This window comes from Salmo salar, unplaced genomic scaffold (assembly GCF_905237065.1).
Source record: "Salmo salar unplaced genomic scaffold, Ssal_v3.1, whole genome shotgun sequence".
Taxonomy (NCBI): domain Eukaryota; kingdom Metazoa; phylum Chordata; class Actinopteri; order Salmoniformes; family Salmonidae; genus Salmo; species Salmo salar.
Window position 1 is genome coordinate 227,150 of NW_025547627.1, and position 72,089 is coordinate 299,238.

The 72,089-nt window shown below is 40.9% G+C and overlaps 2 long non-coding RNA genes across 2 annotated transcripts; both read right to left on the reverse strand.

Annotated features, from left to right (window-relative positions):
* Positions 1–17,035: 17,035 nt before the first annotated feature.
* Positions 17,036–29,245, reverse strand: LOC123732118 (uncharacterized). Its single transcript, XR_006762974.1, has 3 exons — positions 29,185–29,245; positions 26,289–26,405; positions 17,036–17,092 (listed from the first exon to the last, which is right to left on the reverse strand). It is a non-coding gene; the product is annotated as an uncharacterized lncRNA (long non-coding RNA).
* Positions 29,246–30,197: 952 nt separating this feature from the next.
* LOC123732120 (uncharacterized) lies at positions 30,198–40,103 on the reverse strand. The gene is made up of 3 exons (XR_006762976.1): positions 39,801–40,103; positions 34,951–35,055; positions 30,198–30,282 (listed from the first exon to the last, which is right to left on the reverse strand). It is a non-coding gene; the product is annotated as an uncharacterized lncRNA (long non-coding RNA).
* Positions 40,104–72,089: the final 31,986 nt, after the last annotated feature.

Below are 72,089 nucleotides of genomic sequence, written 5' to 3' on the forward strand. Positions count from 1 at the left end.
AGAGTCATTGCTCAGGGCGCGCTTCTTCACAAAATTGGACCTCAGGAGCGCGTACAACCTGGTGCGTATCAGGGGAGGGGATGAGTGGAAGACGGCATTTAGCACTACTTCTGGGCACTATGAGTACCTCATCATGCCGTATGGGTTAATGAATGCTCCATCCGTCTTCCAATCATTTGTGGATGAGATCTTCAGGGACCTGCACGGGCGGGGTGTAGTGGTGTGTATATAGATGATATTCTCATATACTCCACCACCCGCGCTGAGCATGTGTCCCTTGTGCGTACGGTGCTTGGTTGACTGTTGGAGCATGACCTTTACGTCAAGGCAGAGAAATGTCTGTTCTTTCAACAGTCCGTCTCCTTCCTTGCGTACCGTTTGTCCGCGTCAGGGGTGGAGATGGAGACTGACCGCATTTCAGCCGTGCGTAATTGGCCGACTCCAACCACGGTAAAGGAGGTGCAGCGGTTTTTAGGGTTTGCCAACTACTACCGGAGGTTTATCCGGGGCTTTGGCCAGGTGGCGGCTCCCATTACCTACTTACTGAAGGGGGGACCGGTGCGGTTGCGGTGGTCGGCTGAGGCGGACAGAGCTTTTGGTAACCTGAAGGCTCTGTTTACCACGGCTCCCGTGCTGGCGCATCCTGATCCCTCCTTAGCGTTCATAGTTGAGGTGGATGCATCCGAGGCTGGAATAGGGGCTTGCTATCTCAGCGCTCGGGTAACCCACCAAAACTCCGCCCCTGTGCTTTCTTTTCGAAGAAGCTCAGCCCGGCGGAGCGAAACTATGACGTGGGGGATAGGGAGTTGTTAGCTGTTGTCGGGGCTCTGAAAGCGTGGAGACATTGGCTTGAGGGGGCTAGACACCCTTTCCTCATTTGGACTGACCACCGAAATCTGGAGTATATTCGGGCAGCGATTCTTTCACTCTTTCCTATAAACCAGGTTCCCAGAACGTCAAGGCAGACGCACTGTCCCGGCTGTATGATACAGAGGAGCGGTCCACAGAGCCCACTCCCATAATTCCAGCCTCATGCCTGGTGGCACCGGTGGTATGGGAGGTGGACGCGGACATCGAACGGGCGTCACGTGCAGAACCCACTCCCTCCCAGTGTCCCGTTGGGCGCGTGTACGTGCCGTTTGATGTTCGCGATCGTTTGATCTGTTGGGCCCACACATCACCCTCCTCTGGTCATCCTGGTATAGGTCGGACGGTGCGCTGCCTTACAGGGAAGTACTGGTGGCCCACGTTAGCCAAGGACGTGAGGGTTTATGTCTCCTCCTGTTCGGTATGCGCACAGTGCAAGGCACCTAGACATCTGCCCAGAGGGAAATTACAACCCCTTCCCGTTCCGCAACGACCGTGGTCACACCTATCGGTGGATTTCGTGACGGATCTTCCCCCGTCACGGGGTAATACCACGATCCTGGTCGTTGTGGATCGGTTTTCTAAGTCCTGCCGTCTCCTTCCTTTGCCCGGTCTCCCTACGGCCCTACAGACTGCGGAGGCCCTATTCACCCATGTATTCCGGCACTACGGGGTGCCTGAAGATATAGTCTCTGATCGGGGTCCCCAATTTACGTCTAGATTCTGGAGGGCGTTTATGGAACGCCTGGGGGTCTCGGTCAGTCTTACCTCAGGGTTCCACCCCGAGAGTAACGGGCAGGTGGAAAGAGTCAACCAAGAAGTGGGTAGGTTTCTGCGGTCCTATTGCCAGGACCGGCCGGGAGAGTGGGCATCATTTATCCCTTGGGCGGAGATGGCCCAAAATTCCCTACGCCACTCTTCCACTAACCTTACCCCTTTTCAGTGTGTGCTAGGGTATCAGCCGGTCCTGGCAACATGGCATCAGAGCCAGATCGAGGCTCCTGCGGTGGATGAATGGTGTCGGCACTCGGAGGAGACATGGAACGCTGCCCATGTACGTCTTCAACGAGCCATCAGGCGGCAAAAGGCGAGTGCCGACAGCCACCGCAGTGAGGCCCCGGTTTATGCACCGGGGGATCGGGTCTGGCTCTCGACCCGAAACCTGCCCCTTCACCTGCCCTGCCGGAAGCTGGGTCCGCGGTTTGTGGGGCAATTTAAAGTCCTGAGGAGATTGAACGAGGTTTGTTATAGGTTACAACTTCCCCCTGATTATCATATTAACCCCTCGTTCCATGTGTCTCTCCTCAGGCCGGTGGTGACTGGTCCGCTCCAGCAGTCGGAGATACGGGAGGTTCCTCCGCCCCCTCTGGACATCGAGGGGGCCCTGGCATATACCGCACGAGCCATTATGGACTCCAGACGTCGGGCGAGGGGCCTTCAGTACCTCGTGGAGTGGGAGGGGTATGGCCCGGAGGAGCGAAGCTGGGTACCGGCGGAAAACATCCTGGATCCGTTGTTAATCCAGGATTTTCACCGCTTCCGTCCGGATCGCCCTGCTCCCCGTCCTCCGGGTCATCCCCGAGGCCGGTGTCGGCACGCTGCTGGAGCCGCGCGTCGGGGGGGTACTGTCACGACTCCCGCCGAAGTCGGCCCCTCTCCTTGTTCGGGCGGCGTTCGGCGGTCGACGTCACCGGCTTACTAGTTGCCACCAATCGATGTTTCACTGTTCGTTCGGTGTTGTCTTTATTGTGTACACCTGTTTTGATTTTCCCTAATTATGTTCATTATTTAAACCTCTGCATTTCCTGTTTGTCTGGTCGGTGATTGTCTGTTTTGTGTAGTTGGAGGTGTTTCTCCAAACTATGTATTTTTCAATGAGAAGATTTATTGATAATTTTAGTAAACACGTTTGTTTACCTTTATCCCTGTGTCCTGCGCCTGACTCCTCCACTTCTCTAAGAAATCCATTACAATGTGTGTCTGGTAAACACATGTGGATCTGGTGAACAGTTATCACTTGTTGACCAACTACAGGAATACTGACCTCAGAGTCTCCAGTCTGCAGTGGGGATTCCCCAGCCCAGCAGAGAGCAGCTTCACTCCTGAATCCTTCAGGTCATTGTTACTCAGGTCCAGCTCTCTCAGGTGTGAGGGATTTGAACTGAGAACTGAGGCCAACACTTTACAGGATGTGTCTGTGAGTTTACAGCCAGTGAGTCTGCCAACACAGAAGAAATACAATGACAGACAGGTTGTATTAAAATGATACGCTTAGCTTTCTGTTTACGCTGTTACCCTGCACAAATAATGTGTTGGGTTTGACCACCGAGCTGAGACCAGAGAAGCACAGCCTTCCTCTGTGACTAGACAGCCTGACAGCCTGCAAAGAGTTAAATCATCTTGTAGAGAGAAAAATGTATAATACAAATATTTTAGTAGACTGACCAGACCAGTTTTAAAGCAGAATCAGTCAAAAGACAGACAGTGAGGTATCAGATTTAGATTGTATTGAGTATACAGTCCACACCATATCTATTTTGACAGTGAAGATAACATTTTAAATGTGGCTCTAAACTCCAACATTTTGGATTTCAGATCAAATGTTTCATATGAGGTGACAGTATATAATGTCACCTTTTATTTGAGGATATTTTAATACATATCTGTTTCACCATTTAGAGATATAAAAGCACTTCATGTATCTAGTCCCCCTATTTAAAGAAGTCATAAGTATTCTGACCAATTCATTTATAGTGTATTAAAGTAGTCAATAGATTAGTGTTTGGTTGTAAACTAGTTGGTTGCATTTGCAGTTTGTTTTGGTTGTCTTTTGACCAATAAAAAATGGTGGATGATGACTGGATTAATCTTCTGTCTAAGTGAGTAGATAACATGTTTCTAAACACTAAATGAATCCTGATGATGCCATGATTACTACAAATCATGAATGAATCATGAATAATAATCAGAGAGAAAGTTAGAGACTACACAAAACATGCTAACCTCTCACCATTACCAATAACAGAGGCTACAACAAAACATGCTAACCTCTCACCATTACCAATAACAGAGGCTACAACAAAACATGCTAACCTCTCACCATTACCAATAACAGAAGCTACAACAAAACATGCTAAGCTCTCACCATTACCAATAACAGAGGCTACAACAAAACATGCTAACCTCTCACCATTACCAATAACAGAGGATACAACAAAACATACTAACCTCTCACAATTACCAATAACAGAGGCTACAAAAAAACACGCTAACCTCTCACCATTACCAATAACAGAGGCTACAACAAAACATGCTAACCTCTCACCATTACCAATAACAGAGACTACAACAAAACATGCTAACCTCTCACCATTACAATAACAGAGGCTACACAAACATGCTAACCTCTCACCATTACCAATAACAGATGCTACAATAAAACATGCTAACCTCTCACCATTACCAATAACAGAGGCTACAACAAAACATGCTAACCTCTCACCATTACCAATAACAGAGGCTACAACAAAACACGCTAACCTCTCACCATTACCAATAACAGAGGCTACAACAAAACATGCTAACCTCTCACCATTACCAATAACAGAGGCTACAACAAAACATGCTAACCTCTCACCATTACCAATAACAGAGGCTACAACAAAACATGCTAACCTCTCACCATTACCAATAACAGAGACTACAACAAAACATGCTAACCTCTCACCATTACCAATACCAGAGGATACAACAAAACATGCTAACCTCTCACCATTACCAATAACAGAGACTACAACAAAACACTTGTTGACCAACTACAGGAATACTGACCTCAGAGTCTCCAGTTTACAGTGGGGATTCCCTAGTCCTGCAGAGAGCAGCTCCACTCCTGAATCCTTCAGGTCATTGTTACTCAGGTCCAGCTCTCTCAGGTGTGAGGGGTTTGAACTGAGAACTGAGGCCAACACTTTACAGGATGCGTCTGTGAGTTTACAGCCAGTGAGTCTGCCAACACAGAAGAAATACAATGACAGACAGGTTGTATTAAAATGATACGCTTAGCTTTCTCTGTTTACGCTGTTACCCGTTTACAAATAATGTGTTGGGTTTGACCACAGAGCTGAGACCAGAGAAGCACAGCCTTCCTCTGTGACTAGACAGCCTGACAGCCTGCAAAGAGTCAAATCATATTAAAATCACACTGCTATTCTTTGGTGGTGAAAATAGTGGCAGTATATTTCTTCAACATATTCAGATATATCAGTCATGAAACCTGCGATATCTATTCAGAAATTAATGTATCATATTATAAATTACAAATGATCAACGTTTTGCCTGCAGATAGAAACATTTATAGTACAAATATTTGAGTAGACTGACCAGACCAGTTTAAAAGCAGTATCAGTCAAAAGACAGACAGTGAGGTATCAGATTTAGATTGTATTGAGTATACAGTCCACACCATATCTATTTTGACAGTGAAGATAACATTTTAAATGTGGCAATAAACGCCAACATTTTGGATTTCAGATCAAATGTTTCATATGAGGTGACAGTATATAATGTCACCTTTTATTTGAGGATATTTTCATACATATCTGTTTCACCATTTAGAAAAATGAAAGCACTTTATGTATCTAGTCCACCTATTTAAAGAAGTCATATATTCTCTGACCAATTCACTCATAGTTGCTTAAAGTAGTCACAAGTTGAGTATTTGATCCGATATTCCTTGAACGCAGCGACTACATCAAGCTTGTGACTCAACCTCGTTGATTGATTTTGCAGTTTGTTTTGGTTGTGTTTTGGGTTGTGTTTTGCCCAATATTAAAATGGTGGATGGTGTAACGTCTGCTTCCAGCTCACACTCTCATACACATAGATCCCCCTGAACGCAGCTCACTCTCCAGATCCCAGTCACCTGAATTCTGATCACTTGTTCATACACCTGTATGTCATTATCAAACTCTATTTAGTTCAGTTCTTTGCACCCCCATCATTGTGAAGTGTTGTTTGTTTTGTGACACAAGGCTATACGGAGGGCTGCATTTCCCGTGATTTACTCCTCCCGTGAAAGATAGTTTTTGCCTGCCTCACTAATGATGTCTTTTGCCGTTTCCCTGCCTGTACTGTTGCCTTTTTGGAACCCCTGTGTATGACCTTCTGCCTGCCCCTGGACCCAGCTACCTGCCTCCTCCTGTGGTCCTTTACAATAAACACCTGGTGAGCCCTGAGCTTGAAACCAGCTCTCTGTCTCCCATCGTGTTCATTACAGATGGTGACTGGAGTAATTTTATTTACAAGTGAGTAGATAACATGTTTCTAAACACTACTAAAAGCATCCTGATGATGCCATGATTAAGAAAAATCATGAATGAATCATGAATAATAATGAGTGAGAAAGTTACAGAAGCTACAACAAAACATGCTAACCTCTCACCATTACCAATAACAGAAGCTACAACAAAACATGCTAACCTCTCACCATTACCAATAACAGAGGATACAACAAAACATGCTAACCTCTCACCATTACCAATAACAGAGGTTACAACAAAACATGCTAACCTCTCACCATTACCAATAACAGAGGCAACAACAAAACATGCTAACCTCTCACCATTACCAATAACAGAGGATACAACAAAACATGCTAACCTCTTACCATTACCAATTTATTTATTTATTTCACCTTTATTTAACCAGGTAGGCAAGTTGAGAACAAGTTCTCATTTACAATTGCGACCTGGCCAAGATAAAGCAAAGCAGTTCGACACATATAACAACACAGAGTAACACATGGAGTTAAACAAATGTAACCCTCTCACCAGGCTTGAATATGACTCTCACAATATTAACATATGTAGAGTATATCAACAGCATGGGATGTTAGGTGAGAAGGACATCTCCAATAAGAATTCCTATTGTAAACTATCTAGGGTTATGACAATAGGGTATTAACTTCAGATGAAATGATTATAGGTTTCTGTTATTGAATCAGGATAAACCATCCCATGCATTAAATTGAAACAATTAATGACTCCACCAAGGCAACATACATAACTTTCCATGTGTATTAAAACATTTTCAAACACAAATACATGTTCAGACACAACATCAAAAGAAATAAAAAATAATAAACCCCAATGAGTCGTGCACAACCCGTGTCCAAATTAAGCCCCTCACATTGTGGTTACTCACGACTTGGTAGATATTCCCTCAGCGAAGTATGGCAGTTCCATGCAGGTTTCCTCACCAAGTCCAAGGCAGCACAGCTACCCATGCAGACAGTACTCCTTAGTAACCGATATCCCCATGGCAACACGAACTCGTTAAGCTTCCCAAGCAATTATCTCCCGGTGTCACACGATGCTAGGCTAACCTCTAGGCTGGCTAATACCTCCACGATGAGACGGTAGCTTCAGTCTTTACTAAGTTTTAACAAAATTATAACAACTCTTTTATTAAATAAAACATGTATTTCCCTTCATGTCTTAGTAGCTATGGGTTTTGTTGTAGTTCTGTCGTCTTCTTTTATAATTTTTCTTCACCAACCGTCCTGAGGTAAAACGTCCATCCTTTCATCAACGTCTTTTTCCCTCCCGTTAACCAGGTCAACTCCCATTGGCCACAACTTAACAAGCGACCTTATTGGTCAAAACGTAAACTTCAAAGTAAAACAAACTATTCACTTATACATTAAATAAATATTTCTTCAAAAAGCATAATGCATTAACAACATTACAGTTTAGGAGCAATTCAATCATCTTTTAAATATAATACCAATTAATTATAACAAATAAACTCAATACTTGTTTCAAACAAGGGTATTACACAAACATACAGTCAATAATACAGTAGAAAAATAAGTCTATATACAATGTGAGCAAATGAAGTGAAATAAGGGAGGTAAAGGCAAAAAAAAGGCCATGGTGGCAAAAAAAATAAAATAGAGCATGAAAAACACTGGAATGGTAGATATGCAGTGGAAGAAAGTGCAAAGTAGAAATAGAAATAATGGGATGCAAAGGAGCTAAATAAATAAATACAGTAGGGGAAGAGGTAGTTGGGCTAAATTATAGATGGGCTATGTACAGGTGCAGTAATCTGTGAGCTGCTCTGACAGCTGGTGCTTAAAGCTAGTGAGGGAGATAAGTGTTTCCAGTTTTAGAGATTTTTGTAGTTCGTTCCAGTCATTGGCAGCAGAGAACTGGAAGAAGAGGCGGCCGAAGGAGGAATTGGCTTTGGGGGTGACCAGGGGAGATATACCTGCTGGAGCGCGTGCTACAGGTGGGTGCTGCTATGATGACCAGTGAGCGGAGATAAGGGGGACTTTACCTAGCAGGGTCTTGTAGATGACCTGGAGCCAGTGGGTTTGGCGACGAGTATGAAGCGAGGGCCAGACAACGAGAGCGTACAGGTCGCAGTGGTGGGTAGTACTGTATATGGGGATTTGGTGACAAAACGGATGGCACTGTGATAGACTGCATCCAATTTATTGAGTAGGGTATTGGAGGCTATTTTGTAAATGACATCGCCGAAGTCGAGGATCGGTAGGATGGTCAGTTTTATAAGGGTATGTTTGGCAGCATGAGTGAAGGATGCTATGTTGCGAAATAGGAAGCCAATTCTAGATTTAACTTTGGATTGGAGATGCTTAAAGTGAGTCTGGAAGGAGAGTTTACAGTCTAACCAGACACCTAGGTATTTGTAGGTGTCCACATATTCTAAGTCAGAAGCATCCAGAGTAGTGATGCTGGACGGGCGGGCAGGTGCAGGCAGCGATCGGTTGAAGAGCATGCATTTAGTTTTACTTGTATTTAAGAGCAGTTGGAGGCCACGGAAGGAGAGTTGTATGGCATTGAAGCTCGTCTGGAGGTTAGTTAACACAGTGTCCAAAGAAGGGCCAGAAGTATACAGAATAACACCAATAACAGAGGGGGTCTGATCTTTGTGCCTCTGTAACTTTCTCATTCATCATCATTAACGATTCATTCATGATTATTCATAATCATGGTAGCATCCACATGAACGTAGAAGTGTTCAGAAACATCTTCTATTCTTACTGACAATACAAGTGAAGTGACTCCAAAATGACAGGACATTATTCACCATTCAGTTTCTATTAGGAAAAACATCATCCAAAACACAACCAAGACAAACTGCAAATGAATTCAACAAGTTTGTAGAATCACAAGCTTAATGTAATCACTGCAGGCATGGAATATGGTACAACTACTAAACTTATGACTACTTTAATACAATATAAGTGAATTTGTCCAAATAATTAAGACTTATTCAAATGGGAGAACTACGTACAGAAAGTGCTTTAATTTCTAAACGGTAAAACAGATATGCATGAAAATACCCTCAAATAAAAGGTGACATTATGTAAGGTCACCTAATATGAAACATCTCAAATCCAAAATGCTGGAGCATAGCACCACATTTAAAACTGTAAGCTTCACTGTCCAAACACATATGGTGTGGACTATGTGTGTCTGGTAAACACATGTGGATCTGGTGAACAGTTATCACTTGTTGACCAACTACAGGAATACTGACCTCAGAGTCTTCAGTCTGCAGTGTTGATCCTCCAGTCCAGCAGAGAGCAGCTCCACTCCTGAATCCTTCAGGTCATTGTTACTCAGGTCCAGCTCTCTCAGGTGTGAGGGGTTTGACTCCAGAGCTGAGACCAGAGAAGCACAGCCTTCCTCTGTGACTCCACAGCCTGACAGCCTGCAAAGAGTCAAATCAAATTAAAATCACACTGCTATGCTTTGGTGGTGAAAATAGTGGCAGTATAATTTTTCAACATTTTTCAGATATCAGTGTCCTGAAACCTTACATATCTATTCGTAAATTAATGTATCATCATTAAAAATGACAAATGATCAAAGTATTGCCTGCAGATAGAAACATATATAGTACAAATATTTGAGTAGACTGACCAGACCAGTTTAAAAAGCAGTATCAGTCAGAAGACAGACAGTGAAGTATCAGATTTAGATTGTATTGAGTATACAGTCCACACCATAGCTATTTTGACAGTGAAGCAAACATTTTAAATGTGGCTCTGTACTCCAACATTTTGGATTTCAGATCAAATGTTTCATATGAGGTGACAGTATATAATGTCACCTTTTATTTGAGGATATTTTCATACATATCTGTTTCACCATTTAGAAAAATGAAAGCACTTCATGTATCTAGTCCCACTATTTAAAGAAGTCATGTGTTTTCTGACCAATTCACTCATAGTGGCTTAAAGTAGTCACAAGTTGAGTATTTGATCCGATATTCCTTGAACGCAGCGACTACATCAAGCTTGTGACTCAAACTCGTTGATTGATTTTGCAGTTTGTTATCGTTGTGTTTTGGGTTGTGTTTTGTCCAATATTAAAATGGTGGATGGTGAAACGTCTGCTTCCAGCTCACACTCTCAAACACGTAGATCCCCCTGAACGCAGCTCACTCTCCAGATCCCAGTCACCTGAAATCTGATCACCTGTTCACACACCTGTATGTCATAATCAAACTCTATTTAGTTCAGTTCTTTGCACCCCCCATCATTGTGAAGTGTTGTTTGTTTTGTGACACAAGGCTATTCGGAGTGCTGCATTTCCCGTAATTTACTCCTCCCATGAATGATAGTTTTTGCCTGCCTCACTAATGATGCCTTTTGCCGTTTCCCTGCCTGTACTGTTGCCTTTTTGGACACCCTGTGTATGACCTTCTGCCTGCCCCTGGACCCAGCTACCTGCCTCCTCCTGTGGTCCTTTACAATAAACACCTGCTGAGCCCTGCGCTTGAAACCAGCTCTCTGTCTCCCATCGTGTTCATTACAGATGGTGACTGGAGTAATTTTATTTACAAGTGAGTAGATAACATGTTTCTAAACACTACTAAAAGCATCCTGATGATGCCATGATTAAGAAAAATCATAAATGAATCATGAATAATAATGAGTGAGAAAGTTACAGAAGCTACAAAAAAACATGCTAACCTCTCACCATTACCAATAACAGAGGCTACATCAAAACATGCTAACCTCTCACCATTACCAATAACAGAGGCTACAACAAAACATGCTAACCTCTCACCATTACCAATGTATTTATTTATAAGCACCTCACATTGTGCTTACTCACTACTTGGTAGATATTCCCTCAGCGAAGTATGGCAGTTCCATGCAGGTTTCCTCACCAAGTCCAAGGCAGCACAGCTACCCATGCAGACAGTACTCCTTAGTAACCGATATCCCCATGGCAACACGAACTCGTTAAACTTCCCAAGCAATTATCTCCCGGTGTCACACGATGCTAGGCTAACCTCTAGCTGGCTAATACCTCCACAACGAGACGGTAGCTTCAGTCTTTACTAAGTTTTAGCTAAATTATAACAACTCTTTTATTAAATAAAACATGTATTTCCCTTCATGTCTTAGTAGCTATGGGTTTTGTTGTAGTTCTGTCGTCTTCTTTTATAATTTTTCTTCACCAACCGTCCTGAGGTAAAACGTCCATCCTTTCATCAACGTCTTTTTCCCTCCCGTTAACCAGGTCAACTCCCATTGGCCACAACTTAACAAGCGACCTTATTGGTCAAAACGTAAACTTCAAAGTAAAACAAACTATTCACTTATACATTAAATAAATATTTCTTCAAAAAGCATAATGCATTAACAACATTACAGTTTAGGAGCAATTCAATCATCTTTTAAATATAATACCAATTAATTATAACAAATAAACTCAATACTTGGTTCAAACAAGGGTATTACACAAACATACAGTCAATAATACAGTAGAAAAATAAGTCTATATACAATGTGAGCAAATGAAGTGACATAAGGGAGGTAAAGGCAAAAAAAGGCCATGGTGGCAAAGTAAATACAATATAGCAAGTAAAACACTGGAATGGTAGATATGCAGTGGAAGAAAGTGCAAAGTAGAAATAATGGGGTGCAAAGGAGCTTAATAAATAAATACAGTAGGGCAAGAGGTAGTTGGGCTAAATTATAGATGGGCTATGTACAGGTGCAGTAATCTGTGAGCTGCTCTGACAGCTGGTGCTTAAAGCTAGTGAGGGAGATAAGTGTTTCCAGTTTTAGAGATTTTTGTAGTTCGTTCCAGTCATTGGCAGCAGAGAACTGGAAGGAGAGGCGGCCGAAGGAGGAATTGTCTTTGGGGGTGACCAGAGAGATATACCTGCTGGAGCGCGTGCTACAGGTGGGTGCTGCTATGGTGACCAGTGAGCGGAGATAAGGGGGGACTTTACCTAGCAGGGTCTTGTAGATGACCTGGAGCCAGTGGGTTTGGCGACGAGTATGAAGCGAGGGCCAGACAATGAGAGCGTACAGGTCGCAGTGGTGGGTAATACAGTGGGGAAAATTTTTATTTTATTTTTTTATTTCCCTCATTAAAATGCAAATCAATTTATAACATTTCTGACATGAGTTTTTCTGGATGTTTTTGTTGTTATTCTGTCTCTCACTGTTCAAATAAACCATTAAAATTATAGACTGATCCTTTCTTTGTCAGTGGACAAACATACAAAATCAGCAGGGGATCAAATACTTTTTTCCCCCACTGTATATGGGGCTTTGGTGACAAAACGGATGGCACTGTGATAGACTGCATCCAATTTATTGAGTAGGGTATTGGAGGCTATTTTGTAAATGACATCGCCGAAGTCGAGGATCGGTAGGATGGTCAGTTTTATAAGGGTATGTTTGGCAGCATGAGTGAAGGATGCTATGTTGCGAAATAGGAAGCCAATTCTAGATTTAACTTTGGATTGGATATGCTTATAGTGAGTCTGGAAGGAGAGTTTACAGTCTAACCAGATACCTAGGTATTTGTAGTTGTCCACATATTCTAAGTCAGAACCGTCCAGAGTAGTGATGCTGGACAGGCGGGCAGGTGCAGGCAGCGATCGGTTGAAGAGCATGCATTTAGTTTTACTTGTATTTAAGAGCAGTTGGAGGCCACGGAAGGAGAGTTGTATGGCATTGAAGCTCGTCTGGTTAGTTAGTTAACACAGTGTCCAAAGAAGGGCCAGAAGTATACAGAATAACACCAATAACAGAGGGGGTCTGATCTTTGTGCCTCTGTAAATTTCTCATTTATCATTATTCACGAATCATTCATGATTATTCATAATCATGGTAGCATCCACATGAATGTAGAAGTGTTCAGAAACATATTCTATTCTTACTGACAATACAAGTGAAATGACTCCAAAATGACAGGACATTATTCACCAATCAGTTTCTATTTGGAAAAACATCATCCAAAACACAACCAAGACAAACTGCAAATGAATTCAACAAGTTTGTAGAATCACAAGCTTGATGTAATCACTGCAGGCATGGAACATGGGACTAAATACTAAACTTATGACTACTTTAATACAATATAAGTGAATTTGTCCAAATAATTAAGACTTCTTCAAATGGGAGAACTACGTACAGAAAGTGCTTTAATTTCTAATTGGTAAAACAGATATGTATGAAAATACCCTCAAATAAAAGGTGACATTCTGTAAGGTCACCTAATATGAAACATCTCAAATCCAAAATGCTGGAGCATAGCACCAAATGTAAAACTGTAAGCTTCACTGTCCAAACACATATGGTGTGGACTATGTGTGCCTGGTAAACACATGCGGATCTGGTGAACAGTTATCACTTGTTGACCAACTACAGGAATACTGACCTCAGAATCTCCAGTTTACAGTGGTGATTCCTCAGTCCAGCAGAGAGCAGCTTCACTCCTGAATCCTTCAGGTCATTGTTACTCAGGTCCAGCTCTCTCAGGTGTGAGTGGTTTGACTCCAGAGCTGAGACCAGAGAAGCACAGCCTTCCTCTGTGACTCCACAGCCTGACAGCCTGCAACGAGATCATCATGACTTCACAAACACACTGTTAATTTAACACCAGTAGTGTAGAAGGACAACGGTAGATGCATTAGGTTTATTCTCTCAAACAACATATAGATTCATCTTCCGTCTCCTAGAATTGTATGGTCATATTGTTATACTAGATTGAATATCTGATTCAATATGTTATTCAATATAATATTATATACATATTATAATACATATTTTTCTCTAAACTGAATATTTCCTCCAGATGATTCTTCCAGATGATGTCATTTTATTTACTCACAGAGCAGCTCTGGAGGCTTTGACCACTGGCAGCAGCCTCAGAAGACCTTCCTCTGATCTGGAGTATTTCTTCAGGTCAAACACATCCAGCTCCTTTTCTGAAGTCAGCAACACAAAGACCAGAGCTGACGACTGTGCAGGTGACAGGTTGGGTTCTGAGAGACTTCCTGATCTCAGGTAGCTTTGGATCTCCTCCACTAGAGAATGGTCATTCAGTTCATTCAGACAGTGGAACAGATTGATGCTCCTCTCTGGAGAAGGATTCTCCCTGATCTTCTCCTTGATGTAGTTCACTGTGTCTTCATGGCTCTGTGAGCTGCTTCTTGTCTTTGTCAGTAGACCTCGTAAGTGCTTCTGATTGGACTCCAGTGAGAGGCCCAGAAGGAAGCGGAGGAAAAGGTCCAGGTTTCCTGTCTCACTTTGTAAGGCTTTATCCACAGCACTCTTGTAGACAGTAACTTCAGACTTGTCTCTGTACAGCAGAGAAAAGATGCTGGACTTTGTTTGCTGTTTGTCCATGAGATTCTCATTTTTGTTGATGAATGAGAGGAACACATACACAGCAGCCAGAAACTCCTGAATGCTCAGATGAACGAAGCAGTACACCTTGTCTTGGTACAGAACACATTCCTCTTTAAAGATCTGTGTGCACAATCCTGAGTACACAGAGGCTTCATTGACATCAATGCCAGCCTCTTTCAGGTCTTCTTCATAGAAAATCAGATTGCCATTCACTAGCTGTTGAAAAGCCAGTTTTCCCAGTGACAGAATGCTCTCTTTATTCCAGTGTGGACCTGTCTCTTCTTTCCCAAGATACTTTTCATTCTTCTGTTTGGTATGAAACACCACAAGGTGTGTGTACATCTCAGTCAGAGTCTTGGGCATCTCTTCTCTCTTATGTTTCAGCATGTGTTCGAGGACTGTTGCAGAAATCCAACAGAAGACTGGAATGTGGCACATGATGTGGAGGCTCCTTGATGTCTTTATGTGTGAGATGATTCTGCTGGCCAGGTCCTCATCACTGAATCTCTTCCTGAAGTACTCCTCCTTCTGTGGGTCATTGAACCCTCGTACCTCTGTCACCTGGTCAACACACCCTGAAGGGATCTTATTGGCTGCTGCAGGTCGGGTAGTTATCCAGATGAGAGCAGAGGGAAGCAGATTTCCCTTGATGAGATTTGTCAGCAGAACATCCACTGAGGTTGACTCTGTGACGTCCCAACAGATCTTGTTCTTCTGGAAGTCTAAGGGCAGTCGGCACTCATCCAGACCATCAAAGATGAACACAACTTTGTACTTGTCGTAGTTGGAGATTCTTGATTGTTTGGTTTCCATTGAGAAGTGATTGACAAGTTCAATCAAAGTGTGTTTGTCCCCTTTCATCAAATTCAGCTCCCGAAAAGGGAATGAAAACACAAATTGAACATCCTGATTGGCTTTTCCTTCAGCCCAGTCCAGAATGAACTTCTGCACAGAGACTGTTTTTCCAATGCCAGCGACTCCCTTTGTCAGCACAGTTCTGATAAGTTTGTCTTGTCCAGTTAAGGGTTTGAAGATGTCGTTACATTTGACTGCAGTCTCTGGTCTTGCTTGTTTCCTGGTTGTTGTCTCAATCTGTCTCAGCTCATGTTCATTATTGACCTCTCCTGTTCCACCCTCTGTGATGTAGAGCTCTGTGTAGATCTTATTGAGAAGTGTTGGGTTTCCTTGTTTAGCGATCCCCTCAAATACACATTGAAACTTCTTCTTTAGATTAGATTTGAGTTCACGTTGGCAAATCACAGCAAGCTCATCTGAATGAAGAAATAGCACAGAGGATATTAATATTACGTCTGTTTTAATGCCTACAGTATTGTAGGACTGTTATAACATTTTAAATTATAATCATTTATTCTCTTAACTGACTGTTTAAATGTTTTCATAATGCATTACAGACTGGTGTGACTGATAATGTAATTATTGGTATTATTGATGGTATTATTAATGTTGTCTCTCTGTCTCTAAATTAATCAACACAACACATCCCTTCTGCTACTTGATGAGGTGTTGTGTTAAGGCTGCTACAATATCATTGAGTTACTCAGCTACTTTAGCTGTACTTTAGCTACAGCTTTTAAATGTTATAAAACAGCATTCAACATGAGGCAGACAGATCTTACATTTCTCCAGTGTGTCAGCAAGCTCCTTCTGGTTCATTTTCCTCAGGACGTGCAGTGTGATCTTCAGAGCCCCCTCTCTGGCACTGCTCTCCTGCTTCTCATCTTCAGCATCCACCACTTCCTCATCCTGCTTCTGACTCTCAAAGCCTTCTGGGAGTTCTGGACTAAGAATCCTCTTGAACATCTTCAGCTCGTTCTTCACAAATGTCATCATTTTCTCTTCAAGCAACTAAAATAAATCAAGTAAATAAGTTAAGCAAGAGAAGAAATGCTTTCTCATTAACACAATAATGAATAATTGACAGATCAACTTTACTTGAGGAAAACAAAAACAAATGTTCATAACAGGACCACATACACTGAATATAGAGTCCAGGTCTGTTTGATGACTCTGGGAAGACTGACCACTGAGAATCTCTGACTCTGATCTCTCCTGTTGGTTTCTGTGGACAAAACATGAGATTACATCTCCTCAACCAGGGAGTACACACACACACACACACACACACACACACACACACACACACACACACACACACACACACACACACACACACACACACACACACACACACACACACACACACACACACACACACACACACGCAGGGAGGGAACGTTGTGTTTGTTTAATATTGTTTTAGGACTATGAAAATGGACTAAAGGATTAGCCTATGGATTATGAAAACAACCAAAAGAAATGTGAAAATGTGAGAGGAGAAATGACTAGAGACGGTGTTGTTTAACTCACTGACCATGACCCATGAGTTCTTCTTACCTTTGTTCAGTAGAAAAGTCTCCCTCTCTAAACTCTATAGGATGATCCATAGACCAGTCACTCTTCATGGACACACAGCTGGGAACAGGGGAGGCTGGTCTCTCCTGCTTGATTGGTCTTCAACACAACAGAGACAAACATTACATCTCTCATCTACTCTGAGCTCAGATGGGAAACATAAGAAGACTTTCATTCCAAAATGCAACATATCACTTTACAGAAATGTTCATAAATTAGTCTTTATTGTTTAAAGAAATTAGTAAAGAGATTGTTGTGTTTTTTCACTATCTAATCATGGCATGGGTTGTTCAATGACAGACATGTATTTGTTTAAAATCTATCACTTGATGGTTTCATTTCAGAGACAAATAATGTTTTTTGCTAAATGCAATATATCTGCCTCACTCTCAGAGAAATCAGTAGTACTGCTAGGTTTTACACAGTAATAATATATATCTGCCTCACTCTCAGAGAAATCAGTAGTACTGCTAGGTTTAATAAAGTAATACTATATATCTGCCTCTCAGAGAAATCAGTAGTACTGCTAGGTTTAACACAGTAATAATATATATCTGCCTCACTCTCAGAAAATCAGTAGTACTGCTAGGTTTTATACAGTAATAATATATATCTGCCTCACTCTCAGAGAAATCAGTAGTACTGCTAGGTTTTATACAGTAATAATATATATCTGTCTCACTCTCAGAGAAATCAGTCTTACTGCTAGGTTTTATACAGTAATAATATATATCTGCCTCACTGTCAGAGAAATCAGTAGTACTGCTAGGTTTAATACAGTAATAATATATATCTGCCTGTCAGAGAAATCAGTAGTACTGCTAGGTTTTACACAGCAATAATATATATCTGCCTCACTCTCAGAGAAATCAGTAGTACTGCTAGGTTTTACACAGTAATAATATATATCTCTCTCTCAGAGAAATCAGTAGTACTGCTATGTTTTATACAGTAAAAAATAACATGGTACTACATTTTTAATAAAGAAATGTACAAATGATACATTTGTGACATCAATATATATATATATTTTAAAAAATATTCAAGAAATTTGTATGTGATCTGTTTGTAAAACATTTACATTTGACACTTTTGTCATTTAGCAGATGTCCTTATCCAGGGCCTGGTTTCCCAAAAGCATCTGAATGAATCGTTAGAACCTTCATAGGAACATCGTTAAATCTCAGAGCTTGAAAGAGAGCGACCCGTCTCTACATATTTTACTGGTTTGTGACTCACTGACTCCACCCCCAGCCAGAGGGGAATAAAGTAGCCCAGGAGTTAACCTGTTATGGCTAGGGGGCAGTATTTTCACAGCCGGATAAAAAACGTACCCGATTTAATCTGATTATTACTCCTGCCCAGAAACTAGAATATGCATATAATTATTAGCTTTGGATAGAAAACACTCCAAAGTTTCTAAAACTGTTTGAATGGTGTCTGTGAGTATAACAGAACTCATTTGGCAGGCCAAAACCTGAGAAGATTCCATGCAGGAAGTGCCCTGTCTGACAATTTCTTGCCCTTCTTGATTATCTCTATCATTACAGAGGATCTCTGCTGTTACGTGACACTTCCTATGGCTCCCATGGGCTCTCAGAAGGCGGCAAAAAGCTGAATCGTGGCTTTGCAGGCTCTGGCTGAAAAAAAAGTAGAGCGTTTGGGTAGTGGCTGGTTACAGTACTGTGAGACTCAGGCGCGTGCACGAGTCGACCGAATGCTTTATTTTCTTTTGTCTGTTTACCTAAACGCAGATTCCCGGTCGGAATATTATCGCTTTTTACGAGAAAAACGGCATAAAAATTGATTTTAAACAGCGGTTGACATGCTTTGGAGTACGGTAATTGAATATTTAGAAATCTTTTGTCACGAATTGCGCCATGCTCGTCACCCTTATTAACACTTCGGATAGTGTCTTGAACGGACGAACAAAACGCCGCTTTTTGGATATAACTATGGATTATTTTGAACCAAACCAACATTTGTTATTGAAGTAGCAGTCCTGGGAGTGCATTCTGACGAAGACAGCAAAGGTAATAACATTTTTCTTATAGTAAATCTGACTTTGATGAGTGCTACATTTGCTGGGTGTCTAAATAGCTAGCCGTGATGGCTGGGCTATCTACTCAGAATATTGCAAAATGTGCTTTCACTGAAAAGCTATTTTAAAATCGGACACCTCAATTGCACAAAGGAGTTCTGTATCTATAATTCTTAAAATAATTATTATGTTTTTTGTGAACGTTTATCGTGAGTAATTTAGTAAATTCACCGGAGGTTTGCGGGGGGTATGCTAGTTCTGAACGTCACATGCTAATGTAAAAAGCTGGTTTTTGATATAAATATGAACTTGATTGAACAAAACATGCATGTATTGTATAACATAATGTCCTAGGTGTGTCATCTGATGAAGATCATCAAAGGTTAGTGCTGCATTTAGCTGTGGTTTTGTTTTTTGTGACATTATATGCTATCTTGAAAATGGGTGTCTGATTATTTCTGGCTGGGTACTCTGCTGACATAATCTAATGTTTTGCTTTCGCTGTAAAGCCTTTTTGAAATTGGACATTGTGGTTAGATAAAGGAGAGTCTTGTCTTTAAAATGCTGTGAAATAGTCATATGTTTGAAAAAATGGAAGTTTTTGTATTTTACAGGAATTTGTAATTCGCGCCACGCCTATCATTGGATATTGGAGCAGGTGTTCCGCTAGCGGAACGTCTAGATGTAAGAGGTTTTTTAACACACTCAGGTCAGGGAGAGTTGGAGAGGCAGGTTTATGGTTCCCCCCCTAGACTCTCAGGAGTTAACACACTCAGGTCAGGGAGAGTTGGAGAGGCAGGTTTATGGTTCCCCCCTAGACTCTCAGGAGTTAAAACACTCAGGTCAGGGAGAGTTGGAGAGGCAGGTTTATGGTTCCCCCCCTAGACTCTCAGGAGTTAACACACTCAGGTCAGGGAGAGTTGGAGAGGCAGGTTTATGGTTCCCCCCTAGACTCTCAGGAGTTAAAACACTCAGGTCAGGGAGAGTTGGAGAGGCAGGTTTATGGTTCCCCCTAGACTCTCAGGAGTTAACACACTCAGGTCAGGGAGAGTTGGAGAGGCAGGTTTATGGTTCCCCCCTAGACTCTCAGGAGTTAACACACTCAGGTCAGGGAGAGTTGGAGAGGCAGGTTTATGGTTCCCCCCCTAGACTCTCAGGAGTTAACACACTCAGGTCAGGGAGAGTTGGAGAGGCAGGTTTATGGTTCCCCTAGACTCTCAGGAGTTAACACACTCAGGTCAGGGAGAGTTGGAGAGGCAGGTTTATGGTTCCCCCTAGACTCTCAGGAGTTAACACACTCAGGTCAGGGAGAGATGGAGAGGCAGGTTTATGGTTCCCCCTAGACTCTCAGGAGTTAACACACTCAGGTCAGGGAGAGATGGAGAGACAGGTTTATGGTTCCCCCCTAGACTCTCAGGAGTTAAAACACTCAGGTCAGGGAGAGATGGAGAGGCAGGTTTATGGTTCCCCCCTAGACTCTCAGGAGTTAATTAACACACTCAGGTCAGGGAGAGTTGGAGAGGCAGGTTTATGGTTCCCCCTAGACTCTCAGGAGTTAACACACTCAGGTCAGGGAGAGATGGAGAGACAGGTTTATGGTTCCCCCCTAGACTCTCAGGAGTTAAAACACTCAGGTCAGGGAGAGATGGAGAGGCAGGTTTATGGTTCCCCCCCTAGACTCTCAGGAGTTAATTAACACACTCAGGTCAGGGAGAGTTGGAGAGGCAGGTTTATGGTTCCCCTAGACTCTCAGGAGTTAACACACTCAGGTCAGGGAGAGTTGGAGAGGCAGGTTTATGGTTCCCCCCTAGACTCTCAGGAGTTAAAACACTCAGGTCAGGGAGAGATGGAGAGGCAGGTTTATGGTTCCCCCCCTAGACTCTCAGGAGTTAAAACACTCAGGTCAGGGAGAGTTGGAGAGGCAGGTTTATGGTTCCCCCCTAGACTCTCAGGAGTTAACACACTCAGGTCATGGAGAGATGGAGAGACAGGTTTATTATTCCCCCCTAGACTCTCAGGAGTTAATTAACACACTCAGGTCAGGGAGAGTTGGAGAGGCAGGTTTATGGTTCCCCCCCTAGACTCTCAGGAGTTAACACACTCAGGTCAGGGAGAGTTGGAGAGGCAGGTTTATGGTTCCCCCCCTAGACTCTCAGGAGTTAACACACTCAGGTCAGGGAGAGGTGGAGAGGCAGGTTTATGGTTCCCCCTAGACTCTCAGGAGTTAACACACTCAGGTCAGGGAGAGGTGGAGAGGCAGGTTTATGGTTCCCCCCTAGACTCTCAGGAGTTAACACACTCAGGTCAGGGAGAGTTGGAGAGGCAGGTTTATGGTTCCCCCCCTAGACTCTAAGGAGTTAACACACTCAGGTCAGGGAGAGATGGAGAGGCAGGTTTATGGTTCCCCCCCCCCTAGACTCTCAGGAGTTAACACACTCAGGTCAGGGAGAGATGGAGAGGCAGGTTTATGGTTCCCCCTAGACTCTCAGGAGTTAACACACTCAGGTCAGGGAGAGTTGGAGAGGCAGGTTTATGGTTCCCCCCCTAGACTCTCAGGAGTTAACACACTCAGGTCAGGGAGAGTTGGAGAGGCAGGTTTATGGTTCCCCCCCTAGACTCTCAGGAGTTAACACACTCAGGTCAGGGAGAGTTGGAGAGGCAGGTTTATGGTTCCCCCCTAGACTCTCAGGAGTTAACACACTCAGGTCAGGGAGAGTTGGAGAGGCAGGTTTATGGTTCCCCCCTAGACTCTCAGGAGTTAAAACACTCAGGTCAGGGAGAGTTGGAGAGGCAGGTTTATGGTTCCCCCCCTAGACTCTCAGGAGTTAACACACTCAGGTCAGGGAGAGTTGGAGAGGCAGGTTTATGGTTCCCCCTAGACTCTCAGGAGTTAAAACACTCAGGTCAGGGAGAGATGGAGAGGCAGGTTTATGGTTCCCCCCTAGACTCTCAGGAGTTAACACACTCAGGTCAGGGAGAGATGGAGAGGCAGGTTTATGGTTCCCCCCCTAGACTCTCAGGAGTTAACACACTCAGGTCAGGGAGAGTTGGAGACGCAGGTTTATGGTTCCCCCCTAGACTCTCAGGAGTTAACACACTCAGGTCAGGGAGAGTTGGAGAGGCAGGTTTATGGTTCCCCCTAGACTCTCAGGAGTTAACACACTCAGGTCAGGGAGAGATGGAGAGGCAGGTTTATGGTTCCCCCCTAGACTCTCAGGAGTTAACACACTCAGGTCAGGGAGAGTTGGAGAGGCAGGTTTATGGTTCCCCCCTAGACTCTCAGGAGTTAAAACACTCAGGTCAGGGAGAGTTGGAGAGGCAGGTTTATGGTTCCCCCCTAGACTCTCAGGAGTTAAAACACTCAGGTCAGGGAGAGATCGAGAGGCAGGTTTATGGTTCCCCCCTAGACTCTCAGGAGTTAACACACTCAGGTCAGGGAGAGATGGAGAGGCAGGTTTATGGTTCCCCCCTAGACTCTCAGGAGTTAACACACTCAGGTCAGGGAGAGGTGGAGAGGCAGGTTTATGGTTCCCCTAGACTCTCAGGAGTTAACACACTCAGGTCAGGGAGAGTTGGAGAGGCAGGTTTATGGTTCCCCCCTAGACTCTCAGGAGTTAACACACTCAGGTCAGGGAGAGATGGAGAGGCAGGTTTATGGTTCCCCCCTTGTCTCTCAGGAGTTAACACACTCAGGTCAGGGAGAGTTGGAGAGGCAGGTTTATAGTTCCCCCCTAGACTCTCAGGAGTTAACACACTCAGGTCAGGGAGAGTTGGAGAGGCAGGTTTATGGTTCCCCCCTAGACTCTCAGGAGTTAACACACTCAGGTCAGGGAGAGTTGGAGAGGCAGGTTTATGGTTCCCTCCCCCCTAGACTCTCAGGAGTTAACACACTCAGGTCAGGGAGAGTTGGAGAGGCAGGTTTATGGTTCCCCCCTAGACTCTCAGGAGTTAACACACTCAGGTCAGGGAGAGATGGAGAGGCAGGTTTATGGTTCCCCCCTAGACTCTCAGGAGTTAAAACACTCAGGTCAGGGAGAGTTGGAGAGGCAGGTTTATGGTTCCCCCTTGACGATCAGGCTCTGGTTGTGGGGGATGTTCAGCTTGGGGTTGTGAGGAGCTGATAACAGTAACCCGCATGGATTTCGTAAAAGAGCTGTTTCCCGAAACCATCAATAACATTACACTTGGAAAATGCTTGTGATCTACCTCCTGTCTCAGACCACTAGAACAGCTGAGTAATCTACCTCCTCCCTCAGACCACTAGAACAGCTGAGTAATCTACCTCCTGTCTCAGACCACTAGAACAGCTGAGTAATCTACCTCCTGTCTCAGACCACTAGAAGAGCTGAGTAATCTACCTCCTGCCTCAGACCACTAGAACAGCTGAGTAATCTACCTCCTGGGTTAAGACCTCTGGGGACTGAAGTATCCATAACATACTATAGTCCTTCTGTAGGTTTAGACCTCTGGGGACTGAAGTATCCATAACATACTATAGTCCTTCTGTAGGTTTAGACCTCTGGGACTAAACATACTATAGTCCTTCTGTAGGTTTAGACCTCTGGGACTAAACATACTATAGTCCTTCTGTAGGTTAAGACCTCTAGGACTAAACATACTATAGTCCTTCTATAGGTTAAGACCTCTGGGACTAAACATACTATAGTCCTCTAGGTTTAGACCTCTGGGGACTGAAGTATCCATAACATACTATAGTCCTTCTGTAGGTTTAGACCTCTGGGACTAAACATACTATAGTCCTTCTGTAGGTTAAGACCTCTGGGACTAAACATACTATAGTCCTTCTATAGGTTAAGACCTCTGGGGACTGAAGTATCCATAACATACTATAGACCTTCTGTAGGTTAAGACCTCTTGGGACTGAAGTATCCATAACATACTATAGTCCTTCTATAGGTTAAGACCTCTGGGGACTGAACATACTATAGTCCTCTAGGTTAAGACCTCTGGGACTAAACATACTATAGTCCTTCTATAGGTTAAGACCTCTGGGGACTGAAGTATCTATAACATACTATAGTCCTTCTGTAGGTTTAGACCTCTGGGACTAAACATACTATAGTCCTTCTATAGGTTAAGACCTCTGGGGACTGAAGTATCTATAACATACTATAGTCCTTCTATAGGTTAAGACCTCTGGGACTAAACATACGATAGTCCTTCTATAGCTTAAGACCTCTCTGGACTGAAGTATCTATAACATACTATAGTCCTTCTGTAGGTTTAGACCTCTGGGACTAAACATACTATAGTCCTTCTGTAGGTTAAGACCTCTGGGACTAAACATACAATAGTCCTTCTATAGGTTAAGACCTCTGGGGACTGAAGTATCTATAACATACTATAGTCCTTCTGTAGGTTTAGACCTCTGGGACTAAACATACTGTAGTCCTTCTATATGTTAAGACCTCTGGGACTAAACATACTATAGTCCTCTAGGTTAAGACCTCTGGGACTAGACATACTATAGTCCTCTAGGTTAAGACCTCTGGGACTAAACATACTATAGTCTTTCTATAGGTTAAGACCTCTGGGGACTGAAATATCTATAACATACTATAGTCCTTCTATAGGTTAAGACCTCTGGGGACTGAAGTATCCATAACATACTATAGTCCTCTAGGTTAAGACCTCTGGGACTAAACATACTATAGTTGTTCAATAGGTTAAGACCTCTGGGACTAAACATACTATAGTCCTTCTATAGGTTAAGACCTCTGGGACTAAACATACTATAGTCCTTCTATAGGTTAAGACCTCTGGGGACTGAAGTATCTATAACATACTATAGTCCTTCTGTAGGTTTAGACCTCTGGGACTAAACATACTGTAGTCCTTCTATATGTTAAGACCTCTGGGACTAAACATACTATAGTCCTCTAGGTTAAGACCTCTGGGACTAGACATACTATAGTCCTCTAGGTTAAGACCTCTGGGACTAAACATACTATAGTCTTTCTATAGGTTAAGACCTCTGGGGACTGAAATATCTATAACATACTATAGTCCTTCTATAGGTTAAGACCTCTGGGGACTGAAGTATCCATAACATACTATAGTCCTCTAGGTTAAGACCTCTGGGACTAAACATACTATAGTTGTTCAATAGGTTAAGACCTCTGGGACTAAACATACTATAGTCCTTCTATAGGTTAAGACCTCTGGGACTAAACATACTATAGTCCTTCTATAGGTTAAGACCTCTGGGACTAAACATACTATAGTCTTTCTATAGGTTAAGACCTCTGGGGACTGAAATATCTATAACATACTATAGTCCTTCTATAGGTTAAGACCTCTGGGGACTGAAGTATCTGTAACATACTATATTCCTTCTGTAGGTTAAGACCTCTGGGGACTGAAGTATCTATAACATACTATAGTCCTTCTATAGGTTAAGACCTCTGGGACTAAACATACTATAGTCCTTCTATAGATTAAGACCTCTGGGGACTGAATATACTATAGTCCTCTAGGTTAAGCCTTCTATAGGTTAAGACCTCTGGGACTAAACATACTATAGTCCTTCTGTAGGTTAAGACCTCTGGGACTAAACATACAATAGTCGTTCTATAGGTTAATACCTCTGGGGACTGAAGTATCTACAACATACTATAGTCCTTCTATAGGTTAAGACCTCTGGGACTAAACATACTAAAGTCCTCTAGGTTAAGACCTCTGGGGACTGAAGTATCTATAACATACTATAGTCCTTCTATAGGTTAAGACCTCTGGGGACTGAAGTATCTATAACATACTATAGTCCTTCCTTCTATAGGTTAAGACCTCTGGGACTAAACATACTATAGTCCTTCTATAGGTTTAGACCTCTGGGACTAAACATACTATAGTCCTTCTGTAGGTTAAGACCTCTGGGACTAAACATACTATAGTCCTCTAGGTTAAGACCTCTGGGACTAAACATACTATAGTCCTTCTATAGGTTAAGACCTCTGGAACACACACACACACACACACACACACACACACACACACACACACACACACACACACACACACACACACACACACACACACACACACACACACACACACACACACAGGGAGGGCACGTTGTGTTTGTTTAATATTGTTTTAGGACTATGAAAATGGACTAAAGGATTAGCCTGTGGATTATGAAAACAACCAAAAGAAATGTGAAAATGGGAGAGGAGAAATGACTAGAGACAGTGTTGTTTAACTCACTGACCATGACCCATGAGTTCTTCTTACCTTTGTTCAGTAGAAAAGTCTCCCTCTCTAAAGTATATAGGTTCACCCATAGACTTGTCACTCTTCATGGACACACAGCTGGGTACAGGGGAGGCTGTTCTCTCCGGCTTGATTGGTCTTCAACACAACAGAGACAAACATTACATCTCTCATCTACTCTGATCTCAGATGGGGAACATAAGAAGAGCTCCAACATGCAACATATCACTTTACAGAAATGTTCGGAAATTTGCCTTTATGGTTTAAAGAAATTATGGAAGAGATTGGTGTGTTATTTCACTATCTAATCATGGCATGGCGTTGTTCAGTGACAGACATGTATTTGTTTAAAATCTATCACTTGATGGTTTCATTTCAGAGAGAGAAATAATGTTTTTTTGCTAAATGCTATATATCTGCCTCACTCTCAGAGAAATCAGTAGTACTGCTAGGTTTAACACAGTAATAATATATATCTGTCTCACTCTCAGAGAAATCAGTAGTACTGCTAGGTTTAACACAGTAATAATATATATCTGCCTCTCAGAGAAATCAGTAGTACTGCTAGGTTTAACAAAGTAATAATATATAACTGCCTCTCAGTGAAATCAGTAGTACTGCTAGGTTTAACACAGTAATAATATATATCTGCCTCTCAGAGAAATCAGTAGTACTGCTAGGTTTAACACAGTAATAATATATATCTGCCTCTCAGTGAAATCAGTAGTACTGCTAGGTTTAATACAGTAATAATATATATCTGCCTCTCAGAGAAATCAGTAGTACTGATAGGTTTAACACAGTAATAAAATATATCTGCCTCTCAGAGAAATCAGTAGTACTGCTAGGTTTAATACAGTAATAATATATATCTGCCTCTCAGAGAAATCAGTAGTACTGCTAGGTTTAATACAGTAATAATATATATTTGCCTCTCAGAGAAATCAGTAGTACTGCTAGGTTTAATACAGTAATAATATATATCTGCATCACTCTCAGAGAAATCAGTAGTACTGCTAGGTTTAACACAGTAATAATATATATCTGTCTCACTCTCAGAGATCAGGCTATATGGAGTACCAGTACTGAGTCAATGTGCAGGGGTACCAGGTAGTTTAGGTAATAATGAGACTATAAGGAGTACCAGTACTGAGTCAATGTGCAGGGGTACCAGGTAGTTGAGGTAATAATGAGACTATAAGGAGTACCAGTACTGAGTCAATGTGCAGGGGTACCAGGTAGTTGAGGTAATAATGAGACTATAAGGAGTACCAGTACTGAGTCAATGTGCAGGGGTACCAGGTAGTTGAGGTAATAATGAGACTATGGAGTACCAGTACTGAGTCAATGTGCAGGGGTACCAGGTAGTTGAGGTAATAATGAGACTATAAGGAGTACCAGTACTGAGTCAATGTGCAGGGGTACCAGGTAGTTGAGGTAATAATGAGACTATAAGGAGTACCAGTACTGAGTCAATGTGCAGGGGTACCAGGTAGTTGAGGTAATAATGAGACTATAAGGAGTACCAGTACTGAGTCAATGTGCAGGTGTACCAGGTAGTTGAGGTAATAATGATACTATAAGGAGTACCAGTACTGAGTCAATGTGCAGGGGTACCAGGTAGTTTAGGTAATAATGAGACTATAAGGAGTACCAGTACTGAGTCAATATGCAGGGGTACCAGGTAGTTGAGGTAATAATGAGACTATGGAGTACCAGTACTGAGTCAATGTGCAGGGGTACCAGGTAGTTGAGGTAATAATGAGACTATAAGGAGTACCAGTACTGAGTCAATGTGCAGGGGTACCAGGTAGTTGAGGTAATAATGAGACTATAAGGAGTACCAGTACTGAGTCAATGTGCAGGGGTACCAGGTAGTTGAGGTAATAATGAGACTATAAGGAGTACCAGTACTGAGTCAATGTGCAGGTGTACCAGGTAGTTGAGGTAATAATGATACTATAAGGAGTACCAGTACTGAGTCAATGTGCAGGGGTACCAGGTAGTTGAGGTAATAATGAGACTATAAGGAGTACCAGTACTGAGTCAATGTGCAGGGGTACCAGGTAGTTGAGGTAATAATGAGACTATAAGGAGTACCAGTACTGAGTCAATGTGCAGGGGTACCAGGTAGTTGAGGTAATAATGAGACTATAAGGAGTACCAGTACTGAGTCAATGTGCAGGGGTACCAGGTAGTTGAGGTAATAATGAGACTATAAGGAGTACCAGTACTGAGTCAATGTGCAGGGGTACCAGGTAGTTGAGGTAATAATGAGACTATAAGGAGTACCAGTACTGAGTCAATGTGCAGGGGTACCAGGTAGTTGAGGTAATAATGAGACTATAAGGAGTAACAGTACTGAGTCAATGTGCAGGGGTACCAGGTAGTTGAGGTAATAATGAGGCTATAAGGATTACCAGTACTGAGTCAATGTGCAGGGGTACCAGGTAGTTGAGATAATAATGAGACTATAAGGAGTACCAGTACTGAGTCAATGTGCAGGGGTACCAGGTAGTTGAGGTAATAATGAGACTATAAGGAGTACCAGTACTGAGTCAATGTGCAGGGGTACCAGGTAGTTTAGGTAATTGAGGTAATATGTACAGGTAGGTAAGGATAAAAGTGACTAGGCAATCAGGATAGAGATTATATCTCTTCATCCAGGGAGAGCACACACACACACACACACACACACACACACACACACACACACACACACACACACACACACACACACACAAACAGGGAGGGAATATTGTGTTTGTTTAATATTGTTTTAGGACTATGAAAATGGACAAAAGGATTAGCCTATGGATTATGAAAACAACCAAAAGAAATGTGAAAATGGGAGAGGAGAAATGACTAGAGACAATGTTGTTTAACTCACTGACCATGACCCATGAGTTCTTCTTACCTTTGTTCAGTAGAAAAGTCTCCCTCTCTAAACTCTATAGGATGATCCATAGACTGGTCACTCTTCATGGACACACAGCTGGGTACAGGGGAGGCTGGTCTCTCCTGCTTGATTGGTCTTCAACACAACAGAGACAAACATTACATCTCTCATCTACTCTGATCTCAGATGGGAAACATAAGAAGAGTTCCAACATGCAACATATCACTTTACAGAAATGAGCTTTTATTGTTTAAAGAAATTATGTATTAATTATTACATCTCTCACAGACAAGGATTTGTTTAAAATCTATCACTTGATGGTTTCATTTCAGAGAGACAAAAATCATGTTTTTTATGCAAAATGCTATATATCTCCCTCACTCTCAAATGTGACTGACCGGCTCAATTTGGTAATTAACTAAATAACTACATATATAGTGATTTAGGTTTATGTCAGTTTAATTGTTTGTTATGGTATAAGTTGTTATTTTATGATTGTAAGTGATACAATTAACTAGTAATTCTCAGTAATTACTACTTTAGTAAGGAATAACACATTTTTTCAGCACTACTGCAGTTGCTAAATAATTCCAATAGATGGGAACATAAGACCACAATGACATTTCAGAATATTAGTTTAGTTTTCTCCCTGGATACACCACCACTCCCCACACTTCCTGCAGAACCCCTGCAGTACCTCCGCAGACCCCGGATTGAGAACCCCTGATTTAGCAGAAGCTCTTATCCAGAGAGATTTACAGTAAGTGCATTCACCTTAAGATAGCTATTTATTTAGGAAATAAACGTAATAAATTATTCATAAAATTGTTATCTCACCTCTTAGCTTTGGTGTCATGTCCCCCAGAGAGATTCATTTTAGAGGGAGGGCCCCCCTCCTCTCTCTCCCCAGAGAGACTCATTTTAGAGGCAGGGCCCCCCTCCTCTCTCTCCCCAGAGAGACTCATTTTAGAGGCAGGACCCCCCTCCTCTCTCTCCCCAGAGAGACTCATTTTAGAGGCAGGACCCCCCTCCTCTCTCTCCCCAGAGAGACTCATTTTAGAGGCAGGGCCCCCCTCCTCTCTCTCCCCAGAGAGACTCATTTTAGAGCACTGACCCCTGTAAACAGAGATCCAACATGTTGGTTGTGGTTAACACAGTGACAACTAAACAGAGATCCAGCATGTTGGTTGTGATTAACACAGTAACAACTAAACAGAGATCCAGCATGTTGGTTGTGGTTAAGACAGTGACAACTAAACAGAGATCCAGCATGTTGGTTGTGGATAACACAGTGACAACTAAACAGAGATCCAGCATGTTGGTTGTGGTTAACACAGTAACAACTAGTTCTTGACTGTTAATTGTTCTCATGTATTCATTATCTCTTAGAGAAATAAAACATTTACTAACAGATACATAGAAACAGTCAGGTGATTTAAAGCATCACATGAACATGTAGTTGTGACATTTCATCTTCATGGTAACTGTCAATAATAATAATAAGTCACTGTTTGTTAAGGTAGTAATAGACAGAACAACAACAATAACAATAATAATAATAATAATAATAACAATAATAATAAGTGACTGTTTGTTAAGGTAGTTATAGACAGAACAACAACAATAATAATAATAATAATAATAAGTCACTGTTTGTTAAGGTAGTTATAGACAGTACAGCAACAATAATAATGACAATAATAATAATAATAATAATAATATTAATAATAATAAGTAACTGTTTGTTAAGGTAGTTATAGACAGAACAACAACAATAATAATAATAATGTTGGTTGTGGTTAACACGTGGAGGTCTCCGGCAGCCTCTGGAACTGCCGGTCTGCAGCCAACAAGGCTGAGTTAATCTCAGCCTATGCTACCCTCCAGTCCCTAGACTTCCTGGCGCTGACGGAAACATGGATTACCACAGATAACACTGCTACTCCTACTGCTCTCTCTTCGTCTGCCCACGTGTTCTCACATACCCCTAGAGCATCGAGCCAGCGGGGTGGTGGCACTGGAATCCTCATCTCTCCCAAGTGGACATTCTCTCTTTCTCCCCTGACCCATCTGTCTATCTCCTCATTTGAATTCCATGCTGTCACAGTTACCAGCCCTTTCAAGCTTAACATCCTTATCATTTATCGCCCTCCAGGTTCCCTTGGAGAGTTCATCAATGAGCTTGACGCCTTGATAAGTTCCTTTCCTGAAGATGGCTCACCTCTCACAGTTCTGGTTGACTTTAACCTCCCCACGTCTACCTTTGACTCATTCCTCTCTGCCTCCTTCTTTCCACTCCTCTCCTCTTTTGACCTCACCCTCTCACCTTCCCCCCTACTCACAAGGCAGGCAATACGCTTGACCTCATCTTTACTAGATGCTGTTCTTCCACTAATCTCATTGCAACTCCCCTCCAAATCTCCGACCACTACCTTGTATCCTTTTCCCTCTTGCTCTCATCCAACACTTCTCACTCTGCCCCTACTCGGATGGTATTGCGCCGTCCCAACCTTCGCTCTCTCTCTCCCGCTACTCTCTCCTCTTCCATCCTATCATCTCTTCCCTCTGCTCAAACCTTCTCCAACCTATCTCCTGATTCTGCCTCCTCAACCCTCCTCTCCTCCCTTTCTGCATCCTTTGATTTTCTCTGTCCCCTATCCTCCAGGCCGGCTCGGTCCTCCCCTCCTGCTCCGTGGCTCGACGACTCACTACGAGCTCACAGAACAGGGCTCCGGGCAGCCGAGCGGAAATGGAGGAAAACTCGCCTCCCCTGCGGACCTGGCATCCTTTCACTCCCTCCTCTCTACATTCTCCTCTTCTGTCTCTGCTGCTAAAGCCACTTTCTACCACTCTAAATTCCAAGCATCTGCCTCTAACCCTAGGAAGCTCTTTGCTACCTTCTCCTCCCTCCTGAATCCTCCTCCCCCTCCCCCCCTCCTCCCTCTCTGCGGATGACTTCGTCAACCATTTTGAAAAGAAGGTTGACGATATCCGATCCTCGTTTGCTAAGTCAAATGACACCGCTGGTCCTGCTCACACTGCCCTACCTTGTGCTTTGACCTCTTTCTCCCCTCTCTCTCCAGATGAAATCTCGCGTCTTGTGACGGCCGGCCGCCCAACAACCTGCCCACTTGACCCTATCCCCTCCTCTCTTCTCCAGACCATTTCCGTAGACCTTCTCCCCTACCTCACCTCGCTCATCAACTCATCCTTGACCGCTGGCTACGTCCCTTCCGTCTTCAAGAGAGCGAGAGTTGCACCCCTTCTGAAAAAAACCTACACTCGATCCCTCCGATGTCAACAACTACAGACCAGTATCCCTTCTTTCTTTTCTCTCCAAAACTCTTGAACGTGCCGTCCTTGGCCAGCTCTCCTGCTATCTCTCTCAGAATGACCTTCTTGATCCTAATCAGTCAGGTTTCAAGACTGGGCATTCAACTGAGACTGCTCTTCTCTGTGTCACGGAGGCTCTCCGCACTGCTAAAGCTAACTCTCTCTCCTCTGCTCTCATCCTTCTAGACCTATCTGCTGCCTTTGATACTGTGAACCATCAGATCCTCCTCTCCACCCTCTCCGGGTTGGGCATCTCCGGCGCGGCCCACGCTTGGATTGCGTCCTACCTGACAGGTCGCTCCTACCAGGTGGCGTGGCGAGAATCTGTCTCCGCACCATGCGCTCTCACCACTGGTGTCCCCCAGGGCTCTGTTCTAGGCCCTCTCCTATTCTCGCTATACACCAAGTCACTTGGCTCTGTCATATCCTCACATGGTCTCTCCTATCATTGCTATGTAGACGACACACAATTAATCTTCTCCTTTCCCCCTTCTGATAACCAGGCGGCGAATCGCATCTCTGCATGTCTGTCAGACACATCAGTGTGGATGACGGATCACCACCTCAAGCTGAACCTCGGCAAGACGGAGCTGCTCTTCCTCCCGGGGAAGGACTGCCCGTTCCATGATCTCGCCATCACGGTTGACAACTCCCTTGTGTCCTCCTCCCAGAGTGCTAAGAACCTTGGTGTGATCCTGGACAACACCCTGTCGTTCTCCACTAACATCAAGGCGGTGACCCGATCCTGTAGGTTCATGCTCTACAACATTCGCAGAGTACGACCCTGCCTCACACAGGAAGCGGCGCAGGTCCTAATCCAGGCACTTGTCATCTCCCGTCTGGATTACTGCAACTCGCTGTTGGCTGGGCTCCCTGCCTGTGCCATTAAACCCCTACAACTCATCCAGAACGCCGCAGCCCGTCTGGTGTTCAACCTTCCCAAGTTCTCTCACGTCACCCCGCTCCTCCGCTCTCTCCACTGGCTTCCAGTTGAAGCTCGCATCCGCTACAAGACCATGGTGATTGCCTACGGAGCTGTGAAGGGAACGGCACCTCCATACCTTCAGGCTCTGATCAGGCCCTACACCCAAACAAGGGCACTGCGTTCATCCACCTCTGGCCTGCTGGCCCCCCCTACCTCTGAGGAAGCACAGTTCCCGCTCAGCCCAGTCAAAACTGTTCGCTGCTCTGGCACCCCAATGGTGGAACAAGCTCCCTCACGACGCCAGGACAGCGGAGTCAATCACCACCTTCCGGAGACACCTGAAACCCCACCTCTTTAAGGAATACCTAGGATAGGATAAAGTAATCCTTCTAACCCCCCCCTTAGAAGATCTAGATGCACTATTGTAAAGTGGTTGTTCCACTGGATATCATAAGGTGAATGCACCAATTTGTAAGTCGCTCTGGATAAGAGCGTCTGCTAAATGACTTAAATGTAAATATAAATGTAACTGTCAACAACAATAATAATAATAATAAGTCACTGTTTGTTAAGGTAGTTCTAGACAATACAGCAACAACAATAATAATAATAATAATAATAGTAATAATAATAAGTCACTGTTGGTTTAGGTAGTTCTAGACAGTACAGCAACAATAATAATAATAATAATAGTAATAATAATAATAATAAGTCACTGTTTGTTAAGGTAGTTATAGACAGTACAGCAACACAAGGCCATGTCTCACACTTATTTGTATTCACTAACAGTAGACTATTTATTGTCTTTCAATCTGTTGTTTTCTAAATGTATCTGAGAATGTAGACAGAAGGGCTAAAACGGACATGATTGATCTGAGGGGGAAATCATTGATACATTCAACGTTTATTTGCAACAAGTAAGAGGTTTTATATTATGTAAAGTAGACTAGGTTATAATGTATAATAGCAGTTTGTTAGTGAAATGCAGATCAAGGTCTATACCTCAGATATAGCCTACATATCATAGATGACCAGTCTAAACCTGTTCAGATCAACATAATGTTATAGTCCTACCAGTAGCAGGACAGAGAATGTACTGTATATAGCCTACATACCATAGATGACCAGTCTAAACCTGTTCAGATCAACATAATGTTATAGTCCTACCAGTAGCAGGACAGAGAATGTACTGTATATAACCTACATATCATAGATGACCAGTCTAAACCTGTTCAGATCAACATAATGTTATAGTCCTACCAGTAGCAGGACAGAGAATGTACTGTATATAACCTACATATCATAGATGACCAGTCTAAACCTGTTCAGATCAGTTCACAGAGACCATCAGGTTTGTCGGCATGATAAGTGATCATAGCCTTATAATAGTTTGTAGGCAGTCTAGACCAACAGTACGAGAGTCTGCCCGTCTTTCCTACATACCAACACATTTATTCAATGTTACCGAGAAATATGTGCCACAGTTTCAACAGCCATTTTTGTAACTGCATAGACAACACACTTACTTTCACGTTCATATGAGGAAATCACAAAACTTCTGACAGTCACTGGTGCAGCCGCCTGTTTTCTTGCAGATGAAGTAGCTTTCACAGGCAACTCATTCAACCAGCCTAAACAACAGTAAATACAAGATGTCAAATGGACAAAAGTGAATCTCAATATAGCCATATACATTAGAGAGAGGTATATTGCTGCAGATGTTGGATCTTAATTTGAGCCGGTTTGCTACACTAGGAAAATAATCCTGCAGAAACAGGACATTTCAATTATTGTGTGGATTATAATTAATGAACAGTTTTAAAATGGAAAAGTGGAATTTATCATCTTCAGAAACCTTTTCTAAAGTTTAATTACACTCAAATACACTACAAGTTTAGTTTTTCTGCATCAGGGTGATCAAATTAAGATCCTACATCTGTACAGAGTTTATGTCTTTATCTGAAAAGGGCAGTTTGAATTATTAGCAATAACATTGCAACTGTCAGCTGATGTAAACCTCTGTGATTGGATGTTATAGACCCCCATACATATCCCCATGTACAATTATGTGTACAGATGTAGGATCTTAATTTGATCACCCCCACTGCAGAAGAACTTTCCAGCAATGCAGGAAATGTAAAACTTGAAATGTATTTGAGGTTTAAAAAGGCTTCTGAAGTTTGTAATTTCCACTTAGAAATTTCAGACTTGTGTTTTCCTTACGAAAAATGTAGTAACCCCTACAAAAATGTCCATTAATTATAATTCACATAATAATTCACATTTTCTGTTGCTGCAGGAATATTTTTCTGCTGTAGTAAACTGCCTCAAATTAAGATCCTACATATGTACGTGTAAATGTACTTGGTGAATAAAGGTGATTGTGATTCTACAAAGGTTGAGTCTCTAGATTCCCTTGCTGCTCTGGAGAAATAATGAAATGGTTGTCATGGTGATTTAAACAGGGACCTGGTTACCTCCCAACTCTGATGTCATTTGTTACATTTCACCCTGTTGATAAAGGCAGCTACAAGGATGAACCCAGAAGACAACTCTAAATCAACACTCACTGATATTATCCTGAAATCCTTTCACTCATATTGTGGTGTCTCTTCGTTTAACAGATAGTCTATGATATTAATATTGTAGCAAACAGTGGTGCAGGGCAGTGAACCCAGGTCGCTGGTGAACAAGGAAAACACCCTATGCATCGCACAAATAGGGTTAACCCAGTATTTATTTATTTATTCATTTTACTAGGCAAGTCAGTTAAGAACAAATTCTTATTTTCAATGATGGCTTAGGAACAGTGGGTTAACTGCCTTGTTCAGGGGTAAACAACCGATTTTTACCTTGTCAGCTCAGGGATTTGATCTTGCAGCCTTTCGGTTACTAATCCAACGCTCTAGAGCGTTGGAGCGCAGCTACCTGCCGCCCCAAGTAAGATTAACCCAGTATCAGTATTAATATTGTTAACCCAGTATCAGTATCAATAGTGTTAACCCAGTATCAGTATTAACAGTGTTAACCCAGTATCAGTATCAATAGGGTTAACCCAGTATCAGTATCAATAGGGTTAACCCAGTATCAGTATTAATAGGGTTAACCCAGTATCAGTATTAATAGGGTTAACCCAGTATCAGTGTTAATAGTGTTAACCCAGTATCAGTATCAATAGTGTTAACCCAGTATCAGTATTAATAGTGTTAACCCAGTATCAGTATCAATAGTGTTAACCCAGTATCAGTATCAATAGGGTTAACCCGGCATCAGTATTAATAGTGTTAACCCAGTATCAGTATCAATAGGGTTAACCCAGTATCAGTATCAATAGGGTTAACCCAGTATCAGTATTAATAGGGTTAACCCAGTATCAGTATTAATAGGGTTAACCCAGTATCAGTATTAATAGTGTTAACCCAGTATCAGTATCAATAGGGTTAACCCAGTATCAGTGTTAATTAGTCCCGTGCTTCAGCTACTCAGACCCCTCACACATCCGGTCCATTCTGATGACCTCACAGACACCATACCACTTCTGACACCAATGTAGCAAACAGCTGGGCAGGGAAGTGAACCCAGGTCGCACCTGAACTATAGTATCTGAATATTGATATATTGAATTTGACTTGACCACATCCAGTCAGCTCCATTTTGTCTGATTAAACTGACAACAACCTGTCTCAGTAGTAGTAGACTGTTAGGAGTGTTTTACTGTCATTCACTATACTAACATTACACCAACCTGTCTCAGTAGTAGTAGACTGTTAGGAGTGTTTTACTGTCATTCACTATACTAACATTACACCAACCTGTCTCAGTAGTAGTAGACCGTTAGGAGTGTTTTACTGTCATTCACTATACTAACATTACATTTAATTTATCTACACACTTTACAATAATCCCTGGCAGGATTCTCACCTTGAAACTTCATTGTGATTTTTTTCTGTTCTGTTCTGTATATTCTGATGGGTGAGGCCTGAGCTGGAATGTGAAGCTAACTGAAGCTGGCTAGCTTTAGAAAACCAGTATATCAAGCCTGTATCAGTATTAATAGTGTTAACCCAGTATCAGTATCAATAGTGTTAACCCAGTATCAGTATCAATAGGGTTAACCCAGCATCAGTATTAATAGTGTTAACCCAGTATCAGTATCAATAGGGTTAACCCAGTATCAGTATCAATAGGGTTAACCCAGTATCAGTATTAATAGGGTTAACCCAGTATCAGTATTAATAGGGTTAACCCAGTATCAGTATTAATAGTGTTAACCCAGTATCAGTATCAATAGGGTTAACCCAGTATCAGTGTTAATTAGTCCCGTGCTTCAGCTACTCAGACCCCTCACACATCCGGTCCATTCTGATGACCTCACAGACACCATACCACTTCTGACACCAATGTAGCAAACAGCTGGGCAGGGAAGTGAACCCAGGTCGCACCTGAACTATAGTATCTGAATATTGATATATTGAATTTGACTTGACCACATCCAGTCAGCTCCATTTTGTCTGATTAAACTGACAACAACCTGTCTCAGTAGTAGTAGACTGTTAGGAGTGTTTTACTGTCATTCACTATACTAACATTACACCAACCTGTCTCAGTAGTAGTAGACTGTTAGGAGTGTTTTACTGTCATTCACTATACTAACATTACACCAACCTGTCTCAGTAGTAGTAGACCGTTAGGAGTGTTTTACTGTCATTCACTATACTAACATTACATTTAATTTATCTACACACTTTACAATAATCCCTGGCAGGATTCTCACCTTGAAACTTCATTGTGATTTTTTTCTGTTCTGTTCTGTATATTCTGATGGGTGAGGCCTGAGCTGGAATGTGAAGCTAACTGAAGCTGGCTAGCTTTAGAAAACCAGTATATCAAGCCTGTATCATAGTATACCCCTCAGGCTACGTTCAGGTTTCAGCAAGAGGCAGGTATCAGCATGCCGAGTCGTAGGCGACAACCTGGGTTGTATTCATTAGTTTACTCCACAGCCAACAGTTTTAAGATGTTAAATAAAACATGAACCGTTTACTCTAAACGCTGTACAATGTGACCTAAACGGTTTCTGTTGCCAAACGTTTTGCTACGGTGGGCACTAATGAATACCACAAACTGTTTTGAGGAAGTGTAAGTTGTTGTTAGTCTCTCGAACATTATTTATTTGTCTCTCTTTCACACAACATACCTCCCTGAGTGAAAGGAGTTAACTGTAGATTATAAAGAGAACATGTTTGTTTGTTACTTGTTGTGTTTTAAGCCTGTTTTGAGAAGACAAGTGTATAGACCTATGATACAATACACTCTTAGAATAAAGGGTTCCAAACGGGTCCTCCGGCCGTCCCCATAGGAGAACGCTTTTGGGTTCCAGGTAGAACCCTTCTGGCTTCCATGTAAAACCCTCTGTGGAAAGGGTTCTTCACGGAACCCAAAAGTGTTCTACCTAGTACCAAAAAAAGGGTTCTACAAAGGGTTCTCCTATGGGGACAGCCAAAGAACCCTTTTAGATTGTAGATAGTGTAGGAGCGATCACCCTGGGGCACACAGATGGGCACAGAACGAATTCACCCCACGCATCTAATTTATATCCAAAACATTTTAAAGAGAGTAGGACTATTATAACACTGTCCACCAAAAATATAATTAACTATATGAATACACACAACAATATCATCAACTATATTAATACACATAACAATATCATCAACTATATTAATACACATAACAATATCATCAACTATATTAATACACATAACAATATCATCAACTATATTAATACACATAACAATACCATCAACTATATTAATACACATAACAATATCATCAACTATATGAATACACATAACAATATCATCAACTATATTAATACACATAACAATATCAACTATATTAATACACACAACAATACCATCAACTATATGAATACACACAACAATATCATCAACTATATGAATACACACAACAATATCATCAACTATATGAATACACACAACAATATCATCAACTATATGAATACACACAACAATACCATCAACTATATTAATACACATAACAATATCATCAACTATATTAATACACATAACAATATCATCAACTATATTAATACACACAACAATATCATCAACTATATTAATACACATAACAATACCATCAACTATATGAATACACATAACAATATCACCAACTATATTAATACACACAACAATACCATCAACTATATTAATACACACAACAATATCATCAACTATATTAATACACACAACAATATCATCAACTATATTAATACACATAACAATATCATCAACTATATGAATACACACAACAATATCATCAACTATATTAATACACATAACAATCGTCATCTTACCTTTTATCTCTCAATAGAAACAGAGTCTGAATGATCATTCGGTCGTCGAAAGTTACTTTCGTTTGCTCTGCTCATTTACATATCAGGTTCTGCCTGTTCTCTCTCAGAGTCCATCTCTCTTTACAGCTCTTACAATGAGCCTTGGCAAACATTCTACAACTGTCTGGAAGTCTATTGGAGGGATGGTTGTGTTCAGTTGTGTTGAGACCTGGTGACTGAGACGGCCGTGGCATATTGTGAAACATCAGCAAGTTCAGCAGTCTTCATCACTGAAGCTCCTGCCAATCGTGCCCCAACAATCACCAATCGTTAAGCTCTTCCCGAGCAGGGTCACAGTCTCTCCTGGTTGCAGCTCCTCTCTCTCCCCAGGGGTAGCAGCTCCTCTCTCTCCCCAGGGGTAGCAGCTCTTCTCTCTCCCCAGGGGTAGAAGCTCCTCTCTCCCCAGGGGTAGCAGCTTCTCTCTCCCCAGGGGTAGCAGCTCCTCTCTCCCCAGGGGTAGCAGCTCCTCTCTCCCCCCAGGGGTAGCAGCTCCTCTCTCCCCTAGGATTTGAAGACATTGGTGGCTTAGCCTACAGCCAGTAGGGGGGTCTGGGACGGAATTTCAACAGCTAAATCCATGAATACATCTAAATTGTATTGCCAAAACCCACTCCACCACTTCAAACATAGACTCTGACCTGTCTAATGAGCCAAACTGATTAAAGAATCCCACAGTACCAAATCACCCTCTCTCTCTCTCTCTCTCTCTCTCTCTCTCTCTCTCTCTCTCTCTCTCTCACTCTCACTCTCACTCACTCACACACACACACAATGCAGTAATCAGAATCCCTATAGCAGCTTACTGATACAGTCTGCTGTGTGCTCTCCCCTCCTCTTTCTCTCTCCATCACTTTCTCTGTGCCGTCTGTTGCTGTCTCTATGTCTTGTCTGGTGTCTCTCTCCATCATATCCTATTCTTCTGTTGCTGTCTCTGTGTCTTGTCTGGTGTCTCTCTCCATCACCAGAATAATTGGTGAGGGTTAGGCCTACTACAATACAACATTCAAAACATGAAAACACAACTACATAACTAGTCTGTCCAACCTCTCTTTCGTATCGTCTGAGATCGCTAAAGATTGGAAAGATGCCGCGGTCATCCCCCTCTTCAAAGGGGGTGACACTCTAGACCCAAACTGTTAAAGACCTATATCCATCCTATCCTGCCTTTCTAAAGTCTTCGAAAGCCAAGTTAATAAACAGATCACCGACCATCTCGAATCCCACCGTACCTTCTCCGCTATGCAATCTGGTTTCAGAGCTGACCATGGGTGCACCTCAGCCACGCTCAAGGTCCTTAACGATATCATAACCGCCATCGATAAAAGACAATACTGTGCAGCCGTCTTCATCGACCTGGCCAAGGCTTTCAACTCTGTCAATCACCGCATTCTTATCAGCAGACTTAACAGCCTTGGTTTCTCAAATGATTGCCTCGCCTGGTTCACCAACTACTTTTCAGATAGAGTTCAGTGTGTGAAATCGGAGGGCCTGTTGTCCGGACCTCTGGCGGTCTCTATGGGGGTGCAACAGGGTTCAATTCTCGGGCCAACTCTTTTCTCTATATACATCAATGATGTCGCTCTTGCTGCTGGTGATTCTCTGATCCACCTCTACGCAGACGACACCATTCTGTATACATCTGGCCCTTCTTTGGACACCGTGTTAACAACCCTCCAAACGACCTTCAATGCCATACAACTCTCCTTCCGTGGCCTCCAACTGCTCTTAAATGTAAGTAAAACTAAATGCATGCTCTTCAACCGATCGCTGCCTGCACCTGCCCGCCCATCAAGCATCACTACTCTGGACAGTTCTGACTTAGAATATGTGGACAACTACAAATACCTAGGTGTCTGGTTAGACTGTAAACTCTCCTTCCAGACTCACATCAAACATCTCCAATCCAAAGTTAAATCTAGAATCGGCGTCCTATTTCGCAACAAAGCATCCTTCACTCATGCCGTGAAACATACCCTCGTAAAACTGACTATCCTACCGATCCTTGACTTCGGTGATGTCATTTACAAAATATCCTCCAACACTCTACTCAGCAAATTGGATGTAGTCTATCACAGTGCCATCCGTTTTGTCACCAAAGCCCCATATACTACCCATCACTGCGACCTGTATGCTCTCGTTGGCTGGCCCTCGCTTCATATTTGTCGCCAAACCCACTGGCTCCAGGTCATCTATAAGCCTTTGCTAGGTAAAGCCCTGCCTTATCTCAGCTCACTGGTCACAATAGCAGCACCCACCAGTAGCACGCGCTCCAGCAGGTATATTTCACTGATCACCCCCAAAGCCAATTCCTCCTTTGGCCGCCTTTCCTTCCAGTTCCCTGCTGCCAATGACTGGAACGAACTGCAAAAATCACTGAAGCTGGAGACTCATATCTCCCTCACTAACTTTAAGCATCAGCTGTCAGAGCAGCTTACCGATCATTGCACCTGTACATAGCCCATCTGTAAATTGCCCAACCAACTACCTCATCCCCATTTTGTTATTTTTGTTATCCTTTGCACCCCAGTATCTCTACTTGCACATTCATCTTCTGCACATCTATCACTCCAGTGTTTAATTGCTAAATTGTAATTATTTCTCCATTCTGGCCTATTTATTGCCTTATCTCCCTAATCTTACTACATTTGCACACATTGTATATAGACCTTTCTATTGCGTTATTGACTGTACATTTGTTTATTGTCATAAACTTCTTCGTCTGAAGAGGAAAAATCATCGGACCAATATGCAGCGGGTATATTGCTCATCTTCGTATTTATTGAAGGTAAACACACTCAAACAAAATAACGACGATAACAGTCCAGTAAGGTGCACAGACTAAACCGGAAACAACCACCCACAAACACAAGTGAAAACGAACACACTAAATATGGCCTCCAATTAGAGACAACCACCAGCTGCCTCTAATTGGAGGTCATTGAAAAAAACACAACATAGAAAGAGAAACCTAGAATAAACATAGAAATAGAAAATATAGAACATACATCAAAACCCCGAAACACACAAAACTAACACCCCCTGCCACGCCCTGACCAAACTACAATAACAAATAACCCCTTTTACTGGTCAGGACGTGATATTTATCCCATGTGTAACTCTGTGTTGTTTGTGTCACACTGCTTTGCTTTATCTTGGCCAGGTCGCAGTTATAAATGAGAACTTGTTCTCAACTGGCCTACCTGGTTAAATAAAGGTACATAAAATAAGAAATAACACAGAACTCTCAACTAGTTCCATCAAACAGAAAAACAACAAGAAAGCTGGATAAACACATTCAGATTTCTAGATATTACACTTTTCTTTTGTGTTTTAGGGGTCATAGGTCAGATCAGTGGTCATGGTTGATATGCATGGACTAAAAAACAAACTTGAAACCATTTTTCTCAGATTCACTGTGTGTGTAGACTGCTCCTTGTCTTTTCTAGGGCAGTAGTTCAGGTGGCTGTGTGTGTAGACTGCTCCTTGTCTTTTCTAGGGCAGTAGTTCAGGTGGCTGTTTGTGTAGACTGCTCCTTGTCTTTTCTAGGGCAGTAGTTCAGGTGGCTGTGTGTGTAGACTGCTCCTTGTCTTTTCTAGGGCAGTAGTTCAGGTGGCTGTTTGTGTAGACTGCTCCTTGTATTTCTAGGGCAGTAGTTCAGGTGGCTGCCCTTGCTCTTAGTCTGCCTCCTGTCTCTCCTATCATCATAGACAGTTGTGGGAAAAGTACGCAATTGTCATACCTGAGTAAAAGTCTACAAATATTTGGTTCTATATATACTTAAGTATGAAAAGTAAAATTAAAAGTATAAATCGTTTCATTCCTTCTATTAAGAAAATCAGATGTCACCATTATCTTGTTTTTTAAAATGTATGGATAGCCAGGGGCACATACCAAAACGAAGACGTAATTTACAAAAGATGCATTTGTGTTTCCTGACTCCGCCAGATCAGAGACAGTAGAGATGACCATGTGTTGTCTTGATAAGTGAATTAGACCATTTTCCTGTCCTGTCTAAGCTTTCAAAATGTAACGAGTACTTTTGGGTGTCAGGTAAAATGTATAGATTAAAAAGTACATTATTTTCTTTGGGAATGTAGTGATGTAAAATTATCAAAAATACAAATTCAAAAGTAAAGTACAGATACCCCCCAAAAAACAACTTATGTAGTACTTTATAGTACTTTACACCACTGGCCATGGGTACACCTTCCTGAAAACAATGACTCCATACTTTTCTGAAACCTGTTCTGCCAGTTCATGTCCTTACATTTACATTTTAGTAGACACTCTTATCCAGAGCAACCTACAGTAATGAATGCATACATTTTCATTTCATACATTGATTATTATTTTTATTTTTCGCACTGGCCCCCCGTGGGAATCGAACCCACAACCCTGGCGTTGCAAACGCCATGCTCTAAGAACTGAGCCACAGGGAAGACTAGAATGTTCCATTGTGGTTACCCAAAGAGATGACAAGATAGTTCACACATTCATCATCCAGGGTTACTGTCAAACAGACATGTGACATTTCTGGTTCGTCCATAACTTGTTTCCTGCTTGTAGCAGGCCGTGTTTACAGGAATCCTTTTCTCTAACTAGAAATGAAATGTGATTTCATGAGAATATTTTTCTGCAGTGAGAGTGTAATGCAAGTCAAGCTGTCCTTGGATGTATGTCAACAAGATTTATAACCAGCATTGTTAAATTAACTGTTGTCATTATTTAAAAAAAAATCTATGCTGTCATTTTCTATGTTAGCTTGCTTTTAAAATGTTTTATTGTCACAGACAGCGGATAGATGCAGTGAAATGTGTTGTTTTACAGGTCAGCCATAGTAGTATGATAGATGCAGAGAAATGTGTTGTTTTACAGGGTCAGCCATAGTAGTACGATAGATGCAGTGAAATGTGTTGTTTTACAGGGTCAGCCATAGTAGTATGATAGATGCAGTGAAATGTGTTGTTTTACAGGGTCAGCCATAGTAGTATGATAGATACAGTGAAATGTGTTGTTTTACAGGGTCAGCCATAGTAGTACGATAGATGCAGTGAAATGTGTTGTTTTACAGGGTCAGCCATAGTAGTATGATAGATGCAGTGAAATGTGTTGTTTTACAGGGTCAGCCATAGTAGTATGATAGATGCAGTGAAATGTGTTGTTTTACAGGGTCAGCCATAGTAGTATGATAGATGCAGTGAAATGTGTTGTTTTACAGGGTCAGCCATAGTAGTATGATAGATGCAGTGAAATGTGTTGTTTTACAGGGTCAGCCATAGTAGTATGATAGGTGTGTTGTTTTACAGGGTCAGTCATAGTAGTATGATAGATGCAGTGAAATGTGTTGTTTTACAGGGTCAGCCATAGTAGTATGATAGATGCAGTGAAATGTGTTGTTTTACAGGGGCAGCCATAGTAGTACGATAGATGCAGTGAAATGTGTTGTTTTACAGGGTCAGCCATAGTAGTATGATAGATGCAGTGAAATGTGTTGTTTTACAGGGTCAGCCATAGTAGTACGATAGATGCAGTGAAATGTGTTGTTTTACAGGGTCAGCCATAGTAGTATGATAGATGCAGTGAAATGTGTTGTTTTACAGGGTCAGCCATAGTAGTATGATAGATACAGTGAAATGTGTTGTTTTACAGGGTCAGCCATAGTAGTACGATAGATGCAGTGAAATGTGTTGTTTTACAGGGTCAGCCATAGTAGTATGATAGATGCAGTGAAATGTGTTGTTTTACAGGGTCAGCCATAGTAGTATGATAGATGCAGTGAAATGTGTTGTTTTACAGGGTCAGCCATAGTAGTATGATAGGTGTGTTGTTTTACAGGGTCAGTCATAGTAGTATGATAGATGCAGTGAAATGTGTTGTTTTACAGGGTCAGCCATAGTAGTATGATAGATGCAGTGAAATGTGTTGTTTTACAGGGTCAGCCATAGTAGTATGATAGATGCAGTGAAATGTGTTGTTTTACAGGGTCAGCCATAGTAGTATGATAGATGCAGTGAAATGTGTTGTTTTACAGGGTCAGCCATAGTAGTACGGCGCCCCTGGAGCAAATTAGGTGTAAGTGCCTTGCTTAAATTAAGGGCACAGACAGATTTTTACCTTGACGGCTTAACAAACACTCTAACCACTAGTCTATCTGACCACACCCTAAAATAAGATAATGTTAAGTGTTTAAATGTAGTCCATAGTATTAGGATTATGTACACAGCTATTCTACTATACAGTTACAAACTGCTGCTACACATTTGGTCAAAGACCAGTTCAGACTGAAACCAGCCTTAGTATCTGTTTTATCTGGGGACAAATTGTCCTGGTTCAATTATCTTCTGTTATATCTGGGGACAAAGTGTCCTGGTTCAATTATCTTCTGTTATATCTGGGGACAAAGTGTCCTGGTTCAATTATCTTCTGTTATATCTGGGGACAAAGTGTCCTGGTTCAATTATCTTCTGTTATATCTGGGGACAAAGTGTCCTGGTTCAATTATCTTCTGTTATATCTGGGGACAAAGTGTCCTGGTTAATTACCTTCTGTTTCAGGGAAAATGGAGGGTCAAATTTGCTGTAAGTTACTGGTGTTTTCCTTGGTATTCTATCAGGCTCTGAGTTCAGGCCATCCCGACCATGACACCCTCACACACTCCATGAGACAGCCAGCGATCCAGTTATCACCAGAATAAACATGGTACAATCCCACAGAAAAATGATGGCGTAACTCGCATTGAAATGCAAGTACCCAGATAATGGTAAGAAAGATTGAAAATAAATTATTTAAAAGCTAGAGAGAATATAGTAGACGGTATGTGTCAGAAAGTGATTGATGATCTATTTATGTGTCTTATGTTTATGCCCTTTCAAGGACATCCTGTCCAGATGTCCTCATGCTATTTAGGGTGTGCTTTTGTAACACGATAGTGCAGCAGTAAAGCAAATGTTTGCAATAAATAGTAATGGCCTGATAATTGATGTGTGGTGATCTTGGGAACAGTTGGTTATTGTTGTAGTGAATGGGGGAGGCCTGAATTTGAACTGTTTGAATAATGTGTGTAGTGAGCTTGTGACCATCTGCAGAATGAAAAATACATTTCCGGGGTAGGTCTGCCTGAGTATAAGTAAGTGTTAGACTTGTCCTGTGAACACTACAAGCGACAAGAAACCTCAAGAGAGATAAACCACAGAAAACTCTAAAGAAGAAATGAATAAAACATGGATTTGTTCAGTACTGACACCCCCGTGACGACCTTAACATCAGAAGTAGGACCCCGGCTAAAACATAGAGAAAGGGAGTATAAAGAGTATAAATTATCAATATATGATGCTCCAAAAACTGGTTTTCTAAATTTGAATAGAACCCAAATATCGCCTGTAACTATGTACAAATCACAGGGCTAGCTATACAGACCAGTGGTAATGTATCCTACATGTTGGGGGTGATGAGATAGCTATACAGACCAGTGGTAATTTATCCTACATGTTGGGGGTGATGAGCTAGCTATACAGACCAGTGGTAATTTATCCTACATGTTGGGGGTGATGAGCTAGCTATACAGACCAGTGGTAATTTATCCTACATGTTGGGGGTGATGAGCTAGCTATACAGACCAGTGGTAATTTATCCTACATGTTGGGGTGATTAGCTAGCTATACAGACCAGTGGTAATTTATCCTACATGTTGGGGGTGATGAGCTAGCTATACAGACCAGTGGTAATTTATCCTACATGTTGGGGGTGATAAGCTAGCTATACAGACCAGTGGTAATTTATCCTACATGTTGGGGATAATGAGCTAGCTATACAGACCAGTGGTAATTTATCCTACATGTTGGGGGTGATAAGCTAGCTATACAGACCAGTGGTAATTTATCCTACATGTTGGGGGTGATAAGCTAGCTATACAGACCAGTGGTAATTTATCCTACATGTTGGGGATAATGAGCTAGCTATACAGACCAGTGGTAATTTATCCTACATGTTGGGGATGATGAGCTAGCTATACAGACCAGTGGTAATGTATCCTACATGTTGGGGATGATGAGCTAGTGTTAGGGCTGCGTCAATTCAATTCTGGTATCAGAACAAAATTTAACACTAGGCTACTGAATATATTTTCAGCTGTTTATTAATAGAATTAGTCAAGCAGAATAAATGGTAAATGCAATCTTCGTATATACGGGTTCACTGTAACACCTCGCAGGGCAAACAGAGAACTGAAAATGACATCATAAGTTCTTCATTAAATACTCTGACAGAGATAGTTCCCGCTCACTGCTGGCCTGTCAGAAGGAGGATGAGCGTGGTTTAAACTTACTCATCCTATCGTTGGCGTGCAGGCTGGTCCCAGCCTCTAGACGCATCTTTGTTGCCAAGCATAGTTGTCTTCTAGCTTATCTTCATGTGTGTACCCGAGAGTCAGACACCCAAGGACAGTGCCTGTTCTTGTGCCACAGTCATTCTCCTCTCTATCAGTTCCTCACATACACCTGTCCATGAGCGGCCCCACAACCAGGCATTGTGTGTGTGTGTCACGAGTCTACTCAGCCTACACTCCTACTAGCCAGCAACCCTCCAGTTAGTCATGTCTATTATATGTTGCTCAATCTATGTTAATACAATATAAACCTCTTAGTGCATTACAGTCCGTTCATACTTAGGCCTACATCTACTGTAAATGGTAATGCATCACATCTAATAAGTGAAATAAAACCCAACAATCCCCCTTTTCACACCCGAAGAACATTCCACAATACGACATTTCAGAGAAATGTAGGATTCCCCCTTTTGACACCCGCTAGGGTGTCACTCACTAAAATACAATACAAACACTTTTATTAATAGGCAATAACAATAACAAAAACCTTCAGTCCTCCAGCTACACCTAACCTGTACTAGGTTGACTACCAGCCACCCAGGAACTTCAAACCTTCACATAAGGAAAGACAAATAGTACACGGGATAAATTCAGAACATATTATTAAAAAAAAAAATACATAAAAAGAAGACCATTTTGCGACAGTGGCTACACCTAACATGTATGGGACAGACTTTTTGTCCCAGTACTTAAAACCTTCACATCCACCTGCCACTACATTCAATACATATGAGAACATTTTGGATAAGCTTTATTCAACCACTTCCCCAACAGCAAACCAAGGATCATTCCGGTTGCTCGGACAACTTCTGTAAGATATTTTCTCAAGCAAGGGATTATGCAGGCAACACAACACAACAATAATAAGAACACAAGCACTAGGGTCAGAAATCCAGTAACCACCATAGATGTGTACTTACCAAAAAAGATGTTCAGCCAATTCCCCTCATATACCCCTGCTACACCCTTCATTTCAGCAGATAGCTTGTCAAGTCCCAGTAGGGCTTTGGTAATGCTACCATCAGGGCTAGTGTTATTAGGGATAAAAGTACAGCATTGTTCACCAAACGTTTTATACACCCCCCATTATTAGCCAATATCATATCCAACTCCAATCTATTTTGTCTAGCGGTTCTAGTGGTAGCCTCTAGTTGCTCAGCCATACCTGTCAGTGCAGTGCGAGTATAGTTAACAAATCTCTGTTACACACACATCAGTAAAGAACTCAACCCAGCTTTAGGCGGCTGTATTTTTCCCACAGTACACATACATTCCTTATCAACCTTGCCACCTGTCTTCTAATCTCCTGCCCACTAGCCGTTCCCAGGCCGTTGTTACTCTCCCTAACTTAGGGAGGCTTCTTCTCCTGTTCCGTTCCCAAGGTCGTCTTATCAACTCTGCCCTGCTCATTCTGGTAACAGTGTCTTACTCACACAGTATTGGAATATAGTTTTTAACCCATTATTATAGCTGTATTTCCAATACATTTCAACAGGTTATAAGGTTTCTGAGTGAAATCTTTTAGTCAAACCTTTCATTACATCCACCCGATTGGCTAAGTATTTCACATACATTATAACACATCTATTTTTATTGGATTCAGAAATTTCACACAAAATCAAACTAATTCAGGAAACTCTAAAGATGGTCGCATCTTATCATGGGCTCCTCATAATTGAATGAATCCTCCACCATCCCACTGGTCTGAACTTGGAATCGGTCCGTATCTCACCATCTGCTCCGTCATCGATCTCTCCAGAGCCCTGGAAATGAGACCTCTCGCACAAGGGACCAAACAACAACCACATAATATCAACACAGTCATACAGGTGAAAGCAGCCCACAACACAGTGATTACAACCTTTTTCCATTTCCCAAACATGAGCTATATTATCAGAAATGTACGTACAGCAATGAACCTAATCATTCTACCTACACCATCCTCTTTTGCCAGTAACATATCGAGAGTCAGTCTATTTTACCAGGTCATGGTCATGAGGGAGGTGGCGGATAATTGGTCAGAGAACCTCTTTACTGCATCCCCGTTTTCATTCATGAATCTCTGTTGATTATAAAAGATGTCATTAATCTCATCCACATTTTTATTTATTGTCAACCACCAAAATAATGTAGTGTTAAAGCCTTCACATATTTGATTCATAACTTTGTATTTATCTGGAACTTCCCTTAGGACGCCAATAGCATCCATCTAGACAAAGCTAATCCCATCCTGATCAAAACTCCTGTGCCTTTTTTAGCCTCCTATAACTGGCCTCTGATGACTAACTCGAACTGGTTGGACCAATAACCCCAGGGCGCAAGTTCCTAACCATCCTTTGTGGTCATTTCTGTCGTATGCGTCCTTTGCTGGTACTAGCCCACCCTTCATCAGTTATAGGTGCTGTGAGGTTAAGAATTTTCTATTCATATTTCAAACCAAATTCAGTCACATTAACGATTACTTTCAGCCATTAAAATCATATGAGTTCTCGGTGCCATTCTTGTATCTATAACACTGGTACTCATCAGGAGTTAAGGTGAACCGAGGTGGGTTGGCTGAGTACTTCAATCTGGCCAACCCCAATTCCTGTACAGTTGTCTTCTTTCCCAGGAAATTGTTTAATGTTTACCTTAAATTCTACATCTTGATCTTCTTTGATTCCTTATTCTGTATGTCACTCATCAGTGTATTATATAGTTTATATTTTCATTCTTATAAATGACAACGGTGTCATATGATTAGTACCGGAAGGTGGTGGATCTGAATGTATCAGAAAGATTAGACTATGATGCAGCTCAGAGTCTCTACTCTTCCCAAAAACCGCCAACCCTCTCCTGCCCTTAGTCTCTCTGCTAGGTACCACCCCATACTCACACCTACATTACATTTTAGTCATTTAGCAGACGCTCTTATCCAGAGCGACTTACAGCAGTGAATGCATACATTTCATACATGGCCCCCCGTGGGAATCAAACCCACAACCCTGGCATTGCAAACACCATGCTCTACCAACTGAGCTACAGTTGGCTCTACCAACTGAGCTACCAACTGAGCTACAGCTACCTCTAGGAGCACACACAGTGATGAACGGTCGGGATAGGAAATCTTCGTTAAGGAGGTAACCCCCGGACCCTGTTGGTACTCGGTTCTTCTCCTAACTCTGTGTGTGTGATCAGCAGTGCTCATATGTGTACATACCTTCTTGCAGTGGATAATGTGGACCCAAGTGACTCTCTCAGCTTTTCTAATGGCAAAGGCAATGGTTTAACAGAACCTGGTATGGGCCTTCCCAACGGGGCTGCTTCCAGTTTTTTCTCCTCAGGGACTGGATCCACACCCACCCAGTCTCCTAGTTGAATTGAGTGAATCACCTTCTCCTGTAATTCACCTGTTGAACACAAAATCTTGGACATACGGGTTTGGTTAACAAACAGTCTTCTCATGTCTCTGTTAGTATTACTTCAACGTCTATGTCTACCTGTTCTGGTATCTCTATTCTCCCTAACTCTGGCATTCTATAGGCTCTACCTGATTAGCTAAAATGTCATCCATCATTTAAAGAGATCCCAGTAAACCAACTCTAGGGATAATATCTTGACCTCATTTTTTAGTTACCATAATCATGTCCACCAAGTAAGTTGGGAACGCTTCTACCCATTTGCTATACTTATCTATTATTGTTAAACACCCCTTCTTCCCCTCAAATCTGAAATGAAATGTATGCATTCACTACTGTAAGTCGCTCTGGATAAGAGCGTCTTCTAAATGACTAAAATGTAAATGTAAATCGGAATAGTTCACTAAGTCCATTTCCAAATGTTGGAATGGATATTCTACAAAAAATGTTTTTGTTTAAGTAATTATCCTTGTTTATCCTAACCTGTTCTATCACCTGCTCTACCATACTCCCCCTATTTATACATGGCTCAAGCCATGTATCAATATTGCTGCATATCTAAACAAATTATCCTTATGTCAGCCCTTCTCTTGTAGGATTGCCCCCTTTCATTTTCCACATGTCCAATTCTCCCTGGGGCATTCATCCTTAGCTACCCTGTAACAATTCTCTGTCAAGTGTCTTATTTAAGATTTATCTGTGCTGCTTTGTATAATTTTAAATGCCTATGTGCTTGTCTGTGTAAACAGTCATATCTCTTCTTAGCGAATTTACCAAACATAAACTTAAAATCTAAACTAAAATACATGCCAAATGGAGCCGATAGTCTCTCCATGAATTAATATCCTAACTAAGCGAACCAAACTAAATTCTCTTCCTATCTTCTATTCTTATTATGTATTTTCTGTCTGTCCCAGTATTATTTCTGTCCTCACCTGTTTATAATTTAACTATGCTGGTCCGTTGGCTTAGAATATATCCTAATACCTGACATAAGTCTACCATTATTAAACTTATTCAACAACAAAATATAATAATACTATTATATTAATTCCACAGCCTTGTTGTGTTAAATCTCTTCCACTGAATACAACCACAGCTGACTTCCTAAGGGAAAATAAACGTATCTAGATAATGTAAAAAGTACCCCTAATTATCAAACGATATTCACATAACATAATCAGATCAAAACTATTAATCTAAACTACTCCACAAAGAAATTATTGTACCCTTATCGTCATTCTGTCTTCTCATTGGTTCAAATTATCAATTGTGTCTAAGAACTTTAACCCCATCATAATTATCAGTTCTACAAATGTCCTTAAAGTCAGTATCACAAATGACCTTAAATTCACCATCCAAATGGCTTTTCAATGTGGCTGATCAGACCACACAGTCATACCACCCTTTCAGAACCGTGTTTCTTACTACATTACACAAATGAAAGCTAAGAACTTTATCTACATTTTGTATCCCAGGTTCCCAGGACATTCCCTATCAAAAGAATTTCACGTGTTTAATTAAAACTCAGAAAATAAAACTTAAACGATTCCATGGGTGTATAACTTCTAAGATTCCATGTGTGTGTATACCCCTTTAAGATATCCTGTCCCTAGGAATTTGAAACACTCCTTTTTCCAGAAAATACAACCACTTGGTCAGCATTTCATCCTACTACACCGATTCAAAAACCCAAACGTTGACTACAATAAAACCTAATGATACTTATAATTCCATTGTACTCCCCCCCAATCATTAGTTTTAAACTTAATTGAACATGCGCTACCCTTGGATACAATATTTTACTTCAATCTATGAAACCCCATATTTTAACGTACTACTTGACTAATTTAACCCAAGATTGCTTAAAGGCCCTTCAGTTTGTCTGCAAACCGGCCCATTCTGTTTGCTAGGAATACCCTGCCATTATACACAACTGTGTTTAATGTGCACCGTCCCTGTAAAAATAAAATTAACTCCACCTTTAATTCACTTTAATGACTTGATATTTTTCCATGCAATGTTCAATTCACCGGTGTTACTAAACAATCAATACCACGACTCAATAACCAGAATTTATCACAAAACTTTTACGATTCCATTATTCAGACCAGAATCGCTTCCAGCCACATACTCATAGGAATAAAATATTACCTCTTTTCAAACAGCGTTCTGCCTTTCCTCTATCGCAAGATTAATACCAATGTTACAACTGTATCTCTCGTTTGGCTTCACACTTATGAAATGTCTATGACCTTAAATGTAACATGTAAATCGCCAAATTTATAAAATACTGACTACAACTTAATACTACTCCCTTCAAACCTATCCGCTCATTATAATTCATTAGATTTCGGTAACTGTCGCTTCAATTTAAACTAAACAAGCCATCAAAACGTTTGGTTTATACCTTAACAACCACTAACAACCGTACCTTTCCAGGCAAAACACACCAACAGTTGAATAACAATCAGCACCTACATTTTTTATCCACTGATGCATAGGCTGAGAAGCGAACCCGAGTCTCCCGCATGGCAGGCGAGACTTCTACCACAGAACCACCAACGCGCTATTAAACTGATGGACACTCCTCGCAAATAACCGTATTTATCAATGTCTGTAGTCGTACAATAAGGCACGTACTATCGATACAATTTCCAGAATATTGCCCTAATGTAAACGTCTAAGCCTTTCCCATGCGACCGTTGACTCTGCCTCTCTCTCCTTCTACACTTGCCTTCTTCTGCGGGCTCCAGACAGCCACACCCTGGCTATGTCTAACCCTCGACATGCTGTTTCCCTGTCTTGTCCCCACATACCTTATGCATCTTTCTTACCATTAGTACCAACTTTTCCACATCCAAACTTCCATCAAATTCATACTTCCTTCTCCACATTGGACCGAAATAAATATTTATTTTATAACATTTAACTCCATGTATCGCTCATCTCCCGTTAATTCCTGCACCTCCTTTAAGGTGTTTGTTTGTTAAATTACTATCGTAGTTATTCTGCTCCTTTTCCCACTCTAGAATTTTTAGAAGGAGTATTCGTATGAATCTTAAATTATATTTTATTCTATGTGTTTTTTTTTAAACTATGATTCAATTACAATCTGTGTGTACTTGCTATTGATCTCTATGTGTGTGCTGTATTTTCCTTTGTCCATGTCCTATTGGTAATTTCCTCTAGGATCCCAGAATAATTTCTTTCATGACTTTTGATAGATCCATTAGGTCTCACATGTATATGGCTTTTGACCCTCTTATCCATCTCACACGCAATTATCCTCTTACCCCTGTGGAAACTTCCCAATGTGTCTATGTGTTGCAATATCTCCTTTATTCTACACCTAATTTGGACATATAATTTTATCTTCAAACTTCTATTATGCTATCCTTCCCTTGCCTTTAAGTTCCTAATTTATTAGCCCCCTTTTATCTCACCTACAACCTCACCTCCTTTCCTAAGAATTACTCCGCCGAACCCTTAATGTTACGGATCTTGCCGGTCACCCAGTATTCTATATAAAATTTCCCGATCCTTGCCGGGGTAATTCCTCGAACCTAATCGTACCCTACGTTACGAATCTTGCCGATACCAATTACTAAACCAATTATTCCCTATATCTTCGAACCTAATCGTACCCTCGAAGTTACGAATCTTGCCGAAAGATTTCAGTATTCTCCCTGAACCTAACCGCACCTTTGTATTCACAAATCTTTCCAGTGGACCAATACTCTATGGTACCATGGTACTAACAACACATTCACCACAGGTTTGCATGTCACATTTACATTTAAGTCATTTAGCAGACGCTCTTATCCAGAGCGACTTACAAATTGGAATTGGAACTCACAATTATGACTCTATAATATTTCTTATCTACTCATAATAATTCATAATTTGGTTCACTTACATCGAACAGGTGCTTCACAAAATGAATTTGGTTAAAGCCAATATGCAGATCTTTAGTTATTATAACAATAGGTGTCTGCTTACCTGTTTTTAGTTGTCCGGACTCTTTGTGAAGCACACCGTTCCACGATAGCGATGTCCAATTGGCTGATCAATACTCAGCGAAGTCCCTTTACCAGATCACGTCGGGGTCACCATGTTAGGTCGCGTCAATTCGAATCTGGTATCAGAACAAAATAGTCAGCACATGGTAACTTCTGATTTCTTTGTACTTTAATTAATGCAAACACTTGAACGGTAAATAGGTGGTTCGTATATACGGGCTCCCTGTAACACCTCGCAGGGCAAAACAGAGAACTGAGTTTCACATCCTTTGCTTTTCATTAAATACTCTGACAGAGATAGTTCCCGCTCACTGCTGGCCTGTCAGAGGGAGGATGAGCGTGGTTTAAACTTACTCATCCTATCGTTGGCGTGCAGGTTGGTCCCAACCTCGAGACGCCTCCTGTTGCCGGGCGTAGTTATTATCTTTGGCAGTCGATTTATCTTGTGACTGCACAATGCACAGTTCTCTAAAACCCCGACACCCCTCCGCATATACATTTCACCCATATCCTGCCCTTATCTTTTAACAAGCTCTTCCATATCCCTGATTTACAGCATCTGCATTCTTTCCATATGACTCAACATCCCATGAGCCCCTTCCTCTCACACAGCAGTATGCTCTTATCATATAGAGTATAAACTTAATATTATAGCATAGCTTCTTTGTTATATTATTTAGGTTATGCAAACAAATAGTTGGTCAAACCCTAACACTCACAAGGGGGCATAACGTTACATGTACAATACTATCCCATTTTGGAAACGTTACATGGACAATACTATCCCATTTTGGAAACGTTACATGTACAATACTATCCCATTTTGGAAACGTTACATGGACAATACTATCCCATTTTGGAGACGTTACATGGACAATACTATCCAATTTTGGAAACGTTACATGTACAATACTATCCCATTTTGGAAACGTTACATGGACAATACTATCCCATTTTGGAGACGTTACATGGACAATACTATCCAATTTTGGAAACGATACATGTACAATACTATCCCATTTTGGAAACGTTACATGTACAATACTATCCCATTTTGGTAACGTTACATGTACAATACTATCCCATTTTGGAAACGTTACATGGACAATACTATCCCATTTTGGAAACGTTACATGTACAATACTATCCCATTTTGGAAACGTTACATGTCCGCCCCCTTGTGGAGGGAAATTAATATCTTAGATGGTAGCTGTAGATGGGTTTCGAATGCAAAGATATCTTGAAATGTGATATTAGGGCTGTATGGCAGTACTGTTACTGTATGGCAGTACTGTATTGGCTAGTGCTTTCTCCAATATGTTCTTCTATTTTACATGCAATTGTATGTCGATGCCATTTATCTTTCAATATTTATTTAATATATATATGTTTTAATGCTTGTAAGACTATTCTTTGACACATTTTCTCTTCCTTTGAAATTCTTATAGGACAGAACATGGACACAATGCAATTGGGATCAAGAAGAAGGTACAGATATGTTGTAGGACAGCTGCATTGAAGTGTACATTTAACCTACATAGCAGTCAATACAAACTGACATCTATTAGCATACAAATGTGTGCAAATGATCTTCTCAGAAATGAATCAAGTCCATGGAATGGATATAGACAAAAAGATAATTCAAGGACTATCAGAGGTAGAGAGTGGAGGCAGGGGTGAGGACATCATCCTGCTATTTTGACAGTCCCTGAAGGACAATACAGAAGAGGGATTTGCTCTTATTCCTTCCCTTTCTCTAATGTATTTTCTAGTAAAATTAGCAAGTGTAGTGAGATCATTGCTTTACTTTACTAGGACTGGAGACCACAGCAGTGATTCTGCTCTTGCCCTACCTCTTCAATGAGGACCCGAGTGGCCTTTATGTCCGTGACAAGGTATGCCTATGCACCAATCATCTGTTTCTTCATAAACATAGGGGTGCATGCTTATATAAAACTACAGCTGAACATTTGTTATGTTCTTTGTTAATTGTTTGTGTATTAATCTTTTCTTACTTTTGTTGACACAGATTTCACCGCTCTTCACTCCTTTACTGCACATCGGTGGAAATCCATTTCACCATGAGAGTGAAATCCCGCTGGCCTTTGATGGGGAGAACATCCACGCCCTCGAGGACGTCCCCATGGGACTTGGGGCTCTGCTACGACTGGATTTTTATTTTCCCTTAAATTTCCCCAAAATGTCAGTAAAACACTTATGTTGTTAAGTTACTGTGTTCTGGGGATCAGAGAAGTTGGGGAGAAGTTAACAGGGCCGGTCATAAAGATGGAAAACTTCCTAACATAACTAAGTGGATTCGATATACACACTAAAGCTGAAAAATCTGTATTTAGCATCAAGTCTACAATATTGTTAGTTTCCCTGTGATTCATTTTTAATGTTTTTATTGTACATTTATTTATATATTGTAAATGTCATGAAAAGCACTATACAAAGTAAATGTATTATTTATTATGGTCTGACATGTCTGCAGAAATGTTGCAATTTCTTAACCTGTTATGGTGTAGGGGGCAGTATTTTCACGGCCGGATAAAAAACGTACCTGATTTAATCTGGTTACTACTCCTGCCCAGAAACTAGAATATGCATATAATTAGTAGATATGGATAGAAAACACTCTAAAGTTTCTAAAACAGTTTGAATGGTGTCTGTGAGTATAACAGAACTCATATGGCAGGCCAAAACCTGAGAAGATTCCATACAGGAAGTGCCCTGTCTGACAATTTGTTTTCCTTTTGTTGCATCTCTATCGAAAACACAGCGTCTGTGCTGTAACGTGACATTTTCTAAGGCTTCCATTGGCTCTCAGAAGGCGCCAGAAAGTGGAATGAAGTGTCTGCTGTCTCTGGGCGAAGAACAGCAGGAGATTTTGTTAGTGGTCAGCCTGGGAACATTGACACTGGAGATGCGGGTTCATGAGAATTCTCAATTTTTTTCTTTCAGCCTTTGAATGAATACAACGTCGCCCGGTTGGAATATTATCGCTATTTTATGAGAAAAATAGCATAAAAATTGATTTTAAACAGCGTTTGACATGCTTCGAAGTACGGTAATGGAATATTTAGAATTTTTTGTCACGAAATGCGCTCGCGCGTAACCCTTCGGATAGTGACCTGAACGCACAAACAAAACAGAGCTATTTCAATATAACTATGGATTATTTGGAACCAAAACAGCATTTGTTGTTGAAGTAGAAGTCCTGGGAGTGCATTCTGACGAAGAACAGCAAAGGTAATCCAATTTTTCTAATAGTAAATCTGAGTTTAGTGAGCACCAAACTTGGTGGGTGTCAAATTAGCTAGCCTGTGATGGCCGAGCTATCTTCTCAGAATATTGCAAAATGTGCTTTCGCCGAAAAGCTATTTTAAAATGTGACACCGCGATAAAATAAAGGAGTTTTGTATCTATAATTCTTAAAATAATTGTTCTGTATCTATAATTCTTAAAATAATTGTTATGTATTTAGTGAACGTTTATTGTGAGTAATTTAGTAAATTCACCAGAAGTTTGGGGAGAAGTTAACAGGGCCGGTCATAAAGATGGAAGTTGACTAGGCATATGCTAGTTCTGAACATCACATGCTAATGTAAAAAGCTGTTTTTTGATATAAATATGAACTTGATTGAACAAAACATGCATGTATTGTATAACATAATGTCCTAGGAGTGTCATCTGATGAAGATCATCAAAGGTTAGTGCTGCATTTAGCTGTGGTTTTGGTTTTTGTGACATATATGCTTGCTTTGAAAATGGCTGTGTGATTATTTTTGGCAGGGTACTCTCCTGACATAATCTAATGTTTTGCTTTCGCTGTAAAGCCTTTTGAAATCGGACAGTGTGGTTAGATTAACGAGAGTCTTGTCTTTAAAATTGTGTAAAATAGTCATATGTTTGAGAAATTGAAGTTATAGCATTTTTGAGGTATTTGTATTTCGCGCCACGCTCTATCATTGGATATTGGTGAGGCGTTCCGCTAACGTCTGTCCTTAAGAAGTTTTAATGTGTTTTGTAAATATTAATTCACATTTTGTGGTGGCACTAAATAAACAATGAATTATTTAAATCAATATTGTCAATATTGTTGTTATTAAAATATGTTTTTTATAATGCAGGGAGGGTGGACCGAGAGTTAAAAAAATGAACCCCAAAATGTTCTTTGAGGAACTTATAGGGGTTCCCCCACAGTTTCAATGTTGAATTTGAAGAACCCCTAAACTCCAGGAACCTTTACGGGACGCTTCTTCAACATCAACAGCTAGTCAGACACCTTGGTTCACTCTAACTTTATGGAAAAAGGTTTATTCAATAAATCTAGCAACTCCTCTCATACTGGGAAGAACCCTACGCCTTAAGGGCAGTTTATTTCAATTAAGGTACCCGGACGTTTTATAGTTTCATCCTTAGGGCAACTTACCCTAAAGTGGACACACTCCCATCAGTTTCTGAGACAATTGCCCAGACTTTGTAGACTGTTTAATAATGCTTAAACCTCATCTTTATCAAATGATCCATTAAAGATTCCAACTCAAAACCTACATTCATCTACATATGGGTTGTTTAAATTGTATCTAATTATATTCCCAGTATTACTTCATCAAATCTCTATTAATCATTATACACACATACAATTCATCATATTTTCATATATTCACAGAATCCATATAAAACATAAGAAATTCAGGTAGTTACGACAACCATTCAATTTGCTTTTTCAGGGACTCTCCATAGCAACGAAGCATCTCTCCAAACATCCTCCCAGCAGAACCAAAAATAAACTTTAGTTTCCCGGACAATGACCATGGGATCCTCAACGGTTCTCTAACCTCCCAGAGACCACGGCAAAATCAAGCCTCGCAGGAACTATAGACCTTCCGCTGCTTCCTAAAATATCATTCCCCTCTCAATACCACCCCGTGATATTCTATGATGGCAGTGAAGGAACGGAACCACAAGATAACGTTAGTTGGTAGAGCATGGTGTTTGCAACGCCAGCATGGTGTGTGCAACGCCAGGGTTGTGTGTTCGATTCCCACGGGGGCCAGTACAAAAAAATTACAAATGTATGAAATGTATGCGTTCACTACTCTAAGTTGCTCTGGGTAAGAACATCTGCTAAATGACTAAAATGTAAAATGTCAATCATCTGATTAAGCATATTTCTATATGAAGAACTATAGATCTCTGTGAGGAACTACAGATCTCTGTTACTATCCAAACATCAGATTAAGACTCAGTCACACAACTCTCATATCACAGTCATACAATGCTATTCTCAAACAAACCTAATCAATGAGTTGTTTTTCAACAATATTTTAACCTGCAGTAATATTTTCACATTTCTATCTCATGCTCATCTATACTCGGCTCGCTGCCTCTCAGATCAAAGGTGGGTCCATTTGCTCTGTTCCCGCAGTGTGGTCTCCCTGAGATCCCATGTTAGAGGGATCCCTGGTGCACCATTTACCCAGGTCGTCAGGAGCGGTCACCAAGTCAAGATTCACATCCCCATCGCCAAATGTGGTTGTTAATTTCTTTAAAATCAAATGAGACCAACTTATCACACAAGTCAGAGTTATTCTAAAACTAAATCTTTATTCACTTATTAATTAGGGAGCAGGTCAATACAACATACACATATAAAGTTAATCAATTGAGTGTTCTACAATAATGATGGCTGGTCGACGAATCACCCCCAGATGAAAGTACAAAGGTCTTTTATAGCCAAGATACACCCCTTTCAACCTACACAAACAACAGATGTATAGAACGGGTCACAAGGTTAAGATTTGTATGAAAAATACTTACAATTCTCAGCAGACAGTATCTGCTGTAAAAACAGTACTCTTTGTGTAGAGACCAGGGTCTGGCCCTGGGGTCATCTCTCCCTGGTACCATATAGAACAGAAACATTAACTTATGCTCTGGAATGCAGTCTCTTTAGGTTTTATCACCCAAAAGACATTGTAAATCTCCTGTCAGTGTTTTGCGCTCAGTGTCCACTGAAAGTTGACTAGTAACAACAACTGGGACCTAAAAGACACCCACCATGAGACCCACTAAATCTGCCCAAGAAGAGACAAACAAAAGAAAAACCCACACCAAACTTAAAGACAGGAAGCAAACCAAAAAGGTGGAGCAACTAAAGGTGTTGACTCTCCACATGTATCAAGACAACTGGAGCACTGGGCCAGACACTCTTAAATAGAACCTGGACCAGCTCAGGTGAAACACCTTCCCACTAAGGAGATGGACAAGCCAGCACAGGTGTAACACATACTGACTAACGAGGTGACACCAATCAGTGCGTCCTACGGGCTAACGAGCTAGACGAGCTGACGTGCTAACGAGCTAGACGTGCTAATGAGCTAGACGGGCTAACGAGCTAGACGGGCTAACAAGCTAAAGTCCAACCACAAAACATAAATGGAAAAACCAAAGCCTGTAGCACCTTCCCCCTTATGACAACAAATATATCCTACATTTTTGTTGGACAAGTTTGCTCACCACCAACAGAAAACAACTTGCTGTCAACAATTAAAAACAAGAAAAAAAACGTATTTCTAAATAATAATATACAATCATATAATTTTTCTCCTTTTTCTTTCTATAGAATCCTAAATCCCACTAGCTTCTAGAACACTCATCTTCCTAAAACTCACTAGCTTCTAGAACTCTCGTCTTCCTAAAACTCACTAGCTTCTAGAACTCTCATCTTCCTAAAACTCACTAGCTTCTAGAACTCTCATCTTCCTAAAACTCACTAGCTTCTAGAACTCTCGTCTTCCTAAAACTCACTAGCTTCTAGAACTCTCGTCTTCCTAAAACTCACTAGCTTCTAGAACTCTCGTCTTCCTAAAACTCACTAGCTTCTAGAACTCTCGTCTTCCTAAAACTCACTAGCTTCTAGAACTCTCGTCTTCGTAAAACTCACTACCTTCTAGAACTCTCGTCCCCTTGGAACAAGCCCAAACAAAAATCAAATTGTATTAGTCATGTCTGATTTCAAGAGCAAACTCCTGCAATATCTCGATAGGCATGTTGTTGGATCGGGGCCCAGTCCCCAATGTCATGCTCCAGTACATTTGGGTTGGCATATCTGAGAATGAACCCTGATATTCTAAAAGCAGGATAATGATGGTTGCATCAATAATTATGATGTCTAAATGTTACATGAATTGTAAATATGAAATATGAAAAGCAAATGTACACCCCTTTGTTAATATGTATTGGCAATAATTAACTTAAGGGTGAGGCATGGAATAATAAAACACGTATCTTTTGTCAGGCTGAATGTTTGAAATATGAGGTGATTTGAGACCTGCTTCTTCAGAAGTGGAATAAAGACATATAACACTTGGATGTTGTAAATAAATACTGGAGTGATGTAAGATTGTTACATTTTTTTTTATTATAGACCAATTTATTACACTGCGTCCTTATGTATAGGCTGCAAGTACCTTGAAATTAAGTTGTTTTCAAGTCATTGAAAGAACGACCGAAAATACATCTTTTGAACTTTCACTTTGAACTACAAGCGAACATATATATAGTCTTATTTTCAACGTCTTTTGAATGACATTTTGCTAAATGAGAATAGCGCAATGTCAAAACACAGTTTTAACGTGTCCAAATCAATAACCAATATGCAGAAACTGTTTGGGATATATTGAAAACCTAAACATTTTGAAGTGTTGCATTTTGATTCAAGTGGGTGACCAACGTGGTAAGTGTAACACAACTCTATTTTTGTTAGTCACTTTTTGTTACATCTCATAAATAGTAACTCTTTCAATTCAGAGCCTGGATTTTACTTTCCACTGAGGCTAATATCAACTGAACATTTAGGGTTCTACATTCATTCCTTAAAATACTGCTACTACAATGTTAAAACATTCTATATTGTGACGTTACTAAAATACTTCCACAATATTAAAAACATTTTACATTATTTCATTGATATCATGAAACAACTCCATGTATTTTCTGATGTTTAGTCAGAGATTTTTTATTAGAGTATCTCTTCCCACATTGATTACAGCTATGAGATTTCTCTCCTGTGTGTGTTCTCTGGTGTATAGTTAGATTGCTAGATGTAGAAAAACTCTTCCCACATTGGTCACAGATATAAGGTTTCTCTCCTGTGTGTGTTCTCTGGTGTATAGTTAGATAGCTAGATGTAGTAAAACTCTTCCCACATTGATCACAGCTATAAGATTTTTCTCCTGTGTGTGTCCGCTGGTGTACTATCAGGCTGTATTGCCGAGAAAAACTCTTCCCACATTGATCACAGCTATAAGATTTCTCTCCTGTGTGTGTTCTCTGGTGTTCAGTCAGAGAGCCAGATATACAGAAACTCTTTCCACATTGACTACAGCTATAAGGTTTCTCTCCTGTGTGTGTTCTCTGGTGTTTTGTCAGACAGCCAGATGCACCGAAACTCTTTCCACATTGATCACAGCTATATGGTTTCTCTCCTGTGTGTATTCTCTGATGTATAGTGAGATAGCTAGATCTGGTAAATCTCTTCCCACATTGATCACAGCTGTAAGGTTTCTCTCCAGTGTGAATTCTTTGATGTATTTTAAGGTCTGATGAAGTGTTGAATCTTTTCCCACAGCCAGAGCAGCAGTTAGATTTCTTCCCTGTGGGTCTCTGCTGGTGTTTCTTTAGGAGTTCTGATCTGGAGAGACTTTTCTCTGCCTCTTCAGCATCATGATGTTGTTGAGGCTCCCAGGAGGATCCCCGATAGTCACGTCTCTCTCCTGTGTGAATGACAAAGTCAGACAGACGGTTAAAGGCCCACAACAGCAGAAATCAAATCAAATGTATTTATATAGCCCTTCTTACATCAGCTGATGTCACAAAGTGCTGTATAGAAACCCAGCCTAAAACCCCAAACAGCGAGCAATGCAGGTGTAGAAGCACGGTGGCTAGGAAAAACTCCCTAGAAAGGCCAAAACCTAGGAAGAAACCTAGAGAGGAACCAGGCTATGAGGGGTGGCCAGTCCTCTTCTGGCTGTGCCGGGTGGATATTATAACAGAATATGGCCAAGATGTTAAATTGTTCATAAATGACCAGCATGGTCAAATAACAATAATCACAGTAGTTGTCGAGGGTGCAACAGGTCAGGACCCCAGGAGTAAATGTCAGTTGGCTTTTCATAGCTGATCATTGAGAGTATATCTACCGCTCCTGCTGTCTCTAGAGAGTTGAAAACAGCAGGTCTGCAGGTCTGAGACTGTTTATTTGAGGTGATGCCCAGAGCATACCCGTGAAGTTGAACAACAATTCATATCTGTTAAATTATTTGACAATTAAGACAGTCAAGTTAGCAACAAGTCATATTTAGTCTTGTTTTCACATTAGTAGTAACTACAAATAAGTTATTAAAGTTGTTGTAACTCTAAGCAGTGTGCCAGATGACTTTTGGTCTCCAATATAGGTCCTTTCAGCACGAGGGCAATGCGCACACAATTTGATTACAGAAACTCCTCCCTGCTAATGAGGAAACCACTAGTTATGGATGTAGTATATCTGGTAATGAGGAAACCACTAGTTATGGATGTAGTATATCTGGTAATGAGGAAACCACTAGTTATGGATGTAGTATATCTGGTAATGAGGAAACCACTAGTTATGGATGTAGTATATCTGGTAACGAGGAAACCACTAGTTATGGATGTAGTATATCTGGAAATTGAGGAAACCACTAGTTATGGATGTAGTATATCTGGTAATGAGGAAACCACTAGTTATGGATGTAGTATATCTGGAAATTGAGGAAACCACTAGTTATGGATGTAGTATATCTGGTAATGAGGAAACCACTAGTTATGGATGTAGAATATCTGCATGGAGCAAAAATAGTGAACAAAGATTTTAGTTTTTCACAAAGCATTCTGAATATTAGAGCGCAAGATCAGGAGTGCTACTCAAGGAAACTCACATTAAGCTCTGTGTCTATTCACTAATTCAGCACTGTGGGGGAAACTCAGGGGAGTTCTCATAGGCTGACAGCAAATATAGCCTCCATTTACAGGTTGATTATGAGTGCATTTCACACTACTTTTGGATTATAACTGTAAGACTCGCTTGAATCACCTGCTTAATATGTTTGTGTTATTGTCGCAAATCAACTGCTTTATACTTAAAAAAAACACTTCAACTAGTAAAATGCTCTTTGGCTAGCTTTGCCATCAAGCTGACAATAAGGGTTTGTACACCAAGTGTTTAACAAATTGGCCCATAGCTTCACCTAACAACAACATAGACCTGCTGTAGGACCCATAACATCACCTAATAACAACATAGACCTACTGTAGGACCCATAACTTCACCTAACAACAACATAGACCTACTGTTGGACCCATAACTTCACCTAACAATAACATAGACCTACTGTAGGACCCATAACTTCACCTAACAACAACATAGACCTAAGACTATATATTAAATATTTCAAGTGAAACATGGAAACTAAAATGTCTGTCGTGACATTTCATAACCTGATCACCAGATAATTTTGTGAATAATCCCACTAGGCTACTCTGTAATGTGTTCATTCTAAATGTCCTGAATAAAGGAAAATAGCTCTGTGTGTTGTACAATAGCCTATCCATCAAGGAACAGTTCTCTACACATTATGAGCGAAGTATCTCTGTATCCAAACAGACTAACGAGACCCTACTGTAAATCAACCAGACAATAACACATTATAAACATCAATTTGTTAGGGATGTTGGATCCAACGTGGAGCACGGCATAACTGTCTTTACCAGAGTAATGAATGAAGAAGCACTTTGGTTGTTGTTACATGTCGTGATGTTTGTCATGTGACTGTCATTCAGAAAATGATTTCCTGGATCAGCTGATGATAGTTGAACATGTGACTGTAACTAAACAGCTACAGTATTAAGTATTATGTGTAATTGTTGAAGAACCGCGTTAATGACAGTATCCATTTGGGTGTTGTCAATAAAGTTAAGTTGTTTTCATTTATTATTATATCACTTTTCAACGGGAAAAGTTTTTTACAAAATCACTGGAGGGCGTCATGGACAATTCATACAGTACAAAAACATATTCAAGTGTAGAATGCTCTTTTAAAAATCACACATTAGTTCAACAACTGCAGAGTTTGTGTCCCTGTTTTATAAGATAGTACTCACTGTATTTACTGGTGTTAATCAGATCAATGTCCCTGTTTTATTAGATAGTACTCACTGTATTTACTGGTGTTAATCAGATCAATGTCCCTGTTTTATTAGATAGTACTCACTGTATTTACTGGTGTTAATCAGATCAATGTCCCTGTTTTATTAGATAGTACTCACTGTATTTACTGGTGTTAATCAGATCAATGTCCCTGTTTTATTAGATAGTACTCACTGTATTTACTGGTGTTAATCAGATCAATGTCCCTGTTTTATAAGATAGTACTCACTGTATTTACTGGTGTTAATCAGATCAATGTCCCTGTTTTATTAGATAGTACTCACTGTATTTACTGGTGTTAACCAGATCAATGTCCCTGTTTTATTAGATAGTACTCACTGTATTTACTGGTGTTAATCAGATCAATGTCCCTGTTTTATTAGATAGTACTCACTGTATTTACTGGTGTTAACCAGATCAATGTCCCTGTTTTATTAGATAGTACTCACTGTATTTACTGGTGTTAATCAGATCAATGTCCCTGTTTTATTAGATAGTACTCACTGTATTTACTGGTGTTAATCAGATCAATGTCCCTGTTATATTAGATAGTACTCACTGTATTTACTGGTGTTAATCAGATCAATGTCCCTGTTATATTAGATAGTACTCACTGTATTTACTGGTGTTAATCAGATCAATGTTCCTGTTTTATTAGATAGTACTCACTGTATTTACTGGTGTTAACCAGATCAATGTCCCTGTTTTATTAGATAGTACTCACTGTATTTACTGGTGTTAATCAGATCAATGTTCCTGTTTTATTAGATAGTACTCACTGTATTTACTGGTGTTAATCAGATCAATGTCCCTGTTTTATTAGATAGTACTCACTGTATTTACTGGTGTTAATCAGATCAATGTTCCTGTTTTATTAGATAGTACTCACTGTATTTACTGGTGTTAATCAGATCAATGTTCCTCTTTTATTAGATAGTACTCACTGTATTTACTGGTGTTAATCAGATCAATGTCCCTGTTTTATTAGATAGTACTCACTGTATTTACTGGTGTTAATCAGATCAATGTCCCTGTTTTATAAGATAGTACTCACTGTATTTACTGGTGTTAATCAGATCAATGCCCCTGTTTTATTAGATAGTACTCACTGTATTTACTGGTGATAATCAGATCTCCAGTCTTCTCTTCTTCGTCCTCCTCTAATGTGACAGTAATCTCACCCCTCTTCATCCTCCACTCCAAAAACTGCATCTTCCTCCTTTTCTTTCACAGTAACATCCTCCTCCTCTTTCACTCTGAAGGCGTCTTCCTCTTCTTTCACTGTAACGTCTTTCTCTTCTTTTTTCACGGTAACAGCCTCACCCTCTACTTGTTTTTGTATTGAAACAGCCTCCTCTTCCTCCTCTTCTTTCACTGTAACGTCTTTCTCTTCTTTTTTCACGGTAACAGCCTCACCCTCTACTTGTTTTTGTATTGTAACAGCCTCCTCTTCCTCCTCCTCTTTCACGAGAGCTTCTTTCTCCGTCCAGCAGACCTCCTCTTCTTTAACAGGAGGAGAGTAGCTTAGTGAACACATGGTCGGGGATGTTAGCTAGCTAGGCTAGTGCTAACTTAACCAGCCAGCTAGTTGACTTACAACGTAAATTTACATTAAATGGGTAGCTAGTTGTTTCCACATAAGTATGTTTAAATCATAGTGACAAATAAACCACGAAATTGTCTAAAGAACTTGAATGTTCCGACTTTGTCGGCTAGCGAGCTACCGAGGTGGCTGCAGTTGTTGAAGAAGCGTTCCGTCCACTAGATTATACGTCACACTAGAAATATCGCCTGAAAGACACATATCGCCATCTGCTGTCTGGAGGGAGGAAACGCAGTTGAGGAGGGAAAACTATTTTTATTCTTCATTGAATTATAATATTATAAAGCAGTTTAGGGAAACGTTTTTTCTCTCCATTAAATATTAATATTATATCAACACGTACAAAGAGCAACAAGTGTTGTTTGATTAGTTCATTTTTTATGAGAATTTAAAACAAACTCTACATCTACTCCACATCTGTATTTCTGATTCAGTCAAATAACTAGATATCAAAATAAGCACCTAGTTATTGATACCCTTGATAAAGATGAGCTAAAATGACTGTATAAAATAAATAAACTTTACCCACAACCAGGATATTTTAGCCGAAAATCATTTCACATTCAAATATGTCATTTTAAATGTCATTTTAAATGGCTCAATTCAATCCAGCTGGGCCTTTTTAACACAGACAGTTGTTCCTGCTGTAGATGTTATGCCTTTGTACAGATCTAGGATCAGTTCTCCTCCACAATGCATATTCAGTACCGGTCAATTGTTTGGACACACCTCCAAATTCAATGTTTTTTCTTTATTTTAACTATTGTCTACATTGTAGAATAATAGTGGAGACATCAAAACTATGAAATAACTCATATGGAATCATGTAGTAACCAAAAAAAGTGTTAAACAAATCAAAATATATTCTATATTTTATATTCTCCAAGTTTATCATTTTAAAAGGCTAATTGATCATTAGAAAACCCTTTTGCAATTATGTTAGCACAGCTGAAAACTTTTGTTCTGATTAATGAAGCAATAAAACTGGCCTTCTTTAGACTAGTTGAGTATCTGGAGCATCAGCATTTGTGAGTTCGATTACAGGCTCAAAATGGCCAGAAACAAATCATTTTCTTCTGAAAATTGTTAGTCTATTCTATTTCTGAGAAATGAAGGCTATTCCATGCGAAAAATTGCCAAGAAACTGAAGATCTCGTACAATGCTGTGTACTACTCACTTCACAGAACAGCGCAAACTGGCCTAACCAGAATGGAAGGAGGCCCCAGTGCACAACTGAGCAAGAGGACAAGTACATTAGTCTCTAATTTGAGAAACAGACGCCTCACAAGTTTTCAACTGGAAGCTTTATCAAATAGTACCCGCAAAACACCAGTCTAAACGTCAACAGTGAAGAGGCGACTCCGGGATGTTGGCTTTCTAGGCAGAGTTGCAAAGAAAAGTCCATATCTCAGACCGTTTTAAAAAAGGAAAAGATTAAGATGGGCAAACTAACACAGACATTGGGCAGAGGAAGATTGGAAAAAAGTGTTATATACAGACGAATCTAAGTTTGATGTGTTCGGATCACAAACAAGAACATTCGTGAGTTCCAGAAAAAATGAAAAGATGCTGGAGGAGTGCTTGACGCCTTCTGTCAAGCATGGTGGAGGCAATGTGATGGTCTGGGGTGCTTTGGTGGTGGTAAAGTGGAAGATTTATACAGGGTGAAAGGGATCTTGAAGAAGGAAGGCTATCACTCCATTTTGCAAAGCCGTGCCATACCGTGGACGGTGCTTAATTGGAGCCAACTTCCTCCTACACCAGGACAATGACCCAAAGCACAGCTCCATTTAGGGAAGAAGCATTCAGCTGGTATTCTGTCTATAATGGAGTGGTCAGCACAGTCACCGGATCTCAACCCTATTGAGCTGTTGTGGGGGCAGCTTGACCGTATGATACGTAAGAAGTACCCATCAATCCAATCCAACTTGTGGGAGGTGCTTCAGGAAACATGGGGTGAAATCTCTTCAGATTACCTCAACAAATTGACAACTGGAATGCCAAAGATCTGCAAGGCTGTAATCGCTGCAAATGGAGGATTCAAAGTTTGAAGGACACAATTATTATTCCAATTAAAAATCATTATTTAAAACCTTGTCAAAGACTTGACTATATTTCCTATTCATTATGCAACTCATTTCATGAATGTTTTCATGGAAAACAAGGACATTTCTAATTGACTCCAAACTTTTGAACGGCAATGTAGGTTCAACAGGTTTGAGCACCGAATCGCATGCGCAGTGTGGCCTTTTTGTCATCTACTAAACCACTGGCCGTGTTCGAGAGCATCAAATCCATGCTGCATTGTGGGTAAATGGTCACTGGCTGACTGATTTATAAATAATAATGAGTAGTTATTTATGATGTAAGGTGATGTGTAGATCAGTCAGTCGGCAGTCGCCTGCAGTGTCGAACAAGCCCAATACCAAACCAATCAGGTGGTTGTTTGATCAAATGAAGCTTCAGACGCCATTGATGACGTGCTGCTGATAAAGTGATACAGGCATCGGTACACTGCTTTGAAGTTTACTGCTTAGCGATTTGGACGCAGGCCTCGTAGCTCCGGTATCAAACATAACATCCCTAATGAAAAGTTGACAAAACAAAAAGTAGCAAGCAGGTTGATTTCCTCTGTCGATTTGAGCCCACAGCAAGAAGGCACCAGAGCCTACCGTGCTAACGGGTTCCCTCTAGATAACACAACCACACAGTTCATGAAAGGTATGAGGTGAAGCTTGAGCTAGATATCGACCTTCCTGTTCCCGTCCCTCAAGTCAGTGAGTCAACACAGGAAGGAGCAATGGATGGACAGTTCATTTATTTCCAAAGCTGCAATGATGGGACACACACAGTATGGATGAATGATCAGTAGTGACGGGATATAAATAGCACTCCCACAGCAATTCTCCATAAATCTGCCCTATAATATACTAACAAAAAACTATCAAGATGTCTGTCAAAGTTATTATGATCATATAGTGGATTTAACAGTTCCTAATAGTTCCTAATTTACTATAATAAAATAAATACATAGTTTCCATGTGTAATCTCATATTCACAACAGAATAAACTGTCATCCATTTTAGTATCAAAATATATCAAATTAACCTGAAATATTACTCAATGTCCCCCCTCTGGTGGTGAACAAGTATAATCCACCTAAACTAACAGAACCGGGGTGATAAACTGGCTGGTGTTCATGAGTTTATAAAACACATACTTTATACATGTCATAAATTACCTGCATTGATGAGACACACAGTGTGGATGAATGATCAGTAGTCGACAGGATATAAATAGCACTCCTAAAGAAGATGCAGTGAGGATGAATGATCAGGATATAAATAGCACTCCTAAAGAAGATGCAGTGTGGATGAATGATCAGGATATAAATAGCACTCCTAAAGAAGATGCAGTGTGGATGAATGATCAGGATATAAATAGCACTCCTAAAGAAGATGCAGTGTGGATGAATGATCAGGATATAAATAGCACTCCTAAAGAAGATGCATTTTCCAGTTTGCTACCAACTTGATAGAGGGAACTTTAGCATAAAACCCACATGTAAAACTGAGATTCGGCAAATAACATATAAAGAGAGGCCAAA